The sequence below is a fragment of the Diabrotica undecimpunctata genome, unplaced genomic scaffold (genome assembly GCF_040954645.1).
Source record: "Diabrotica undecimpunctata isolate CICGRU unplaced genomic scaffold, icDiaUnde3 ctg00000864.1, whole genome shotgun sequence".
Classification (NCBI taxonomy): domain Eukaryota; kingdom Metazoa; phylum Arthropoda; class Insecta; order Coleoptera; family Chrysomelidae; genus Diabrotica; species Diabrotica undecimpunctata.
In genome coordinates this window covers 1-72,089 of record NW_027312017.1, presented here as the reverse complement: position 1 = coordinate 72,089, position 72,089 = coordinate 1, and the positions used below count along the sequence as shown (strand labels likewise).

Genomic DNA, 72,089 nt, shown 5'->3' with positions numbered 1-72,089 from the left:
TCGGAAAGGAAAGGTAAGTGGTCAAATATAGACATGTATTTATTTTCTTCTGTATAAATGTCTATGGGAACTGGGCAGAAATATCTGCTGGTAATAAATTATTAAGTATAATGTACCGGGTGTCCCAAATTGGTATGTTTTACAGGGTATACCAAAAACTACAGGAGAAAAAAAATAGTTAAGATGCCATGTCAATTATTAAAAAATGTCGAAAACGACAGGGTTAAATATCTTATTTATTAAGAAAAATTTTTAAAAACTTTATTTAAACTTTTGATAGATATATTATTCAGAGGAGCTTCTTGGCGAATATCAAAGTGGTTTTAGGCCTGGTCGATCAACAACAGACCAGATCTTTGTGCTAAGGCAAATACTGGAAAAAACCAATGATTCAATATCGACACATACCATCTTTTCGTAGATTTTAAATCGGCCCATGATAGTGTCCTAAGAAATAAATTGTATGAAGCCATGGATGAATTCCACATCCCCGATAAACTGATAAGATTGGTTAAGGCTACAATGCGTAAAGTTGTTTGCAAAGTCGAAATACAGGGCGAACAATCACAGGCATTTGAAACGCATGTTGGGCTGCGACAGGGAGATGCGCTGGCGTGTCTCCTTTTCAACATAGCTTTGGAAAAGGCGGTCAGGGATGCCCAAATAGACAGCAGAGGAAACATTTTTAATAAATCATCCCAAATTTTGGCATATGCAGATGATGTTGATCTAGTTGCCCGCACAACACGCAAGCTAGAAGAAATGTATACCACCTTGTCAAACGCCTAAAAAAATACGGGCCTGCAAGTAAATGAAAATAAAACTAAGATAATGGCATCAACACCCAACAATAGAGCCAGAAACATCGACCACCAATTCACGGTTGATAATTCTACCATTTGAAGTGGTGGACAAATTCACATACTTAGGCTCCCTGATCACCAAGGAGAACGTCATGACGGAAGAAATCAAGCGAAGAATAATCCTAGCAAACAAATGCTATTTTGGACTGAGTAGACATATGAGAAGCAGAAACTTAAGCCAAAAAACAAAAATAACTATATACAAAACCCTTATACAACCAGTGTTGACATATGGGTCGGAGACATGGACCATTTCCAAGGCAGATGAAAATCTCCTGCTTATATTTGAACGAAGGATCCTGAGAAGAATATTTGGTGGCATCTGTGAAAATGGTGTTTGGAGAAGGAGGTACAACTACGAGATATATCACAGATATAAACATATATTTGGTGGTAAAGACGTAGTATCCTTTATAAAAATAGGAATACTAAGATGGGCAGGACATCTGGCAAGATCACAGCAGAACAACCCTCCTAGAAGAATCCTTATGTCACAACCTGTGGGAAGTAGAAGTAGGGGTAGACCAAAACTCAGATGGAGGGATGGTGTAGATGAGGATGGTAGACAAATAGGCGCAGCAAACTGGCAACAGTTGGCAATGGATAGAACTGACTGGCGTAATAGACTTGGGAAGGTCGAGGCTCTTTTATAGGGCTGTAGCACCAATGATGATGATGATGATGATATGATTTTTTATATGGGACACCCTATATATTTTGCCATTTATAGTTTGCATTTTTAATTCTCTTTCACCTGATGTGACATATTATGCATCTATTTTCAGTCGTTGGAGTTACTCTGCAACCTTTTACATTTTATTATTGGGATAATAATCATTTACAGTTTAATTTACCAGAAATAAGATCAATTCACTTAAAAAATGGAAATAACACATCTACCAGCAACAAAAAACTACTTAAGAATCAGAGTTAATTTTACGAAAATAATAACTTTATAATAAACATAAAAACAACAATAATACACAAAGGAACAACTAGAATTCATTTTACAAAAATTTAAAAATTATAATAAATATTCAAAATGCCCTCGTTTTGTTGAAAAACACCTTTTTCTTACAGATCTTACTCAATTGAGTATATGCATTGGCTTTATTTTTCTAAATGCTTGATGAATGCTTTGGAATTATTCTTCCTTAGTATTAAAGTCAGCTTTATAAACAGTGTTTTTTTTAAATCGCCAAATAAAAAAATTAGCAGGATTGAGTTCTGGTGAACAAGAACAATAAGTTCCAATCCACCGATTGTGATATTTTTCATTTAAATAATTTCCAACGAAGTCGGCATTATGAGCAGGTGCTCCATCTTGTTAAAACAAAAATGTATTACTCTCTGTCAAATATGTATTTCTCATTAAAAATGGTATTTAAGTTTATTTTTAAGATACCTATATATCCGGCAGCGGTTAGTTTATCATCAAATACAAGATAAACTAATTTATTATGCTTAACAAAAGACTAACGTTAAAACCGAATCTCTCTTACCTTCTGATCCCCTGAACTAAGTAAGTATTTGAGTCATTTGAATATACAGTCCTTTTAATTTACAAACCGTTGCACGTCATTATCTACGTCAGAGATCGAAGTTGACATAGTTGCCAAAGTATAAACAAATCCTGAATCCATTTTAAATCAAATAGGTCACATAATTATTATTATTCTTTACAACGACTATTTAAATTCTTACGTGACATTTTTGAAATTAAACACACTAATTTTGTTCTAAAAAGAACAGATTTTATTAAGTAGGTAAAAATATAAAACAAGAGGTATTCACTTTAAAATTTAAAATAATAAAGTACAAAAAGTGTCAACACCGCAACTGTCAAATAAGTGTTACCAATTTATGCCACAATTTCACCTTCGTTCGATTACAGTTACAGTGTGTTCCGAACAAATGTTCTTCATAAAAACGCTTTATAATGCATTTATACAAATTAAATGAAACATATTGTTGTCTATTTCTTTAAGTTAACATTAATAGAAATCTTTAAATATTAGTTCTACGCGTATATAATAAAATATGTCTAGTGGCTGTAATGCCAGTGTACTCGGCAAAGTGATTCTAAAAAAGAACGCACCTACCGCCTAAATATTTCGTGTTGGTATCATGTGACGTCACGGGCTATGACGCTGAAGACGTGCACCACTATGTAAATTAGATGAAGTATAGTTTATTGTATCAGTTAATATTCCTGCACTGGATATGCGAGCTTCATCGCTAAATATTACCTTCACTATTACATATTACCTGTTAATATAACCTACTCTACCAAATGAATATTTATACAAGATGTAACAATATGTTATTTTAGATAAAAAAAAAATAATGCAATTTACGGAAATCTAAACGTCAAAATAAATTTATTTTAAAGTAAAATTGTGGCTTATTCCCAATAAAACTAGTAACAAGAAAATACACATAATGTCAGAAGAAAATAGCTTCAAAACAATAATAAAAAAATAGAAGACAATAATATTATATCCGATAAAAAATTATAAATAGAAACGAAAAATGTAATAAAATACGGTGTGTTCTATTTCGTGACAATTTTATTTATAAAATATGGAAACAATACTTTAAAAGCAATAATTCGCTTTGAACCAACAATTAGTAGTAAGTATTTACTTTTTTGTTAGGTAGGTACTGATTTTATTTTTGCTAAATAAAACTGTTAAGGGATTAATATCCTCGTAATAAAATGTTAAAATACGAGTGTTTTATTTTTAAGGGCCTATAACATAACGTCAACTATAAACATATTATCTGCACAGTAGCTTCAAAAACTGAAAATAGATATATATTATGTCATATCAGTAAAAGAGAATTAAGAATGAAAAATGTCAAAGTATATAGTCATATAAAAAACATAAGTTGGTATTATATTTCTTTAGTGAGACCCCCTAAAAAAATTCGCTGGACGTTTCCATAATATTTCTATAAAAAGTTCTAATAAAATCTTTTTTTAATTTTTATTAATAAAGATGATATTTAACCCTGTCGTTTTCGACATTTTTCAATATTCGCCCTGTATTTCGCTACTGTGAGGTGCTATTGATGATTTGTTTGGGCAAGCATTACTTTAACGAAAAAAGAAGTCATGACATCTTTACTACTTTTTTCTATCTCCTAGTTTTCGGTATACCCTTCAAAACATACCAATTTGGGACACCCTGTACATATATAAACTTAAATGCATTAATTGAGAACAAAAATAAGATCATAGATATGATTAAGATTGCAAGCTAACTTATTTTTCCTTATTTCTCTTAGACAGTGAATAACAAGTTGTAGCGAATACTTCAAAATATAGCGACAAAATATAGCCGCTTATTTTTATCTCTCCACACATCTTCTTTTTTTTCTCTTATATGAATAGATTCATTATTTTCCTGCCTATGATACTGTTGTGAATTTATTAATTATAATCTATTCTATTTCTTTCTTCGGCTATTCTGCTATTTGGGATCACCAACTGTCTTCTCTTCTCTGAACTGTCATCATTTTCCAGGAGTCGTTTGAGCAAGCCATCTTCGATGATAAATGAGTCCCACTGGGCCCAATACGTCTTAACTACTGAGCATAGGTTTGATATTTCTTGCCAAGGTGGTCGACGGTTTTCCTCTTTCCATTTTCGAATTTTCTGTATAACTGGATCTCTTTCTTGTTCTTCTCTGATCTCAGTAGGCGTCCAGTCGTCGTTGACCATCGTTGTTCTTAGCACTGCTGCTTCCTTGGATTCCGTTTTGTAGCAGTGGGAACACTCTGCTGGGCATGGCCTTCTGGAAAGAGAATCAGCGTTTCTGTGGCTAACTCCGGCCCGGTGCTCAATCTTAAAATCGTATTCTTGGAGTCGTTCGATCCACCTGGCTATCTGACCCTCTGGATTCTTAAACTGCATCAACCATTTAAGGGCGGCATGGTCGGTTCGGATTAGAAACTTCCTACCATAAAGGTATTGATAGAAGTGCTCTACTGATTTCACTACTGCTAGAAGTTCTCTTCTCGTGACACAATAATTCCGCTCAGGTTTTGAAAGAACTTTACTAAAATATCCGAGGACTCGTTCCTGTCCTCCTTGAATCTGAGACAGCACTCCTCCAATTCCCACATTACTTGCATCTGTATCTAAGATGAACTCTCCTTCTGGCAGTGGATACCCTAAAATTGGTGCTGTTATTAAATGCTTTTTCAAGGTCTCAAAGGCATTTTGGCAGTCTGTATCCCAGCGGTAATCTCTTGCTTCCTCCGTAAGTCGCGTTAATGGCTTAGCGATATCTGCAAACTTCTTAATAAACCTTTGGTAGTAAGTACATAGTCCAAGAAAACTTCTCACTTGGTGTTTGTCAGTTGGTTTTGGCCATTCCTTAATGGAATCGATTTTTCCCTTATCCACGGCCACTCCTTCTTTACTGACTATATACCCAGATAATTGACTTTATCTTGAAATAGCTGGCACTTCTTGGGGTTTAGCATCAATTGGGCAGCTTTAAGTCGATTAAAAACGTTTTCTAAATTCCTCAAATGACCTTCAAATGTCTCCCCCAAGACGATTATGTCATCTAAATAAACCAGGCATGTTTTCCAAGATAACCCTCTCAACACATTTTCCATAAGCCTCTCAAATGTCGCAGGAGCATTACAGAGTCCAAATGGCATAACGTTGAATTGCCACAATCCAGATCCTGTGGTGAAGTCTGTCTTTTCTTTATCTACTGGGTCCATTTCTACCTGCCAGTATCCAGACTTCAAATCCAAAGTAGAAAACAATTTACTTCCAGCCAATGTGTCCAATGTGTCATCGATCCGAGGCAGAGGATAACTATCTTTCTTGGTAACGTTGTTCAGCAAACGGTAATCCACACAGAACCTCGTCGTTCCGTCTTTTTTCTTAACCAGGACCACCGGAGAGACCCATGGGCTCGTAGAAGGTTCTATCACCCCGTCTTTCTTCATTTCCTGAACAATCGTTTCAGCTTCCTCTCTTTTCGCCTGTGGTAATCTTCGAGCTGTTTGACGAATTGGCTTAGCATTACCAGTATCAATTTTATGCTTAACAACGGTAGTTCTTCCCGTCTTTCCTCCTTTCGGTACGAAAATATCACGATACTGCCGAAGAAATTCCCTTAATTTTCTTTTCTCAATCTGATTCAGAGACTGTCCAGCAACTGCAACCATTTGGTCGAATTTGTCGTTGGAATTATCAGATGTTGTCGCCTGACGGATTATGGATGTCACAGGTACACAAGTTCCTACTTTTGTCTCTTTCTTTATGGTCACTGGGTAGTCGTTGACATTAATAAGTCTCACAGGAATTTCCTTAGCCGAAGTCACCAATTCCTTTCCAATTATGATTCCACGGCCAACCTCATCGTCGTGTTTCCAAGGCTCCATCATAACAGGTCTCCCTCCGTCCACAATTCCCTGTAGCCGCGCTACTATGATCGTTTCGCTTCTCGCAGGCACGACTGTATCTTCTTTAATGGCTGCTTGCAGTGTTGTCATTATGTGGATGGAGAAATACCTCCTCGTTACCAACTTTGATTACCTTATTCTTAAAATCCATTTGGTATCCATGCGTATTCATTACGTCCATTCCTAATATAACATCCTCTTCGATGTCAGCAACTATAACAGTATGGACGAACTTTTCTGCTCCAATTCCTAATTGTACCTGGATTTCTCCATGAATGTTGGCATTTTCACCTGTAGCGGTCCGAAGTCGCAACCTCGTTGGTAACAGTTTCTTACGGCTGTTTATAACTGTCGGGCGTATAATGGTTCTGGTCGCTCCGTTATCCACCAACAACGTATGCTTTTTACCATTTATTTCTCCATCTACATATACACTATCTTCACGACATTTCAAAGAAGCTATTAGTATGAGAGGGTCTTTGGAAAAGTTCTGGGTCGAAGCTGCCCCCTAAGGCCGACCCGTTCTAGTTTTCCTGATGGTGAGTTTCTTGATTTGCGTCGTACCTAGGATGCTTACAGGAGCTTCGTACGTGTCCTATTTCGCCACAATTCCAGCATCTGATGGTCTTCGTTTTCTTGTATGTCATGCTTTTCATCATATTAACGAGCTGGTCAAGTTTATCTTCATCTCCTTCCTCTTTTACAGTCCTAACTTTACTGTAACCGCCAGAGGCCTGCGTAGCTGACTCGTATTCGAGGGCGGCGGATAAGACATCAACCAGCGTCTTGTGACGAGCTAATCGCAGTGTTCTCTGCATTTCATGATCACGAAGACCATCAATAAACGTTTGAACGGCCAATTTTTCCATCATGTCTTCGGGAGCTGTTGGATAAGCATATCGTACTAATCTGGCATTATCTACCTCATATTCTTGAAGAGCCTCATCTTTCTTTTGTCTTCGATTTTTAAGCTGCGACTGATATACATGCTCCAAATGTTCGTGGACATATCGCATATTTAACCTCTTCTTTAGTTGTTCGAAATCATCCGTCTCCTCTACGGCTATGGTCTGAAGCACATCTAATGCATCTCCTCGAAGAGCGATAGTCAGGTTTACAGCCTTTTCTTTTTCAGACCATCCATTCGCTCTTGCGGCTGATTCGAACTGTTTCATGTAGTTGTTCCATGATGATTTTCCGTCGAAAGTTGGGACTTTAACATGAACAGAACCTCCACTTCCTTCAAATTTCGGACGTGTCTCCAACTTACATTTTGTCTCCTCTTCTTTTGTCTCTACTGTAATTGGATTGTTTCCTCTCTCTGCTGTCCCTGTTTCCTCCATCTTCCTTTCCATCTCTTTCCATATCTTTTCTTCGAAAGCCAACATATCGGCAGCAACTTGGTCTTTTAACGACGATATTCTATCGTCGAGGGCAGACATCTCAGAAGTGACTTTAGAGATTTCTAAAGAGATGTTAGCAGAAACTTTACTTTCCAGAGAAGAAATTTTGTTAGAAACTTTGTCTTCTAATGATGCGATGTCACCAGAAACTTTGGCTACATCAGAAGATACCTTCGAAATATCGTCAGAAACTTTGTTCTCTAATGATGCGATGTCACCAGAAACTTTGGCTACATCAGAAGAAACTTTCGAAATCGACGAGAGGACAGCATCTTCAAATATATAAGTCTCTGGATCTAGTCCTTCTTCTAGCAAAGCGTTCTTTAGTCGTTGGACTAACTCGGCCTTTTTTCCGGTAGAAGCTAATTCTCTGTCTTCGAGATGTCTTCTTAAATTCGTGACTGGGAGCTCATAAATCGTCGTCATTTTCACAATTTACAAATATTCACTTGTTATATTATTATGTCTTATTTATTTTCGCAATTTATTTGATGTATTCCACTATTCTGACACCATTTGTTGTGAATTTATTAATTATAATCTATTCTATTTCATTTATTATTTATTTATTAAAAGGTTCTTATTTTAATTTTTTAAAAAGCACGATAATTTATATCAATTTATTTAACTAATAATACATAATTTATATAGACGAACGTAACAATTAAAATCGCGAGCGCGTTCAAAAATTAACTGGCCCTCTTCATAACAAAATTCCTCTATAAATATAAAGTCCTGTTATTCGAGAATGAAAACAGCTGTTTCTCGAAACCCATCGAATATACTGCTGTTTTGGCGAAAGGCCTATGATGAGTCATTTCCACGACTCGAAACTTCCAAGCGGGACCAAAAAAACCAGTCAGGGGTCTTCGATGAGAGATCGTTGCACTCTCAAATAACTACAACAAAAAAGAATTAGTCATAATATTTACAGTTTAGGGTCAGAATTTATCGTAACAATACTGTAATCTCTGCCATTGGTCGTTACAGAGAATTTTAAAAGTTTTATTTTTATTTTTCATTAATTAATCTTTTTGATGATTAAGGGATGCTATGTTATCCTATGCACGCTTTCATCAAACTAAAAAATTATTCGTCATTCAAGAAGCCAATGTCTTTTATGAAAAAATTATTTTGTCAGTTAATACATATTAGGAACAGAGACCGTTGCTAAAGTACTTTCTCTTGGTTGCTATTCAACTCAATTACTATTTATATGGTAACTCAGAGTTGCACCTCCGGTTATGAGTGGAGTAACACTATTATTTTCGGAAAATATTAAGTAGATATTAAGTTATTCTTGAAGAAAACAAATATCATCAATAAAGAAACAAGGGCACTATAGGGGACCTTGGCATTGTGTCAAAACATGGAGTCTGAAAGCTTAACCATATAAAACGGCTATCAGACCCTTAATTTCTTATGTTGCTCTGGTTTGGTGAATCAAAATAACGAATTGCAAAAGTATATAATCTAAATTCAATAGGATTGTCAGGGCAGACATTTTGTAGTTCGTAAACACTTGATAGTAAGCGGCTATATATTTTTTATTTATTAGCATACAAATTTACTTCTTACTGGATGACGTATACTCGCCTTGTTGCGAACTTTATTATTTAGTACCGTGTGCAGCTTATCAGTGTCGTTGAGGTATAACTGAATGTCAAGAGAGGGGCAGGCGGACAGTGTTATCTTTTTCGAAACTAATATTCTTGTTGCAATACGGCACAATTGTTAAAACTCGCCGGTAAATAGTGGAAATAAATATTAAAATCAGGTGGTTAGAAGTATTTCATGAGCGCACAGTCGGGTAACATGGCATCAAAACCAACATGCAGTACATCTGTTAATAAACCGGATAAAAGGAGGTGGTTATCTGTGAAAGAAAAGCAAATGATTAAATCGATTTTTGAGGACGTCGCGGCATTGTGTGGCAATTTAACGAAAGTATCAGCTCGTATTAGTTTACCGAATAATTTAAGGTAATAAACCACTGTAAAAACATATTCACAAAGGACGTACAAAAATTGTATTTGACAATATTACGAAAAGTATAATCAATGATACTTTAAATAAAATATCCATGCGGGTATTACAAAGAACATTACGTGAAATGAATTTTCTGTATGTAAAGAGAAGTAGGAAAAGTTTGTTAATCGAGAGAGACGAACTAGTGATATGGTGGAGAGAATATTTACAAAAAATTCGTGATTTTAGACGTCTTGGAAAAAAAAATTATTGTATGGACGAAACTTGGTTGAATAGGGGTCATACGAAATCCAAAGTATGGCACGACGTAACTATTCGCGACAGGCTTTTAATGACAGACTTTCAATCGGCTTAGAAGCACCTTCAGACAAAGGAAGTCGCCTCATTATTACGCACATAGGAAGTGATTCAGGTTTCTTACAAGGTGGTTTAAATGTGTTTACCTCAATCAAAATAAGCGATTATCGTGAGGATATGAATTCGGATGTGTTTGAACAATGATTTTCCTCTATACTAACTCTTGTAGAATCTGGATAGGTAATTATAATGGACAATGCACTTTATCACAGCCGTCGTATGGAAAAAATACCGACTTCTGCATCTCGAAAGGCAGATATAGTAAATTGGCTAAGACGCAAAAATATAGATTTTGACCAGTCCATGATAAAAGTTCGATTATTTGATGTAGTACGCAAGTAAAAGACTTCATATATCAGATTTGCAGTAGACGAAATGGCACGTGAGCATGACATAACCGTATTAAGAACTTCACCGTATCATTGTGAATTGAATCCTATTGAGCTGATATGGGCACATATAAAAAATAAGATAGCGCAAAAAAACATAACCTTCAAATTTAAAAATGTCAAATTATTATTAGAACACACCATACAAAATACAACCGCTTCCAACTGGCAGTCATGCATTAAGCATCCACAGAAAGAAGAAGATAAAATGTGAGACGTAGCCACGCGTGTTGATGTTCTTATCGAGCCCATTATTATTACTCCGGGAGAAGACAGTATTGATGGTGAATTAACATCTGGAAGTGAATCAGCATAAACAGATTTATTTTAAATAATAACTAATATAGTTATAATGAATTTGTTTTTTTGTTGCTGTTGTTATTTTCCCATTCCTAAAGTACATGTGAAACCCTTCGTCCAACGAGGTTATAAGATTGTAAGGACGTATTTAATAACTTTATTATTATTATTATTATGGCAAATTTGTTTTTCAAAATTAAGGTTACATTAGGCTGCCGGGCTATTATTATTATTTACTGTAAATCAGCTAAATTAGTCAGTTAAATAAAAATATAAATAGGTACATAAGATCATTATTCCAATATTAGTACTTTTAAAGCAGTCTTATGTAAAGGGTTCCTTTCGAATTAGTCATCACAATGATTTTCCTTATTTTAAAAATGTACACGCCATCATTGAACTACACTCGTCTCTCGTTTCGGCCCCTCGAGAGTCCATTTGAAAGCGATACCCTTGTTACAATGTAGTCATGTCCACTCCATTCTTAGTGTCTGAATGTGCTCAGTATCTGAAACCTGAAAAAGCAGCTAGTTACTAATGAAGAAACTGAGTAAGTGTGAGTAGCTGAAGATAAGAATACCGACAGAAAAATTTCGCCGAAGTTGCTCATGAGGAGTGGGAAAAAGGCAGAGCAAATATTCCAAAATGTATTCAGATGAATACAGCGAAGGCTTCAAGCTGTTTTGTGGCTCGGAACACTCGGTATTAGAAATATAGTCTGATGCCTGAGGCTAGTTCATTTTAACCTTAGATTAATGAAAGGAAAGATATAACATTCAGGCAACAAACAGATGCGCAAAGGCTGCCAAATATTTCTAGTTAGGACAAATGAGTGGGAGGTGTGACAGGTACGTATCCAGGACAATTTGGGAATAATAAAATAACGTCGATTTAGAGTATTTAATTATTAAATAATTTATTTAAAACAATAACTAAAACTAATATGAGTACTTATTCGTATACAATATTCGCAAGTTTTGCAGATATTAGTGATATTTTTTTCTTCAAGAGAGAAATGCATTTTATAAATAAATAAATACTTTGTCTCCTTTTAGACAAACATAGTTTGTGTAGAATTGGTCAGTTAGTTAAATAAAACAAGCAAGTTAACAAACACACTAAACAAACTAACAACAAAACGAGTAATATTTAAAATTGAAGGATTTCTTCAATTTAATAGAAAATGTGTGCAGTCAAAAGTTTAGTTTAAAGTTTGTCATGCTCTTACACAACTTATTAATTTATATTATTATTTATATTAATTTATAAAACGAAATTTAAAACAGAATCAAGATTTTCTAAAAAATATTAATATTACCGGATGGCGATCTATAACAGTGTAATATTGTAAGTTCTATCTATATGTTCTATCTACCGGTTTCATTAATCTAAGATTTTAACCTCGTTTTGTTGAATAAAATCACATTTTTTTATTGTCAGTTTTAAAAACCAAGTGGTGCGACAATTCTGTTCAGGAGTTAACTTTTCCGTTACTACCGAAACTGGACTGCCAACATAAAAAACCAGTAATTTTATTTGTACAGTGCTATCTATGGTCGAGTCTATAAACTTTAACCTTGTCCTTGTAAACGTTAATCAATGCTTACCGGACCTTTCCCGTATTATTAAGCTTGAAAGTGTTTTTTGCCTTAAAATGTAATACATTTTGGTTTAATCAACTCTGTTTTCAGATGCTGCTATTAAGACTTTTACCGCATCTGACATTAGACATGTTCCCAAGCCAACTGTTGGAGTTGTGGTGTAAAGTTTTGCTCAGTTTACCCATCATAGGAAGAAGAGACACCGCTGGTGATAACATTTTACCGAAATTGTACCCATTTTTGAAAAGGTAAACTATTTTTAATAAAAGTGTTATTGTTTTATTTATTCACTAACATGTTTTAGATATGTACAGTCTAGTAATATGTCAGACGTGTTAGAAATAGCGACGGGACTAGTAGAAGTAGTCAGGCAGGAGTCCAATAGAAGTACTCCCTTGAGCCACGTGGGCAAGTCTCCCTTATATTTTGTTTTATTAAATAAGGTATGTATGTAATATTTAAATATATCCTCGTCAGTCCCGAAGTGCACATATAATTTATTTTTCCAATTCTAAATGTGCCATCACTAATTGCGCACAGAAATGATGTGCAACTGTAGTAGTTTCGCTATTTCGACAAAGATGGCTTTAAAAAAATAGTGTGTACATATGTTTTCATGAGTACTGAACGGTGTAACATATTGTACACATCTGTGTAAACGTTTCGATATTATTGATTTTTTTCCACTTTCTCCATCTTTTTGTTTTGGCATTTTTAACTGTTTGTTTTTTACGTACTGGCTGCTGGTATCTTTTTATATTTTAAGTGTTTCACATAAGTGGTTATACAGATATAAGTGATTTACTCAAAATAGATTCCAAGGAGAACCTATTTATAACCTGATTCTGTGTTAAAAAGCAGTTCGATTCAAGGAGAAACCAGAAGAGCTATCAACTTTTCAAGCAAGCACAGGTTGGTTAAAACGATTTAAGTCGAGCAATTCATGAGCTTTAAATACAAGGATAAAAACCGTGCTAATCCATCAGCTGTAGATTAATTCTAAATTAAATTGAGGGAGTTACTAAAGAAAGAAAATTACGCCCACCAAAACGTTTAAAATGAAAACTCTTGCGTCACGTCATGAATTAGCAGCACCTGGACCTAAAATAAGCAAGGATCGAATCACTGCCTTAGCTAGTGCTAATGCTACTGGCAGCCACTGATTGTCCATGCTTGTCATTGGTAAAAGTTGTCGGACACGTTGTTGGACACATTAATATGTCTGCGATGCATATCGTTTCCACTTCGCAAAAGATTGCTTGAATGGATAGTACAATTTTCATGAAATGTTTTATAGAAACTTTAATTGAGGGGTCCGGCAGTAAAAAATGGTAAGGGACAATAAAGAAGATTTGAGTTTTGAAGTGTTGAATTTTGAAAAAAATATTCCTATATTTTTTATTAAAAAATATAAGACTAAATGAATTATGCTAAAATTAGCTGATTATGTTGTTAATCAGTAGGCAAAATATGAAATACCAAATATTTTTCTTCGGTGTTTATTGAGGAAAATATGTACTACAACTTAACATTATTTACCCAAAATATTTGAAAAAGTTTAACGTAACATGTTAACTGGTGTTGACTTAACATAACTTGGTAGGTACTACGGGTTTATTTTAAATTTATATACCATTCGTGATAAACAGCTGGAATCCATTCCAAGAATGATTTTACATCTTTCAGTTTTTCTGGATGAATACTAAGGGGATGATTATATTTTTGAGTAACTGTAGAAAATTTTTCTTCTGCAGCTGTTGGTCTTCCTCTTTTATTCAAGGACATGGAATTAAATAATCCGTTGTATGATGCTGAATATTGTATATTTTTGGGAACTTCTGAAGGGTAGGCATAATTTCACACTGCTTTGTAAAATACCTACCGGTTAATTAAAATAGCTTTTCAGTACTGAACAATCGTATATATCCTCTTGATGGACCCTAGTTACTAGAAAAGGTTTCTTTTTCTGACACTTCTTGAAAATATATTCCCAGTGATTGGGCGAATAGACCATTTCACAGATTTGAACTAGTGTGAACTAGTTGAACTAGTGAAATATATGAACTAGTTGTTTAAAATAGTAATTTTGTAAAAGATAAAGCCAAAGACCAATGTTGGGCCAGTTTTTATTTTGTCCGCAGCAATTGTCTGAAATAGCTTTTAGTTTTCTGCCACGAATATTATTTTTCTCAAAGTACATATTGAGACAGCTAGCTATTTCGTCCGACCCTCTTTTAGCAGTGGATTTATCCCCTATAAAAAGTGACCCTGACCATCTCCAAGGGAATGTATGCTTAAATTATAGCACCACAGTTTTATCCTATAGAACATGGGACCAGTGGTAAGCTTTGGTGTGGGAAGGGTTTGCTGTAGATCCAAACTTATTGCATGCACATCTGGGTTTAAGTTTGCATCCTCTACTGCGTCTCTGACTGCCTGTTGACCTGCTTCAGCTTTTCTATGATATAATTCTTGTTCAGTTTTTATTTTTTTCAACATCAGTTTCATCATTGTGTAACTTAGCTTTTTGAAACTTATATTATATTCTTCTGAATTTATCTGTAGAAACTGGAGTTTTTTTTTCAAAATGCATTCTCCTACATATTTTTCATAACAAGTCTGGATACAATATTCCATACTCATATACTGTCTAGAGCTGTCAGCACGGGTGTAATGGCATTTGTACTTAGGTAAGCTTTCAATAAAAGATTTCAGAAAATCTATATCAGAATTGGAATATTTTTTAGGATGATTTGAATGTCGACCTCTTAGATCTGATTTTGGAGTATTTCAACTCGGCCTCGATTTTTCTGTAAGCCATGGGTACTTAAAAAAGCCATTTTGCATACCTCTTCACCTTTTCCTTGTGATTTTAATTTATATTCAATAGTTCTATAGAGATCTTTTTGACACTAGTGCTTTAGTTTTCTTCCTAGTCACATTTTTAGATCTCATACAACCTTGTAAGTAAGCATTTTGTGGATCAAAACTGTTCATGCCCCAAAAATTAACAAAAATTGTCTGCAATTTTTCATGAGATGCAAATAACTCAGCATTTATTAATTAACTACACGGTGGACCTTGTGTTTTTAATAAAACAATATTTCCCTTACCTCTGTATTGTTTATATTCTTTTCTGCGATTTCTGAGCTCTTTCGTTTTTAATTGCTTACTTAAATTTCCTTTTTCTAGATTTGTTTCTAAAACAGAATCTTCTTTTTCTTGTTTCTCTTGTTTTTCTTTCTCCCCTTCTTCTTCAGTATTGGACTCTGGGTATGTGTGAGAAGAAATTTCTTGAAGTCCATGTTCTTTCAAAAGTTTTCTAAATCATAAATAAAAATAATATTAAGTATTATAGGGCTGCAGAGAATTCATTTTCATATTTGCAAGTAAAAAATGTTAAGTTTTTATGCAAAGTTAATGTGGATGTAAACAATGTTAAGTACATCATTTACCATTTTTTACTTGCAAACAATTATTCTAAGAATATAAATAAATTACCTTTTTTGTAGAAACTTAATCGAACTAGCTTCACTAAATATTTGAAATTCAGGATCTTTATCTGAGTCGTAATCATCGTAGCTCTCAGAATTATCAGTATTAACATCAAAAAGCCATTTAGATTTGAACAACCTGCTATGTGCATGCCCATAACAATATTTTGTTATGGGCGCCATCTATTATTCGAAGGATAAAATAAGTCAAGTTTTCTGCGTTACCATGTCCCTTGCCATCTTTTACATAATATTTCGGGAAAAATCAAAATTTGTCCATTACCATTGTTTACTACCGAGCCCCTCAATTCATCAATTACTTAAAACATGGCAAAAGAGACAAAACATTATTGCTTGTTGATAACGCCCCAGCTCATCGATTTTGGAATGAAAAAGACCTGTCCTTAAAAAAATATGTGACCTAGCAGCTCCTAAACGGGTAAACTTGCTTCGGCAGACCAGAATTGAAGATTATTTAAGCGTTATTGTTGCAAAAACTGTACTTTATTGTTTAATTCTTACTTGTCATTAAAGATGGCTTTCATTCACGTGTGGATAAATATGTATGGCTATGTCAATACAGTTCGATTACACGAAAAAGCCGATTTTCCGAACACTCATGTCCCCCAATTAGTTCGGATAAGAAACAAACGCTCATATAGTATTTATTGATCTTGAGAAAGCATATGATAGAGTTCCTCGGGAGATTCTGTGGTGGGCACTCAATAAGAAAGGAATCCCCGGTGAATATGTAAAAATATGTAAAGATTGTTAGAGAATATATGAGGAAGTAACAACTAGTGTTAGGACAGGTGTGGGACAGACTGATAAATTTCATGTTAAAATAGAATTGCACCAAGCCTTAGTGCTAAGTCCTTATTTATTCTCATTAGTTCTGGATAAAATAACAGCGAAACTACAGGGTAATGTTCCGATAAATTCCTTACACGTGATCGGTTTTTCATAAATTTCTTGACACAACCTTGTAAATAAATTGTTTATTCTGAATGGGTAGATAGACTACAATACTTTTCAAAAATATTTGCTGGCTGTAAATGACTTAGCTTAGTTGCATACTTGCAAGAGATAATAACCAGGATCGAAATATCACGTAAGGCTTTTATGACCTGGAAACCAGTTTTATGCAACAGAAACCTGTCGATGAATATTGGTAAGAAGGTCCTGAAATGTTATGTGTGGTCCATCCGATTGTATGGTTGTGAGACATGGACGTTAAAAACCACAATGCTAAACAAGTTAGAAGCATTCGAATTGTGGTGCTATAGACGAATCCTAAAGATATCGTGGATTTCGCACACTTCCAATGAAGATGTTCTTCAAATGATCAATTCAGAACGTCTGCTCATAAACACCATAAAGAGGAGAAAAACAGAATACTTCGGCCATATAATTAGAGGACCTAAATACCATCTACTTCGCCTTATAATACAAGGAAAAGTGGAAGGAAAGAGATGGATTGGTCGAAAGAAACTTTCATGGCTGCGTAATATTAGACAATGGTGTGGTTCCACAGTAGAAGAATTATTTCGCGCAGCAGCCGACAGAGAGAGGTTTCAGGAAATTGTAAACATGACGACGGCCAACGTCTGAATACGGACACGGTACCCAAAGAAGAAGAAGTTGCATACTTACACCTTTAAACGCCAATGTCGCGACGTTTATTCTTTTCTGTAAAACGATTTTTCTGTTTTAAAGTTCTTTTCCACTTTTCTGGGTTTCTAAGCCTTTTCTTTCCTTTTGAAACAGAATGCAAATTCTCGGAATCCCCTCCAACAGGAACAAAGTTGTAGGTTACATTTTCTGGTTCTACAACGTCTCCTTCATTTTTGCTGTTACCTGAATCACTAACCATCGCAGGTATACTATTGCGAGAAGTGCCTTCGTGAGGATCATACTCACTTCCCGAGGTTACATCTTCACTGTAACGACTTGATTCTAAAATAAAAAATGTACTTTACTAAACAAATAACCTTAAAATCAATATTTTTACTAAGCTATGCTTATTGTTTAATATTGTATTTCTCATGTATTTAAACTTCTTATTTATTTTTAATATAATATCATAAATAATATGGAACATATTCTTACCAAAATCAGACATTTTTCTCTGCGGTACTTTCGTAAAATTCCAAAAAATTCACAGATCAAAGTTACACGTGAATCTATTTCATCAACAAACTTGTAGGTTAGGAATACCCGTGTCAGTGCAACAAATTGTCAAGTCCATAGACTTGGACAATTTTATTCCTAGCAACTCCTAAAATTTTAAGATATGGGATTTTACCCAGTAAGACACTTTTTATTAGAAATCTGACTTTGCCAGCTTATAGTAAACATAATTTTATATAGATGTCGCTACTTAACTCAATTCTAGAAAAATATGGACTTACCTACTTTTTGCACTGACCCCTTCAATTGTTGTCCAATATGTATTTATCGATAAAAGTTGTAAAAATATGCATATACAAGTCTGTAAATGTATAATTATCCGAACCCTAGCTATCACTATCATTCATTTGTGGCTAAAAATCACGCGTCGCTTGAAAAGCACTGGTGGAGTAGGACAACATATTTCAATTTAAATATTTAGATTAATTGTGCACGTAAATAGCCACAGGGACTGACTAATATATTCATAGGAATCAATGAAGTAAAGTAGTTTAAGATTTTTTTGTTTTCTTTTTTAGTTCGGCGTTTCAGCTTTAGTAGTACTACTAATCAGAGCTGAATGTCTCCTATCATCAGACTCCGTAACGGAAAAGCAGCAGAACACGTGGTCCAACTTTTTGGTGAGTTGGGCACAGCTCACAGAGTCAGTGAGTAAGATCCCCGCACCCATCGATACCATCCCCTCGCCAATATTTGACAAGCATTGCAACAGATTTAAAATTTTAAAGGCAGACAAGAGATCCTTGTTGGAAAAATATTTTGTTGATTGTAACTCTAATGTATAAAGTTATATATCTAAGGAAAAAGTCCTATCTACTTTCGTATTAACTTGAATGTGTAGGGTGTTCGATATATTTTCTCTTATTTTATGTTTGGAACAGTTTAAGAGTAGCACATACTCTATTATAAGGTGGTACTAGGTAAAACTACCAAGGGCGCCTTGAAAACATTCAGAGTTAAGGTTATAGAATGTTTTTATTATTCTAATAAAAACATTTTCTCTTCCACTTGTAACCAAAAAGGTTGAGATTTGTCAATAGAGTAAATTTGTCCAACTAATTGGTCAATTATTTACATTTTTTATGAAATATAATTTTTAAGGTTTTTGAAAAATCTTAACACTTCATCTTCAGTACAATACAAAATAAGCTATTATATTTAAAAGATTTTTACTTAATGTTAATCTATTATTATTAAATTAATAATAATAATAACTAATTAATATAAAGAAAAAATGTTACTGTCATTTTGAATCATATTTCACGTTTATGAAAGTCATTCTCGTATGTTCATAAAGCACCACACATACACCCTACTTTTGATTTAAATTTTATTATAAAAATGAAGGGCGAATTTACTTGTTTTAACCACTTCCGAATCTTCAAAACGGTATGTTTTTATATAATTGACAATGTGAGATCTGAAATAGCCCTGCTACGTTTTAAGACTGGGAAAATATATTGAGACACCCGGTATATCAATTTAAATTTGCTAATGTTAACTGTGAAATGATGTTTTCTTTGTAAAGTCTAAATTTACGTTATCACTGATTAGTTTTAAGTACGGTTCAAGCTAGTGTGATAGTAGATATGACGAAAAACTGCATGAACAAGTGATGATTTAAAAAACAGAGAGAAATAAGTTTTTAATTTTTTATTCTCCTTTAACTTATTAGTTCTTTTGTATTTGCATATTATTTTAAAAGCAATTTTGGAAACTGCTCGGAAAGTGAATGATTTTCTGACGGTTTTTGGAAGATTTAATATACCAAACTAGATGATTTTTTTTATTAACACTTATTACTTTCGCAAAGAACATTTTAAGGACGTTAACAGATAAGAAATAAATGTCTCATCTGAATCCCAATTATCTCAGAACTTCCACCTCGTTAATTTTGCGAAGACGAGTCTCTTACGATATTTTCTATGTTCTAGGTTACTTGTTGTAGCATTGTCACGTTGTCTTGTAGCACAGTTTTCATGTTTGTTAATGTTTTCATTGTCTATTACAGTTCAGATTGTTGATAAATCTCACCTTATTTTTTCTTCTAGGCCACACAAGTCCCGTAGTTCGAAGAGCACTACAGGTATTATTGCTACTTTACAAAATTAAATTTTTATATGATGTTCTACTAACTGGTCGGCTTTTAAACACTTTATTTAATGCAAAGGAAGATTTGCTTCTAAGATTCATGTCTTTACTGCGTGTTCGCGAAAACTGCTATCGTACTGAAATATTACATACTTTGAAATTATCACCATCCAGTGATATTTCTCTTACCACCACAGAATAGACTAATCGCTGTAATACATGACCGATTCCTCAGTGCGACAGGGAAAACTGACGCAAAGCAGTCACTCCATCTTTTTCTATTGGGTCGGGTTTATCGACTAAATGGCCTTCCCATTGGTCATTTAGGTCACGTGGCAAAAAAATCCGGCCCATTGGGAAGGGATACAGGGATTGCTTTGCGTCAGTTTTCCCTGTTGCACTGGGGGAACGACGCTGTATTGGAACCCTCAGTCTATTTGTATTATATGTCTATGGTTACCACATAACCTAACCTGGATCCCAAATAGCTCCGAGATAGTTCCAGCACATCTCTGAACACTTATGGTGTCGACAAACGGTAATTTAATTATAACAACTTAAACAAGTTTCTACAATACTACACATGGCCTCTACAAGTTCCTAGAATTTCTTAAAGCCTGTATATAGCTCATGCACATTAAAATTTTCTGGTATAATTATTTAACTGATACATTCCTGAAACAGGTTTACTTAGCACTTCTTAATACTGTACGACCGGATGTATGAACTAAGACATACTTTGAACTTAAACTTTGCAACTTGTAGTGCATCCACCCAATGACATACATGCGAGCCATCCGCACATTGGTAGAGGCACTATGTGGCACACATGTTTGAAATCCGTTCTTAAAGTGTTTTTTTCCTTAAAGTTCCGGAGATTTTCCCATTTTCAAATTATTCTAAATATACTAGAGCGGTTCGATGAGTATTTAGCCTACAAAAGAAAAAAGAAAATTTTGGAAAAGTCGCGATTTATTTCTCAACATAGTCTTCTTTTAGCTCAATACACTTGACACAGCGAATCTCCAACTTCATTAACCCGTCTGAAAAATACGTTTTCTCGAGGTCTGCAAAGTAGGCTTTCGTCGCGGCAATGACCTCTTCATTCGACTTAAATTTCTGCCCTTAAATTTTAAGTTTGGAAACAAAAAGAAGTCGCACGGGGCCAAATCTGGAGAATACGGTGGATGGGTGCAGTTCGCAGCCCAATTTGGCATTCGTCCGTTTTTCCTGCAATTTGGCAGGTCGGTTCGGCCCAATAATTCGGCATAGTAGAAGCTCTGTGACCGTTTTGCACTTCTGCAGGCAGTTCATGTAGATCACACCTTGTTAATCCCAAAAAACGGTGGCCATAACCTCTTCGGCCAATAGGACAGTGTTTGTCTTCTTAAGAGCATGTTCGCCAGATGACGTCCACTGTTTCGACCGTTCTTTCGTCTCTGTTATGTAGCAGTGGATCCATGTTCGACGGTTACGAAACTCCTTCGGATTACGCCTAAACAGCGTCAAACACTGCTCTGAAGTGGTCTCACCGTTGCGCTTGTTGTCCAGATTTAGCAAACCTATCGCACCGAGAGCTTTCTCATACTCAAAATTTCATGCAGGATATGACCTACGCTGTCTTTTGAGATGACTACTGTCTCAGCTATCTGGCGCACCTTCAATCGAAGGTCTGACAATACTAGATTGTTGGTTTTGTCACGTTATAGTCTGTGGTAGCCATCTTCGGAGCACCTAATCATGGCTCATCAAAAACCGACGTGGGACCACGTTGAAACTCGTTAAAGCAGTTTTTGATGGTTGGCCGAAGAAGAGTCACCGTACACAGCATTTAAGCGGTCGCTGATTTCGCTGTGCGATTTCATTCCAAAAACAAGAATCGAGTCACCAACCGATATTGTTCTTTTTCTTTGTGTCGAAACAAAAGTACGAGCCGATTCCGCTGAAATTTTCACATTAAGCGTCTACGAGAATGTATTAGACGATAGTAGATTTCTCTGGGGATAGTGGCGCCATCGGGCGGTGAGGCTAAGTACTTGTCGGACGTTTCTCAAATGAGATACGTAGCAATTACGCTGACAAACCTTTACCTGGTCTCTATTGCTTGTATATGTTCTTCGAAGCTTAGCCCCGGTCATTTATATCATGTTTTTCAGTCAGAACTTTTTTTCTTCCAATGCCACGCCTTCTTTCTATTTTGTCCTTTATAATAAATTAAAGGATTTATTATTGTTTGTGTCCCATCAGATGTCCCAGGTAGCTACCTTTTCTTGTTCCCATATTTATTTATTCGTTGCAGAACTTCTTGATTCGACATTCTTGGTGTACAATATATTTTCAAGTTTCGACGATAAACTCACACCTCGAAGGCTCCTAGTTTAATAAAGCTCACAGTCTTTAGTGTTTATGTCTCGACGTAATAAAGTAAGATGGACCATATATGACATAATTACAAGTTATAGTCTAGGCTGCAGATTGACATACGAATAGCCCACTCCGTCTAAATAATCCAACAGTCTTGTAGTATAAGTATTTGTAGTGAATTACCTTTTCTAGTATTTTTGCCTTTTTTATTTGTTTATGTAGATCAGTTTACGATCAGTACTGTGTCATCTAGTTATCTGATGCTTCATATTTTGATGCCACAACTTTTATTTCCACTGTGACTTTGTCTAGTGTTTTTCTCAAAGATAGTTCCGGGTCGGTGTTAAATATCATATGATATCTGCTTTCACTGCCAAACACTTTTTCGAAATCTACGAAGCACAGCAACATATATGTTTATTGGTCGTAACATTTTTGGCATAATACTTGGAATGAGAAGATAGCTTTCCCAACTGTTTCAAAATCCAAACTGGTTTCTTCTTCACATTTTTATGGGCCATTGTGAACTGTCTGCTATAGTTGTTATAGTCTACATTATTTTGTTGAAGAAGAGGTCTTTATATTCCTCACATATGTTCACTAATTAATCCGTAACTATACTAATAATAAAACTATAATCATATAACTTTTATATAAACTAACCAAAACATTTGGCAGGTGCATAGGAAGGCACTTTTTTGTTCAGAGCGTGGACTTGCCCCGTCTCGCTATTCACCTGGTAAATGTAGACAGATCGTTTGGCTTAGTGTGCCACAGATTACACTGCGTTAAGATTTAAGTGTAGCTTTTAGTTAAAATTAACACTAAGTTAGAAGATACATTCACTTTTCGATCTGTACATGTCTGTTATTGTTTAATCATACATTTTAGAGTATATTGAAGGCTTCATGAATTACATTCGACAGATCAGGCCTTTTCTCCTAAATTCTTTGTAAAATATATGACAAGAGATATAATTTAAATGTATGTAGTAGGAAAAATATTCTCAAAAATGGTGGTAATGAATCTTACTAATTAAATTTTGTACATTTTTTCTGGCATATACTATGAAAGGTATAAAGTTTATCATAATTTATAAATAAATTACTGAAAAACATTGTTTTCCACAAAAGTGCTTCCTGCAGTTATTTTAATAAAATTTTCCAAATATTAAATGGATGCACAGAATGTGAAGCACTTCCTCTCCTATTTCATTTTGCTTTAGTATATGTTCATTTGTAATTTGTTTGGCAATTTCCACAAGTTAGCCTAACTTCATTATTTTGAACTTGGCGTTTGTGTATTTTTTTACACAAAAACAAGACGACTTTTCGTTTGTACAGTCATTTGTAAATAAATCCGACTTGAATGTTATAAAATCGAGTATCTAAACAACGGCATAATCCCAAAAAATGCCATCTAGCAAGGTTGCGGCTCGAAGGACCAAAACATTTAAAAGTCAATTCAAACAAAAAAAATTTTGGACCCATTAAATAAAATGAAGGTAAAAAGGAAATGATTAACGTTATCCAAAAATGTAGAAATATGTCGATTGCTTCACACGTACATTAATTATATGGAGACTATTATGTTCATATTCTTTTTTCTACTTAGGTCTTACTTACAATGCTGTGGGACTTAATCATATAATTATATTCAGTAAACTATACTTTTAGATAAATCAACGATAATACAATTGATTAAACGAGTGTTGATCCCAAAACATGTAGTCGCGAATTACTAATATATTTTTGTGATTGATTTTTTAGCTTTGTAATTCTTATGTTGAAATTTTGTATTACATTATTAGTCGATGATAAACTTTTGCCTATGTTTACGTAAATAAATACATCATTACCCTGTTTTTGTGCAGCTTCCAGGCTCTATATTTGTTTTGCAGCCTGTACTTTGCCTAAAAGAATTTATGCGAAAAAGGCATTTTGTGGTTATGAATATTTCCGATTTTTTGTAGGGCAATACGTAAAATAGTGTTGGAATTATATATTTTACAGTTCCGTTAATTTTTTAGTGTGGTATTTGCGAGTTTGTGTATGTAATGTAGTAACTTTGCTTTCTTATTTCTAAATCGCATTTGGGATCTCTGGATTACTCTTTCTTATAGAAATGCTTTATAGATTCTTTTTACTCCAATCTAGTTCATTATTTGGTAAAACTAGACCATGTAGCGCCTGCATGGTCCACATTTGCCTTTATTTATTTTTTTTTTCCAAGTGATTAAATTGGTAGAAATACAACAGAAGTTTTGGCGACTGTTACAGTGATCATAACCTCAACAGTGACATTTCAAAAATTAGAATGGAAGTACAAAACACTTTTCATGATCAATATAAAACAGAATATATCATATTCATTTGTTGTTTCAAGATGCTGTTAAGTACCAAGTGATTAAGATGGTAGAAAGACAACAGAAATTAACGCAAATGATCGTTGATCATAACCCTAACAGTGAGAGTAATATTTCATGCTTTAAAAACAGTTTTAAATAGTAGATTGACAGTTGAAAAATGACAGAGTGAAGTTTAAAACAGTGACAGGCCTCAGGATCACTGAAGGTCTGCGACGGACCAAAAAAAATTTAATAGTATGTCTATTGAATAGAGACTTCTTTCTATACTTAATATATAATAACAGTTATGTCTATAAATTTTTAAGGGTTGTTATCAGTCTTAGCTTACTATTTTTTTACACAATATCTGCTTATACCACTGATAATGTCTGATATTAACGATGTGATAGATTTCTTTTATTATTTTACGATTTGCATAAAATCGATTGGCAAAACTTTTGTTCTATTATATTAATGTATAATTTTCTCGTTTCATTGTTATTTAAACATGAAGTTATTTAGTTAAAAAATATTGTATTGATTATTTTACTATTTTTTATTAATTTATCAAAAATCCAACGATTTTTTCGAAAAAATCTTTGGTCTTTGACAGTTGTATGACTCTAAAGAAATTTTATAATTTATTTCTTGCTATTGTTGCTCACTTTGGGAGATGTAGAGTCTACACGGTTTGTAAAATTTGTATATGTTGTTACAATAATTCTACAGTAAAAATTATAAAAAAAAAACTAGTCCAGTCAGCGGAAGAGAGTGTGGTGTAGAATGGCTTCCGGATCTACTTATAACGAAGTAGCTATATTTATCTTTTACTCTTCATAGCAGCCATTATGTATATTTTAATTCTGTATATGTAATAATTGTGGATTGATATTATTTTACTGTAAACTTCTTTAAGTGTCCCCATGATTTCCATCGTGTATCTCCAGGGACAGTTGATACGATAACATTTGGTGCCCGACAAAGAACGGTAACTTAAAGACGCATTCAAGATATCAATATATTATGTAAATAATTTTCATAATTTTTGTACTTATCCAGTTGGCTGTGCTTAAGAAATATAAAAACAAAATTTCTAAAGAGTTGAACTATTTATATCTTGACAATTTTGACAGTCATCAACTGTAGATAGACAGTGACTCTATTTACAGGTTTTAGATTGTTTTTGAAAATTACATGGACCGGAAACCGTATTTTGAAAGTTGTAGACTAGTTTGGCGGTTGTTGACTAACAACTGATCGTTGTTAACAGTATTTCGACAACGGCTTTCGACCTGATTACTGAAAACTAATTTTTTGGTATTACTTTTTGTGTAGTAACCATCTTTTGAAAATCCGCTACTGACTAGTTGTTGCTAAAACCTTAATGTTCATGATTCGTGACCTACATCTCCCACAGTAACTGTTTTTGTACAAAAAGAGACAAAACCTATATTTTTAATATTTCAAATATGTAATTGCTATTTTTGTATTGTTTCGTGGTTTGTAAATTTTTGTTAGTTCATTTCTTTTATATATAGTTGATTGGTCGCTTTTAATAATTAATTTGTTTAGTTAATAACTGACTCGAAATCGAGCGTTATCCAACGCGAGGTATTTGTTTATGATCGCGTTGGGTACTAACAAGAGATAACTGCGATTATCTGTTTTATTTTTTAGTTTTAATCGAAGATATCGGAAATATGTTTGGAAGATATCGTTTATATCATTACTATGAAGCTTCTTTCAATTAGATAGAATGTCAAACGTATATAAATAAATTGTTTGACTTATTAAGTTTTCGTTTTTGTTCAAAACCATCATCAGGTTCCTTTAAGGTGGTATGTCACAATGTTAAAATTTATATACTTTTTAGGTACAGTTATCGTCACTATTTTAAAACAAATCTTCAACTCCACGTCCATAATATGGACTGTCATAATCCATGTCATAACTTCGTGGTAACGTGCCTAAAAGTTGGAATTGTGTAATAATTTTTGAACTTAGGTACAAAATAACTACGTTAAATGATTAACTATCCAAAAAGCTCTATTTTAAGCAAATGTTCGTTATCCATACTGCCGTATTTTTAAATTAACTATACCTAAAGATAAAATTACAATTAAAAGCTGCAAACTAGGGATTTTGTTGATGTTACCGTAATAAGTTGGGAATTTGTTAGTGAGAAATTAGTTCGGCTATCACTTAATAGATGGGAAAATAAGTTAACGTGTCATTTAGTTGAAGGCAGCAGTGATGTATTAAATGGCGACAGATGTGCGTTTGCAGAACTTAAGAAAAATCTACAAAACATTGAAAACTAGTTTTGTGGTTATGCCAATTGTCTATGAGTTATGCAGTAAGCATGGTAATACGAATCACGTGGTTTTGTTTAGCAAAGCGGCCCCTCCCAGTTAATATTTTGTCTTCGTGTCACGACTTTCAATGTTCAATCATGATTGTATAACTGCATAATGTCTTAAATATACAAGTATACCGTTTTTATCCTTGACACCCTGACGTTATATAATCATGGTTGAAAGTCAAGCTGTGGTAAGTAAAGTTTACTGCGGGATTATACTGGTTTTTACATAAACATAAAAACAAGTCCAGTTTTATTCAGTTTAAACTTAAGTACAAATATAATGACAGAACAGGTTCAGTAAGTTCAGAGTTATCAAATGTAAAGGTAAGCGCAAATTTAAATTACCTCCAATCGAGTTAAAAAATTATTCAGAGTTTGCAGTCTAGGTTTGGCAGAGAGTATCTACAGATTGAAGTTTACATTAGAGAGCTCTCAAAGTTAATTTTGAGTCGAGTTTCTAGTAGTCCTTGTAATATTTCTGCTCTTTATATGATTGAGAGTCAACTTCGTTCACTTAAAACCTTAGACAAAACTGCTGACAAGTTTGCGGCGATATTGGATTCATTGAGTCATGTTTGCCAGAAGATATGATTCGACTATGGCATCTTATGTGTCCGTGTCCATGGAAAATATCGGAGAAACTGCAGAAGTTACAACTTTAGAAACAAGATTGAGTGGAATAGTCAGCTTTTTACAGAGTGAAGTTCAAAATGAACAAAAAATTGATTTAGCAACGTAAGGTTTTGGTTTACTGGCTGAAAATAAATATAAATTCAATAGCCTTGCTGTCAAGAAAAATGTAAAATTACAAAGAACGGATAAGCCCTTAGCGTCCGCTGCTGGGTTAATAAATTATGAGGTTTACAGGTGTATATTTTTATTATAAATAATTTTTTTGTACTTGAAATTAAATTTTTTAATTTAAGTAGGAAACAAGACTGATATGCACTATTTAAAATGTTTATAAAACTAAAAAAACAACACTCAAAAACAAAACAGCAACTTAACTTCAAAGGTAAATGAACAATAACACAACACGATACAAAAATTAAAAAATTATATCGAATGATCCAATCCAAAAATTTGAATTTGTGAAACTTCAAATAATAGCTAATTTTAACTTGCCAATTGAGAGCGAACTGTACCGATCAGATATTTTAATAATTATGCTTAAAAACATGGATTATCTCTAAAACAACCTGGAGATTGTTATGGAGGATGGTACTGGACATTCGAAAATATAAACAAATATAAAAAAGCTACTCATGGAATTGCAGCCATCTTTATGTACGAGATTGTGAGTAAGGTCAGCTAAGACCTTTTAAAATATTAATTATTAGAAAGCAGTAGGTAACGGATTTTGGAGTTGGACACGCTACCAGTTCGCGCGATGAAATTTTCTATTCTAAACTTTAGACGAATTTTTGTGCGATATTTGCGGTTAAAAAAATTCATCAAATATAATTGTAAGGATAATAAGGAAAATGAGCCTTTAAAAAAAATTTTTAAAAATTGCGATCCATCTACTTTGCCTCCGTGCAAAGGTGAATTGAGACAACATCTGTTAAGAACACAGTATATTACGAGTATTTGGCGAAACGCATATTTGCGATTTCCCAGTTCTTTAACGTCTAACGGAAGCGGATGGATATTAAATATGAACAAATTCAATTTTCATTGGTTTGAGGGAGATTGTTTGCCCAAGAGAGTTTCGTATACATTGCTGAAGGTAAGCTTACGTGCTCTTTTTATAAATGCAGTCTTTTTTTAATTCATTCAATAAACACATATAACTATTTACAGATCATACAGAGGAATCCGAGGCTCGAGGAGAGTCCGAGGAAGAAGAAGAAAATTTATTTTTTAATAAGTATTAGCAAGGGTATCGTCAAAAAATATCGTATCAAAATAGCAACTTGTCTCGACCATATTTTTTGTATTTATTTGCAAAATAATTTGGCAAGCACCATGCAGAGTTTTTGAATATTTAAATTTACTCATTAAAAATAGCTACCCTCTAGCGAACTCTGTATTTCTATATTAGGATATTATGGAAGAGGTATCTAAATAAATTTTCAGAATGCCTCAAATACCTACCTAAAAATGTCTACCAGTTCTCCGACCATCATATTTCAGTATAAAACGAGAGAGCGATATCCGCAGCAGTAGTGAGGAAGTGTGGATTTTGGGGCGATATTTCCTACACTTTCGTAATTTATGGTATTAATGTGTTAACTATTTTTATTGGTCGACTGTTTCAAACCTAGTTCAGCTATAATGTATTAAATATGTATGCTTCGTTTTATTTTCGCTTAATCTGTATCATATTCTTGAATGAAATTTGCATGAGCTAATTTAAGTTCTATTCTATTCTTGAAATAGTTCTATTCGCACATCCGCTCTTCCTCTAACAATATATGCTTTGAAGTAGAACACTTTTCTGAGAAAGTTCTTGTGACTTCACATTTTGGAAAACTACAGTTAATATTAATTTTAAGAAAAGTTGGCAATGGACTTAAAATGACCCCGCCAAATTTAGTTTTTTGAAGAACTGGCATGTTTTGCCCCAAATGAATTTGACCAACTAGCAGATGCCAAAACATAGCAGAACCAATTAAAAGATCAATTTTAGAAGGTTTAAAGAAATTTGAGTCTGCTAGACGTATATTTTAACAATAGATAGATTAGCGACAAAATTCGACGGATACCAGTCGAAAGAACAAGCTGATTTTAGAAAGGGATTCAGCACAAGTGACCATTTACTAAGTATGAAAATACTTATAGAACGAGCAAATGAATACTAAATTCCTCTATATATAGCGTTCATAGGTTTCGAAAAGGCTTTCGACAGTGTCGAACATTGGGCATTGAAAAGTTCTTTGATTAACAATGAAAAGACAAATGTTGCACATAAGACTAATGGATAAAAAGAGGAACGAGTGGATAAGAGAGAAAACAAAAGTGAGGGATGTTAGACAAGAAGTTGCAAAATTGAAATGGGGATTTGCCGGACACAATATAAGACAAAAAGAAGATATGGAACAAAATTCTTATAAGTTGGAGACCGTGGGAATATAAACGAAGCAGAGGAAGGCCCCAAATGAGATGGGCAGATGATATCAAGAAGCACGTGGGCTCTAGGTGGATGACTGTAGCGACAGACAGAGAAGAATGGAAAAGGATTGGGAAGGCCTATGTCCAAAGATGGACCTCAAGAAGGCTAATTAGATAGACGTATATTTTGGGATATATTGAATAAGTAAACTAAAAGAAAACTTTAGGGGTTACATATTTCTTGGGAATTTATACGTGAAGATACTTGACTAGTGATGGTCTAAACTGTGATCCTATAATCACAGGTAGAATCTATAACGTGATCGTGATTGTGACTTAACAGAGCAACGAAATAGTCGAATGCGTATGTTAAACTTTTCTTTTTTTATTTGGCACTGATGGCATTTTTAAAATGTATGAGAATAAAAATTATTGAATATCGATACAAATACGACGAGTTTCAGAAATCTCAATAAACTGAAATTCTAAATACCCTTTTCATTTTCTTCATATATTTGTTTACGTACTAATATTACACTAATCCTATTTCTCCAATGACGATATAATAGGTATTATCTTTGCCTTTGCATTCCTCATTAGAAAGAGACTTCACAATACCGCCGATGCGGCGACTATACTATCTCGTTCCTTGTTATTCTGTTACACGACTCTCATTTCACAACTTTACGACTGAAACGAGAACGTGATATATCACTTTTTACCGATCAAGAACAACAAATACAGAAGAAGACCGAAATCACAGTCACAGTATATTTTGATGTTATTCACAGGTCGTGATTGTTATTTTCTAATCACAGCTGTTAAATCGCAGTGTAGTGATAATTAGCCCACCACTATACTTGACTGATACCAGAAACGGCAACACTGGAAACGTGTTCCCTTTTTATACTCAACGTATTGCACAGTTCATCATGAAGTTTGACTGTGAACCGGAGTATAAGATGGCCTTACACGAATGATAACGGGCATGAGCATCACTAATATGAATAAACTGTTGACAGCTGAGTTTCAAAAAATAAGAAGCAAGAGTGCCGGGAGCATTTGGATTCTCCACAAGTTCTTAGAAGTAGTGTGTTTTGGATTTGAAGGAACCTTTGGAGCATCCTAAGAAACAGAAAACTCAATATGAAGTAGTGTATGATGTTTCATATACTCGGTTTGCAGATCTCAGTCTCAATTGTCGAGTAAATTTAGTAATTATTTTTTGCTACTTTGGTTAAATTTTACCAACTGGCAGTGGCTGGAAATTATACAACCAAGCATACGTGCTCATTGAATTTATATATCTACATTTTTGACATTTTCCGTATTTAATTTTTTTATTTATATGCCTCACATGTAAACAGTTTAAGCATATTTTACGACCCTTTGCCTTATCTGTTCTTTGCTTTACAGATAAATTAGGAAATGGAACTGAAAAGTAAAAATTATGCACATGCAGTGAATTAACTGACTATAGATAAAGTCACGTTGAGATGGCAGTGTACGGATATAGGATAACAGCGTTGCCAATTCTACTGCCATTGTAAGTTTTGCTACTTTTGTAAAATAAGCAGGGCCAAACTCACGGTAAACTAAGATATGTTTAGGTAAGCTAAAGTTGTTAATAGAAAATTCGTGAATGAAATAAATGGTAATAATTCCTAAAATGCTTTTATACATAATACCGCAGTTAATAGGGAAAAAAATATGAAAAATATTCTACAGGTTTTTTAATGTTCTAAACGGTAGATAAGGGATAACTGATGATAATTCCTTGAAGAATTACAGCCAATTTTGCTTTGTTTATTTTTTAAAGAAAGATGAAGTTTGGAAAAAATCATTTTTTTGCCTATTTTGTTCCTCGTGCATTTTAGGGACAAATGTTTCAAATAAATGTTGCAGATCTTAAACAGTTTTTTAATTTTTTAGTTTGTAAATTAAAATACATAAAAAAATGACTGAGATAATTGCAAAAAACCCCTAATTGAGGCCCCTAGAACACAAGGGTGTAAGTGCAGTTGCTTATCACTTAGCAACTGATATCTAACAACAGGCACGTACTTTTGGCTTCAAACTTTCTACATTAACAACAATAACACTATCAAAAATTACATGTCATTGAAAACATGCTGAAAACTGAAAAAGTGCTACCTAGGTTTTTAAATTTATATCGAACTTTGAACAAAGATTTTTCAAAACTTTGTTTTTGGCACTTACACCCCTTGTGTTCTAGGGGCCTCAATTGTGCACTAATTTATTAAATGTTCATAACTTTATTTTTTGCATAATGACGTCTAATATAACTACTTGAAATTATGTCGATTAATGAGTTATTTAAGTGTGCTACATTTCAACCAGATCAACTAAATATTTTATTACCTTTACTGAGAAAAGAATACCCCCGAAAAACAATTTTCAATCATCTTCATTTTCATAATCTAGTTCATTTTCAGAGTCATCGTTTAATGAAATTCTAATAGGTTCAATGTCATCTTGAATGTTGTCTACTGTCCAAAAATTATTCTCCAATTTTATAACATGGTTGACGTAATTTTTCCAATGTCCATTGTTCTGTACTTTATCATAACCTTCATAAATCAATGTTTTAACGTCGTTTTGTTTGAAACTTGAATTCTTAGAGGACACGTACCGTTTCACTTCACTCCACACCATTTCTATTGGGTTCAGTTCACAGTGATAAGGCGGAAGTCTTAAGATATGTACATCTACGCGGCATTGTTCGTCACTGTGATTCCTGTATTTTTCACCAATACAATCAATTTTGTATTTGTCATAAATATTTTTAAATACATTAGCAGTTTCCAGAAGTTCATTTTTTAAGTAATCTTCTTCAAAATAAATGTCCTTTTCATAGAGCCACTCCTTAATTTGACGTTTCACCCAATATTGTTTGGGAAAATTTAATTTCCTAGAGTGATAAGATGCATTGTCCAAGATAATGACGTTCTTTTTATTTTTTGGGAGATTCGGTATTAACATCTCTTCAAACCATTTTTCAAATAGATCTCCGTCCATCTCTTCATGGTAATCTTCAGCACCTTTTTTGGCAAGAAAAGTGATGTCAGCACCTTCAACAAATCCGTCTTTGTTTCCTGCATGGACTAAAACAAATCTTGGTCCTTTTCCGGTCGGAGTTTTTAAACCTGTGGTAAGTCCATTTACGAAAGCCTGTCGGCTATTTTTTATTGTTGTATCTTGCCATACTTGCCCATTGGTTATTCCAGTATTAACCCATGATTCGTCCATATAAATGATATTGGCTCCTTCGTTCCTCAGTTTCTTTATTTTCCGGAGATAGTGACGCCTCCAAGCGACTATTTCTTGTTTTTCTATTAATATTGAATTTCTACCTTGTTTGCCATATATAAAACCCATGTCGTGCAATAGTCTTCTCAAGGTACTCTTGGAAAAATTCGGAAGATGCTCCATTTGCTTAATTTTTTCTAGTACTAAGTCAAGGGTTGGAGGAATATTGTCCATAAAAAAACCGTGCACTACTTGTCTTATTCTAGACCGAGTTGCTTCATCATATCTATTCTCACGACTATTCAAATAACCGGTTCTTTTTTTTTCTTATAGGAGTTACGAGTGGACCATTTTTACTTTCACTTCTATATCGGAATATCGTTCGCTCAGAGACTCCAGTCATAGCAGAAACTTCCCGCACTATTGTTGATACACTTTTATCATTATTACTGTTTGATAAATAGTTAAAAACATTTAACACTATTTTTTTGCATTCACTATTTAGCAAATTACCGTTTTTGAATTTTATTACACTCGCGGCCATTTTGACACTGACACGACACAAACGTCTGATATCAACTGAAAATTCTTTTAATGACTCTCAAGTATTTACCTGAATTTATAATTGCTGGCATGAGACAATAATTTTGAATTTATAAATAGGTATATTTTTTTAATTTTAAATTATTTTTTAATGTCTGTAACTGTAAATGCAGGTAGAGAAAGTGTGTCATTAAAAGGACATTAAGATCAAAAACGGATTATACAAATAATTATTTCATTTCCACGAATTGTAAACAATTTTGAACAGAAGATATAATTCCAAAAAGACCAGATTTCCGAAATATAACTTTCTATTTTTAAAATACCAACAGAAAAATTATATAATTAAAAAAATGTAGTATTTTTCCGTTTCACATTCATAAATATTTCCGAAATTATAATTCTTTTATAGGAGCCGGCCCATAACGTACGATTGTAGGTACGATTAAAAACTGACAACAATGTAGTTATTTCTGGCATATAGAAAGTACAGGCCTATCTCTGGAACGCTGCCATCTGAATGTGAATTTATCTATATACATAATGTATTTAGAATACATAATAATAATTCACAGATCCTTAGCATATTACATAGAATAACATTTAATAATAATAGATAACTAATAATAATATTAGTTAACAAATAATTTTGGATTTTCCAATTATAGGATAAAAATTTAATTTTGCCAAAATGACAGTTATAATTTTGGCGAGAGCGTTTCTGACAGTGTAAGTTTTGGCGAGAGCGCTAGTTTCGATTGTTCGCCACTAGAATAATTGTATTACTGATTGCATCTCTCTTCAATCCTGACCACCTGAAGAAAGTGTAGTGGTCATCGTGATATCCGTCTCTAAAGATCTCTGTCTCTGTTCATTTCTCTTAACTCAGGAATATGTCTTTTCCATATTCCTGTAATTTGATCAATCCATCTTGTTGGAGATCTTCCTCGCGATATTCGACCTTCTACCTTTCCTTGGATAGTGTTTCCATGTTTTTTATGTCTGTTCTCATAAATTTCCAAAGTATTTTAATTGTTGGAGATAGACTTTGCTGAATAGCCGTTTGCAGACATTTAGCTCATTTAAAATTGAAATATTTGTCCTGTGGTTGAACCACGGAATTTGTAACATTCTTGTCCAACAGAACATTTTAGTGATGTCTATCTTCCTTCTTTTCGCTTGTCGTAGGGTTCAAGATTCACATACGTATGTCAGTATCGCGAATATTCAGCAGTTGATCAACTTCATTTTTAGAGTTCGTGAAATTTGAGAGCCCTTCCATATTTTGGCCATCGTTCATACGGCGACTTTTGCTAGATCACATTTACGTTTTATTTCTTCCTGTATGTAGTGATTCTGTGTTTGTGACACTTATGACAGATATAATAAATATGAGCTCACAACGTCAAATATGTAAGTTTCGTTTTACACCAGTCGTATGAGACTGAGATTCGTTTGAGAGTGTGTCAAGCACTTTAACTGTTCCAATAGTGTGTTCGTATTCGTATAGTTCAATTATAAGCGGCCTTAAGTGCTGTGGTACGCCAACTTCTATTGGTATCTGCCATAAGCATCGAGCAAAAAGACAGAAGAGGGAATGTAAAGGTAGTGGGGGCAAACATATTGTTAGACGGGAAGTGCTGTTTTGAGAGGCCACATAAACAAGGAAAGAGAGTCACTTTCCTTGTTTAAGAAATAAAATTTAGTTGAGTTATGTTATTGTTTGTTCCAACTGCCACATAAAAGCTTATTTATATTGGAAGTTTTTTAACAATTGTGTCACATTTTAGACTATTATCGTTATTATTTAATTAAAACTTTCTCGTCTAAGACTCATTCTGAAAAATATTTTATAGCTACTTTAAATTTGGCGCCTTTGCATTCCCTGATATGTCCTCCATATTAAGAGGCCACTTTTATGAATTTTGGTCTCCTTTTCATAACGATTAGATTCCCTCTTTTGTCTTCCTGCTCGATGGCCATGAGTGTTGCCATTTGACACTTTGCATTTTATTGCGTAATACCTAGGAAATGGTATTTCTGTAAGCACTCTCTAAATGGGACAAATTTAAGCAACAAACAAATAATATATTTTATAGTATTTTTAATTATTTTTCACTAAATAATTTTATTTTAAACAATATTATTTACATCACAAATTTAATATTTCAGTTGAAACATCGTGATTAATTCATTTTTAAATTTTGACATTACTCTCTAGAAATCACATAAATGTAGGTAACTGGTTGCAATATTATTAATAGTATCTCAGATTATTTGCAGCAACAGAATGCCGTAATTATTACTATAAATTACTTAAATCTCAGTTAAAAAATAATTCTAAATTGCTATAAAAATAAGATAGTAATTGTTTATTAAATCTTTGTACAAACAGATTACATATAATAGGTTTTCTTAAAATCACTTAAATGATTGCACCTGTTTATTATGCAACCGTAATACATTAAGTTTTTCAATAATGTTGGTCAAATTTGTAAAATGTTGTACCTATATCATTCACCAAAATTTACACTGCCAAAAACGCTCTCACCAAAATTTTAACTGTAATTTTTGTAAAATTACTAAAATTTATTGTGTAACACACGTCGCAACTCGTAATTAGAATATAGAGGGTGTTCTAATTCGAAATACTACGAAAACGGTTTTTTCATCGTGGTCTAGTTCCACATTTATACACTATTACCTGAATTCAGTCCTAACTGTCTAGTAAATTTTGTGATGTTGGTCAAATTTTGACTTTGACTGGAAGCTACTATCCAACCATGTACACATGCTCATAGTTATTAATTGTAACTTTAAAGTAAAAATAATACTGAATCTGTTAAAATATAATAATAAAACCGAGCTTTAAATGTTTATTTTTAAAATTTTCTAGTCGTTTATAAGTGGAAAGTTGCTTTTAATCGCCCTTATTTTAAAATGTGGTATGGATTGGCACTATACTAACATACTGTTTTTTCGATATGATTCAAGTGAGCACAAACTCTTTCTAACATGACTTTCTGTATTATATAAGTTAAAAAATCAACAGGAAAGCCACTCCGTGGTGCTAACATGTATCTAGGTGCTGCAGGTGGAAGCTTGAGGTTACCCGAGAGCTGTTTCCACCCGGCCATTGGCATGGAGTGCAATGGGACGCTGAAGCTGAGCGACCTGTACCTTTCACCGTAGACGAACTCAACGAAGCGTTGAGTGCTCTAAAGACACGAAAGGCTCCGGGACTCGATGGAGTACCACCACAAGCGGAAAACACATTGGCAGTATGGACCCGACGTGGCTTTTGAATCATATGAATTGGAATGGAAGACAAGTATCGACCTGTTTGCCTTTTGTCGTGCATAGGTAAATTATACGAGAGGCTTCTAAGAGGGCCAATAGACACAGTGATTTAAGAGTCGGGCGGGCTGTCACCCAGGCAGTACGATTTCAGAAATAACAGCAGCACGGTGGATGCGCTAATGGAAGACTTCCGGGAGTTGAGCGGGTGGGGTTAAGCAGAGGTGGGCAACCCTACTGTGGTTTGAGTCCGGAATGCTTTCAACACACTAAAATGGAAAGAGATAATGAATTCTCTACAAGAGACAAGGTGTCCGAGGCACTTAATGAATTTGGTCTTCAACTATCTGTCAGAGAGGAAAATTGTGGTAGAAAAAGGAGTGGTGGTTGACGTGACGGCTGGAGTGCCGCAGGAGTCGGACCCACGCTGTGGAACTTGGCATATGACAGGGTTGTGAGCCAACAATATGGAGAGGGTGTAACCCCTTTCGCATTTGCGGACGACCTCGCTATGCTGGTAGTGGCACGGGACAGGGAGGACCTTATCTTTGGTTGGTGAATAACGTACACGCGACCAAGTCGAGGAATGGATGGAAATGTATGAGCTATAACTGGCTGCGGGTAAGACCGAGGCTATAGTTCTCAAGGGACCAACGAAAAGGGGCGGGATAACATTCGAATGTGCAGGAAACAGAGTAAGAGGGCCCTTCATTCTGTTGTCTTCAATCGATCATCCTCTATGCTCCTCCTAAAGTAAAGTTCGTGTAACCTTCTGACTAAGGTCTAGTGTTAGGGTTTTCAGGTCGCGCAAGCGCCCTTAACATGACCTAACGACTACTTTCGTAGCCGGGACCGACGGCTTTACGTGCCCTCCGAAGTACGGTGGCAGCTCAGTTAAATTAGAAATTTTTGTCGGTGCCGGGATGCTCCTCCTGTCTGGAGTACTGCAGTTTTAACAAAGGCGTACAGAAAGCCGCTCACCCGAGCAGATAGGAAGAGTCTATTGAGAGTGACATGTGCATACAAAACAGTCTCTGCCGAGAGTTATCACCAGGTGTATTCCAATGTACGTACTAGTGAAGGAAAGAGGGAGAATTTACGGAAGCAGAAATGAAGACATAGCAATAGAACGTTTAAAAAAGAAGAAAGGGAGAGATCCATATAGGTGTGACAAGAGGAATGGGACGAGATGAGAATGGTGGCGCAGTGGACGAAGTCGCTGATTCTTATCTGAGAAGATGGATGGACTGCGGGTACCGGCGTTTGGATTACTTCCTGACTCACAGGACATGGTTGCTTTAGTGCATACCTTTACCGATTTGGAAAGGCAGAAAATGACAAATGCCTGTACTGTGAAATATCGGACACTGTCTCACACACTTTATTGATATACGATAGATGGATAGACGAGAGGAGCCTGCTTGAGAGAGCGCTAGGAAGTAGGGTGTAATCAGTCAAGGAACTAGTGGAGGAGATTCTTATGTCGTCAGATCGCTGGAGAGCAGTTCAGAGATATGTGAGGAGAACGTTGGAGAGAAAACCGACCCGAAGGGAGGCAGGGTGCCAGGAGCAAGCCAGAATGAGAAGGGGCGAGATTGAACATGAACAGGGAGAGAAGAATTCAGTCGTAGTGAGAAAATGCTAGAATGCGCAAGAATTGTGCGTGAATGAGAGATCGGGTGTATGTTTCGAACATTTGGACTAACCCCCCTCATAAAAGACGAAAAAAAAGGTGCTGCAGGTAGTCATTACCGGTCAATAAGACGCACTTAGAAAATTGGAATTTTACCGAAAAAAAAATCTTGAAATGAAATTACCACAATTTTAGTTGAAATTACGTTTATTTTGACGTTTCGATAGTAAATAATTTTAAAATGCCACAAGAAAATAGTTTCCGAACAATACAATGACCTTCACTTTAGGAGATCTAAATTAACTGCCATAATATACTATTTATCTACACAATAGTTGGTGTCAATGCACTTTTTAAATCTGTTCGTCAGCTGTTACTCCCTCATCGTTCAAAAAGGACTGTCTTGAACGTCACAGCCTGCTGCTAACTTATTTTTAGACTGTCTCGTAGCAAGAAGTAAAAAACAAAACAAGGTGTAGTATATTTTAAATATTTTTATTTAATACTGTTTCAACATATACAGTGCACGAGTTTAAAACTGTATAAAACTAAAGCTTTATGTAAATACAAAAGGCATATAATATAATTGATATACCGGGTACTTCCCCAGGAGTGGTCTAAATCCGTGTTTGAACAAACTCTGTGCGAAAAAAACGAGACAGTTCTGTTCAAACCGGGTTTAGTTTAGGACACGTTTTTAATAAATAAAAAAATATACAAAAATAATTACAGAAAGGAAAAATCCTTAATGATTGTTACAACTCATTGGTAATAAGTAAATTTTCAAGGTTATAGCTCAGATCGATAAGAATTCACACGTCTTTTACGTTTACCTATACAGGCAGTAATAAAGAATAAATTAAAAAGTGAATAATACACTTCGTTCCCCCAAAATAAAAAATCCTCTTTTTATCAGGAGTATGTCCCTGCCAACAAAGATATTTTAACAAATGGAAAAATTGAGAGATGTGACGAATTATTTAAAAATTCTGCCTATTCACCAGACTTGATAAACCGTGGTATTTATAGGTTCCCAAATTTTTGTTTGAATAACGATTTGGATCAAGTTTTCGAGAAACAATTGGACAAATATACTGAAGCAAAGATGGACATTCTTAAAAAATCATTTTTTAAATAAAAAAACGAATTTCTTTATTATTCGGTAGATTAGTTGTCATTTTAACTGCGTACCTAATACCAAGTATTCTACTTAAGGTGTTCCATATTTTTGAATCATCGATAATTGTGTAAACTCTGCATTTAGACTTCATTTCTTAAATTTCAATGAGAAAATTCAGATGAGTCTACATTACAAAGTGTATTTGTTGTGAACGGCAGCAATAGGAAGGTTGCTTTTAGCAAACAAAGTCAACAAAGTGATTTCAATTACAAAATCAAAACAAAAGTAATACAAAAATATCTTAGGCTATTAGGCCATCAGAACCGTCTTAGTTTATTAGGAAATCGTTGTAATACAGTCGTTTTCATTAAGAAAAATTGATCAGTCTTTCTTAAAAAAAAATAAGTAAACAGTATTTTAAAAAACTATGAAATATGACAGTGAAAAATAAAAGTAACTCTTCCTTCCTCCAACATATTTTTTTTGAACCCTAACACACAGATTAATAAATTCTTAGGTTTTTTCACTGAAACTGAAATTTATATTACTTCAGCTATCAGTTCCATTTTGTGTTTTGTTTTCATGTCATTATCTTTGCTCATGGTTCACAAATCTTTAATCATATACTTTATATTCCCCCTCTCTTTTTGAGGTTTTCATCGAATTCTGGTGGTATTTATAAATGTTATCCTAAGATCCGAATCTATGTCGACATTCAACCATCTGTTTACCGAATGAAACATTTTTTTTCCGAATCTATGTCGACATTCAACCATCTGTTTACCGAATGAAACATTTTTTTTACCAAATTTTATACATATACAAATACGTCTTGCATGTATTGCCTATCAAAATATGTTCATAGCTTTCCTTAATTGGAGCAACTGAAATTGGAGAACAACATCTCAAAACAGGAAAGTTCTTAGAGCTGTGCTCTATGCCCATTATAAGCCCTAAAAATTCTAGCCCATCGATCATGAAAATAAGAGATATTAAATAACTAAAAGGCTTCAAAGAATTTAAAAAGAACTTTTCGAGATTTGCAAGAGTTGCGAAGCTGTAAAAAGCATCAAGAAAGGAAGTACAGAAACACTTTGGCTTTGAAAATTGTAAGTTACGCCCATTTTGAAAATGGTTTTGACAATTATTTTTCATTTCTATGATTTGACAATTGAAAACTATAAAAATATCTGTCAATTAGCAAAATAAATGACGATTTACAACAAAATACAGTTGTCAATTGGCAACTGCCAAAATACAGTTTCTAACTGTCAAGATAAGCAGTAGTTTGAACGATATTGACATGTTAACGTTTGAGAAATTATAAAGAAAGGAAATAAAAAAAAAATATTTTACAAAAATCTTAGCGCATAAATACATTAGGTAATTTATCTATACGACCAGAGCTACAACCATTCGACCTTAGCAACTAATTGTGATAAATACAAAAATATTCATTTAACTGAGATCCTACTGAACATATATAGGGTATCTGGATTTGTCAATAATTTGTAACACTACTCGACGTATGTTAAATATTTGCAACGAAACTTTATATTGCCCTAAAAATATTACTTATCAATTTATTAGAGAACTTTTCAATATTGGTGTTGTTACGTCTCGAAACTTACCCGATGATCTCATATTTCTCGTTAGCCAACAGGTAAATATTGTCAATTTGTTACTCTTAACTCCAAAATTATTTATTCAACCCACATTAGCCAATGGTTTATATCTCTTAGATGTACTCATACCTAAATTAGAAGAATCTATATAATACAATATTGTTTATGTACGACATTTCATTTAACTTTTTCTGAGAATAGTACTACACGTAAGGAAAATAATAGCAACTGGTATTTTATATTTCTAATTTCAAATCAGAAGCTGGTATCAAATAATATTAGTATCTAATAATATTAATAATATTTTAAATACACTAATATGTTGACAGTTGACAAATGTATTTCGACAGTTAATATATATCTTAACAGTTGGCAAGTGAGTTAAAGTTTGACAGTTAGGACACTACTGGCATAGATATAAATAATGTGTTTTAGAAGTTAGAAAATGTATTATGGCACTTGTCAATTATATTTTTGACAATTAATCAAAATCAATATATTTTAAAAGTTGTATACTATATATAAAAGTTGTATAAATAGGCAATTAACTGAATTTTTATTATTATTAACGATTTTGACAATTAATAACTATATTTAAACGCTGATAACTACTTATTTTCAGTGTCAGCCATATTTTGCCAGAGAAATACTGACATGAGTCAACTATATTTTGACAACAGCTTTCGAATTTTTATTTTTTCCCTGTATGTGGTACTATTCAATAGTAATATTTACAAATTACAAAATCATACAAGGAATGTAACAGAATACTAAAGAAAAATTGATAAGACCTCTTCAACTGAATAATTTTTTTCTGACATACTAGGCAAATTGTTCGTTTAATTTTTGCAGAAACGTTTTCATGTAGAATAAATGCAATGCCTAGTTCAGATAATGAACTATTTAATATACTTTTGCAACTAGAAAGTCAGACACGAGTCTAAAGACAATGAAACGTGTGAAAGAGAAAACTATCAGAGAAATATATAAAGATCTAGATAAGAAGTATCTATAAAGACGGGAGAGAGCCTTACTACGTCCTGTAAATATTTTTATCTCGAATACATACTTATAATATATTTGAGAAATATAAGACCATCAGCCTTTTACTACACCACTGTTAAAAACCACTACAAAAAACACCCTAACCAACGCCGTTCAAACGATTTACAAAATACTTATTACTTATTATTAAACACTAAGCTATCACAAAAGTCAAACGTATCAATCAAAAAATTATTACACATCGTTGAAGTCTAACGTAGGCCGAACGAAATATACAAATAATATTGATATACAGGATGTTTCAAAAACTAAAAAAACTTTTTTGAATACAATACAGAAGTATGTACTGCAGTTTTCGTTATAGGGGAACATTTGGTAGGTGCATTTGTTTTCAGCTTTATACGAGTTTGCTTTGATAACGTCCTAGATACGTGTAGAATTATTTTAATATTTAATGTTTATTTTGACAATTGATAACAGTATTTTGACACTTGACAACTTTCTTTTGACAGTCGGAAATTATAATACAGTATTTAAACAGTTGGCAATTGTATTTTAACAGTAATACTGTCATTTGTTAATTGTTTTGTAATTATATTTTGACAAATAACAGCTTTATATTCAAAATATGAGAATATTTCCCCGCAATGTACAAAATACAGTTAATAATGTTAAAATAAGATTGCTACTTGTCAAATATATTTTGACAGAAAAGCCTAAATGTGTAAAATATATTGATATTTTTTTACAAAGTATATTCCGTAAGTTCTGAAAACTGCTTAGTCATAGCTGGGATGTTAAAAATATGATAACAGGGATAGATGTGAGCTAAACTATGATTGCGCTTAATTTTAAAAGCGTCGTGGCAAGATAAAATTTGATTTTTATTGTTTAAGCAAAAATTTAGCAATTGATTAATTCTTATCTGTGAAAAGTTTTAAATCCACCGATGAAGAGTTAAAAATGAGAAAGTATGTATGTCGATAATACTTTTCAAGTAGTTTTTAGATAAAATTTGAAATATCCTGTATAGCAAAAAAACGAAACAGCGTGATGAGTCATGTAGTCGAACATAAGTCTGAAAAAAATCTATTGTATAAATTAAACTCTATTAAAAATTATTTCTTTGATATAGTTAAGACTAGGTGAGTGTTGTTATATGTTAGCATTGTTCATTTTATTTTTAAAGTCCAGGTTATAACCTGCAACAAAAGATAAAATATAATTAATAAAAATATTTAATACGCATGATTCATAAACAATTGGGCATTAGTTGCAGATTCCATATATATAAATTAGAATTTTTACATTTACAACGTTGAAATGTACGCCATTTTAAAAACATTCAAACGTAACATACATCACATATAATCCAGTCTAGAAATGATTACATATTTACTGATATAGAATCTTGAGGCAATAATACACATTCATTATGAATCCGCAGTGTACATTACATAAAATTACATAAGGAAAAAGCTTATTCTGTTGATTTGAATACCCATTCTGCCACAAAATACATAAAAAACCATTGTACCATTGTAAACTTACCATTGTATTGACTAGTTGGCTGTGAATTTAATCCCTTCTACCTTTTACAAAGGTGTTTCTTTACGCCAATGGAAACTATTGGTTTTCGAGGCGGGATTCGCTCCCGACGTCGATTTGCGCAGGTTCGCCGCAGCACTGTCAAGTCCGTTTTTCACGTTGGCAACGAGCCGCAATGCCGGATTCGTCACTATTCCGTTTCTCTTAGGTTTCTGATTGCTATAAATAAGAAAATACAATGTAATGTTACGAGTGAGAAACGGAAAAGGATATTTGCTCTATACATATTTAAAAGAATTCGTTTAAAATTCATCGGTATTGAAGTTTCACCTAACTAAAACTTTTTACGTCCACAAGGTATTTTATAAATATGTATTTGTTCTAAATTGTCATTATGAATGCGGCAGATTTCTGAGGTGGAAATAGAAACGTCAAATACAAAATATTTTTAATCAAAATCGCATTTACATTACAGCAAACGTACCTTAACAGGATAGGTCATAGACTAAATATAGCATTACATGAAGAAAAAAACGACTCTTTCCAGTTTTATGTTTCGAACCTCTCACATAAAGACCACTCTATATGGAAAGCTACAAAAAAATTTAACAGACCGACAATAACAAATTCACTTTTAAGAAAAACAGATATGACCTGGGCACGCACAAACGCATAAAAACAACAGTATTCGCAAAGCATCTTGCAACTGTATTCGCAGCACCAGATACTAATAATGATGAAGATGATGATATAAGAATATACCTCGAAACTCCATGTCATCTATCTCTTCCTCTGACAACATTTACTCCGACACCGGTTCGACAACAAATAAAAATGCTAAAACCTAAGAAAACTCCTGACTATGATTTGATAACAGGAGAATTACTTCAGAAGCTACCGAGAAAAGCAGTGGTGTTATTAACAATAATATACAAGAGCATACTACGTCTTCGATACTTTCCAATACAATGGAAATTTGCTCAAGCTACTATGATTCCGAAACCTGGTAAGCCCGCAAGGCAAGCAAATTCCTATCGCCCTATAAGCCTACTCCCAACCTTGTCGAAAGTATTAGAAAGGCTACTATTACATAAAATCGAGCAAGTTGTTCCCATAAACGAAATTATTTCGGATTTAGACGTGAACACTCAACAATGCCACAGAATAGTAAATATAATTAAAACAACTCTCGAAAAGAAAAGTTTTGCTCTGGAGTTGTGCTCATTTATAATTAATTTTCAAAAAACATTGACAATTGAATTATCACAAAAAATTGTCGAGGCATCATCACATTAATCACATACACACAATGGCCACAATTTATTTAGGTATTAGTTTATTGTTGTCTGTATATATCCATTTTTAACAGCCATGAATACAGTTTTCTTGAAGTTTATTATTTTTACAATTTTATTTTATCGACTATTTTTTTCTGCTTTATATAAGTAAGCATGCTAATATTAATAGATTAGTTTGAGTAATGATTTGATACATTTTAACGAATTTGAGTCATTTATAAATCACTCCAATGACGCTCCGATAATGAGCAACGAGACCTTCGTATTGTTCTTGTATTAAGACCAGTTTATTACCACCTGAAATCACTTTTTTGACCTTTACAACAATATAATTTATATTGCTACGTGGGCTGCAGTCCATGATATGGTGTCCGTACTAAAAAACTGAAGTGAGCCAGCAGAGTGATTCCTCACTGTCCCAAAAGTACGGTTTAGTGAGGCATCAAATTGATGCCAGTCGGGGCTGAGCGTGTTAAGTTTCTTAAGAGTCTGACCCCAGACCTGTTAGTCGTAAGATATTATGATTATTTGAAGCTGCTGGCAATATTATTTTAGTTGTGTGTGAAAGGCCACGAATCTTGGATTATTTCAGTGTGGCCAGACCTTTAGGTGCGACCGGTTCAAAGATTTTATTACTTAGGTAAGTGAGGTCTGCTAAGGATCCTGATTGGGATTCAATACCTTGAATTGTGATGATGAATCTGATTGTGAAATCGAGTACGAGAGTGATCAAAAGCCGAATGGCGACTTTCAAGACATTATCTTGGAGACTACGTCTGAAGAGGATCCTTTATAAATTAGCAGCAAAAATGAATCTGATGCAGAACTTGTGAGCACAGAATTGAAAGATTGTTTAGTAGGTACAAAATACACCGCGACATCAGTTATTGAGTGGGAAAGTCGACCCATTGCAACAAGCAGTAACAGACGAAGAAGACATATTTTAACTGCACGTGCCGAATTCACGCATTATGGCGAAAATGCTAGTTATATGATACATCTTTTAAATTTTTTAATATAAACGATATTATTTGTATTCATATTAATGAAGAAGCTTCTATAAATTATGAAAAATGAAGCAAAGAACATCCAGAGAACCGAAAAAAAAAACGAGTAAAACAATTGACAATGATGAACTATATTGTTTTAGGGGAATATGTTTAAAAGCAGGCGCACTTAGAGGCAGAAAAAAAAGTAAAAGCACTTGGTCTTCTGATACTTCTACTCGACGCTTCTTTTTTTACCGCTGCTATCTCAAGAAACAGATTTAAAGAACCATCAGTGTATATTCGATTTGATGATAAAATAAGATGTTTGTAAAAACCAGGACAAACTTGCTGTAATAAGAGAAGTATGGGATATACTTGGTCGTCCATAAAGTAAAAAACGATTGCTCCGATCTCCCACTGCCGCGATTTCGTGAGCGCCAGTTACCTCTATAATGTGCATCAGTGTGAGCCAAGTCTCGTTACTATGTGGTCATGCCTCTTTGTTCTGTAACATTTTGAAATGGTGACGCTCATTAAAAATCCCAAATAGGAAAGAATGGAGATTAGGAACCTCAAGACGTCGGCACACCTATTAACGTAATATATACACTCGCGATCATAAAATCCGGGTCACCTTGAAAATTTTAAGTTTCTGGAATATCTTTGCCTCTGGTGCAGTAATACCCTTTTTTTTATGCTAAAGTATTTTTTATTTGTCATCAAGGTTTGTTTTGAAATAAAAAAAAAACGGTTTTTTATTGTTTTTATTGAAAAAGCAGAAAACAAACCAAATTGTTGATAAAACAGGCATACGAAAAAAATGGAAAATACAGAACGTGGTAAAATGTCAGTGAAATTTCAATGACTAATATCGTGTATTGCCTCCACTTGCTCTAATGACCTCTTGCAGACGACGGGGCATACTCTCAATTTTTCTCTAGATTACATGTTGTGGTATGTTATTCCACTCTCTCACTAACAGATCCTTAAGCTTCTGTCCGTTGTTAGGAGGAGATGTTAGGGATTGAATACGTTTTTTCAAATCGTCGCAGATGTTCCATGTTCGATAGGATTCAGGTCCGGAGACCTAGCTGGCCAGGGTAACCTCATAATTCCAACCTCGTCCAAGTATTGCATACTGATCGTGGCAACGTGCGTTCGAGCGTTTTTCTGCATAAAAACCGTGTGTTTTCTCCAAGCCTTGTCATGGTATGCATAACTTGTTCTTCCAGAATCTCCGTAATGTCCCTTCGTGCAGTTAAGGACCCATTTTCGATGATGGATAATTCTGTGCGGAAGTCGGAAGATACACCTCCCCAAGCCATGACCGAGCCTCCACCAAATGGCATTCTTGGAGCAATGCAAGCTTGTGAAAATCATTCACCGGTTCTTCTCCAAACTCTTACACGTCCATCGGATCCAGTTAGGCCGAAACGGGATTCATCTGAGAATAACTCTTTGCTCCAATCGTTAATTCCCCAATGCGCGTATTGTCGAGCAAAAGCTTGTCATGCAACTCGATGCGCCAGGCGAAGTGGCGGTCCTGTAGCCGTTACCCGAGATGATAGTCCAAAAGAACGAAGTCTTCTCCTGACTGCTGCAGCGCTAACATTGCGATTTCGTACTTCCTGTAGACGATTTCGATGCATAATTGCAGTTGAGGTCCGTTTTCGTAAAGCCTGAAACACAAGAAAACGGTCATCTCGTACCGTGGTCATTCTTCTTCGTCCAGAGCCAGGTCGTCTGGATAGCAAACCCTTCTCCTGAAAGCGTTGAAGGACTCGTTGAACCGAAGAAAGGCTTACGCCAACAGTTCTTGCGACTTGCCGTTGAGTGTGACCGTCTTTCACAAGCGCAACAATTTGTGTCGTTTCAACGACAGTCAAGGGTAATTTTGGCAAAAAATAAACAATAATAAACACTAATAATGGTACTAATAAACACTAATGGTGTCAATAATAAACGTTTGTTCGTTGCGTTTGAACATAGCAGAGCAAAGTCGAAGCACAAATGAGACATTTGAAACAAGCGGCAGTTACAGGTACCGTTCATTTTGGGAAGTGTGCGCTTTCCCGCGAAATCGGCACTATTGAAATTCTTTGTTGCAAAGGAAACCGCTAAGCCAACAACAATTCCCAGAAACATGCATTAGTTTGTATTTGTGTTATTATTATTTACGATAAAGCTCGTTAAAAATGAAATATCGGTGATTTTGAAGGTGACCCGGATTTTATGATCGCGAGTGTATGTACAAAAATTTTGATTACCTTGATTTGGAATTCTGAGTATCCTGTGCAGTTTCTGACTTCTTATCTTTGCTAAAAGGCGACCCACTGGTGTTGCCCAGGATGATTCTCATGTGAGTATCACGGGCAAAATGAGTGTCGGGAGCTTTCGCAAAATTATTGTGCCTAAGAACTGGTTGATAGATATTCATAGCGCCTAAAAAGGAATCTGGAACACACCACAATGAGGAATTATGGTCTATTATTATAAAAAATCATAAAATATTTCTTAAATTACCCACTAGAGATGTATGGCTAATAAAACAAGTACCAGAGGTTGTCGTATATATGTAGATATTCCCTAAATTACTAAACTTCAAGCTATTTCCTGATAAGTTACTACCTCTGTAGATAACTTATGAATCAGTATCTAAATACTTCCTTAATCATATATTTATATAGGTACTTTCTATAGTTATCTTTTATATCATTGGCGCGACACTAGATAGTTGCTACATCATTCTTGAGTACTTTCTTCTACTTATCTCCAAGGTTGATACTTTCTAAACCATATATACGCCTCTAACAATTTTGTAAATCAGTCATCCGTGTCTAGGTGATTTGTAAATAAATAATTTTCCTTTAGGTACTTCCTAAATTGTTATTACGTACTCCATCAATCAGCTTTACCTCTTTAAATTAGCTGTCTTCAGGTACCCGCACAAATCCCTAATTCTTATAGTTGGAATACTTTCATTATTATATTGAATATCAATTAGAGTTACTTACCAAACACGTTAGGGGGATCGTTCACTGGACTTAAGGGAGGTGATGCGTATATAGGGCTTTGTGGTTCGCTTTGGAGAGGCGACAACAACTTACTTAGGGGTCTCGTTTTGCCGCCTCTCGTACACTGCTGAAGTTGCTGCGTGAACGACATGGGCTGCAATAAATAAAACAGTAGATACTTAAGGAACAACATTTTAAATAAATTAACACAAGGATTTTGTCATAATATATTGTTTTAAGGGTTTATAGGCCATCGTCTGGAATGGATTATTCAGAATTAAAAAGGTAATGGTCGGTACCTTCTTTTGCTCACTGATGAGTTAGTTATAATCGTTGCAACATCACCTTTGATAATGTAGGTCGCAGTTGCATATTATAAACTCGAAAATAATGTATACAAAATACCGGCTGCTACAGCCTAGACTTACTCTAACAAGAAATGAGTAAGACATAGGAGGTGAATTGAAGATTTAAAAAAAATGATGTAATGAGTACAAAATAATAATGAAAAACTTATTTATTTTTTCTTAATTATAGAGCTACCTATACTAAACATAACTAAAAGCATACCTGAATATTTTGCACATTCTCCCTTTGCCTATCTCCATGCCTACTGGACTGGCTGGAACCGGTTAGATTGGAACTAGATTTAGAATTGGAACTGTGATTACCTAGCGACACCATCGACCGCCTCTGTTGATCAGACCAATCACCTGTACTTCCGGAAGGATAAAGAATGGCACAAGATGGTTTGGTTTCTGCAGTGGAAGCTAAAAAATCACTATATTTAGAAACAAATTTGCAAAATCCAAGATAAGATTTTTAATATAGAGCCATCGAAGACATTGCAATTAGAGAAGGCTATTAATTCACTTTTTTATACGGCTTGTTGGTAGTTTAGTCACCATGCTGAATGACGTGACAGATATTTTTATACATTAAATTTTTATAACTCTTTTTAGGTTAAAAACATCAATTTGTTCAAGGTTTTTTAAGATTAAATTGAAATAATGATGTTCAACACTGAGTAAAAAACAAAATTGATCGAATTTTACTTACATTAGTACATAAGTAATGTAAAAACAACAGAAAATGAAGCTGGAAAAGTGGAAAAACTATTCAAATCTTTATATCTTACCTGAGGTAATTGAATTGGCGCTACTACTAGTATGCGCCACTTTGTGTGATCTAGCATTGTACTCCTCCAACAGTCTTACAACTCCCCTATGGCCGGATTTGGCAGCCACCCTTAAGGCATTTCGTCCACAAGCGTCTGAATGGTTTGGATCCGCTCCGTGTTCTAATAACGCTACTACGCACAGTTCGTGGCCCTCTTGAGCTGCTATGCCTACAAAAAATACCGTTTGCATTATTATTTCTGGAATTCTTGCTTTTACATGGAATTTAAATAGTCAAACTAAGAGGTCAACGTGATCAGTTTTTGGCTGAGTCCATAAATGACATTGCAATAAATGAAATTACTTCCTGTTACGTTGACGAACTTCATATATGTACGAATAATTAGCTAAGGCTGTAAGAGACCACAGTGTAAGAAAGTATAATTTGTACTGTTTTAAGAAGAGTAATCCCAATTTTCTAAGCTAACATATTAATGTATGAAACATTTTGTACTTGAGTCACAACAGCTCAAGCAATAGGTAGATGTAAAGACAAATGTATCCTCTAGGAGTTTATGGACTTTTGGTAATTCGCAGATAGTCTTTTAACTGACTACGTGTCAAAGGGTCAAACAATTAATTTTTCTTCAACCAGAACAATGTTGTCTAAAGCATGCAATCTTCTTATTGCAATCTTCGTCTTCTGACGAAGTTTGGCGATCACTTCTTTCAACGCTTCCCTATCTTTTGCAACGTAAAATATCTGTTCAACACTGCGGTTAGTCCAATGTCTGATACTCGTCAGCCAAGATTTCGTCTTTTTCCTTCTACTCTTCCTTGCATGATGACGTATTTATCGTATCGAAGAATGTGGCCCACATACAATGTTTTACTTATTTTAATTGTGTTTATAAGTTTTCTGCCATGTCCAATTCGTCTTAACACTTCTTCATTTTAGACTTTTGCAGTCCAAGGAATTTTAAGAATACGCTTATATAGCCACATTTGGAATGCCTCCAATTTTTTTACGGATTGGGCTTTTAGAGTCCAAGTTTCTACCCATATAGCAGTTGCGACCATACATAACATGCATTAGCAATGCAAATAGTATATGGCCAAGTATATGGTCTAAATGAAATAAAAAGACGTATCGAAATTGCCAGGGCCACCTTCATAAAGATGAGGAAATTCTTTTGCAATAGAGATATAAGCATCCCTCTAAGATTAAGCATGCTAAGGGGCTACGTATTTAACACGCTATTATACGGTGTAGAGGCCTGGACTCTCAAACAGAACAACATAAAAAATATTCAAAGTTTCGAGATGTGGTGCTACCGTCGAATGATGAAGATAAGTAGGGTTGAAAGAGTCACAAACTTTGAAGTAATGCGAAGGATAGGAAGACCCAGAAATTTTGTCAACGATCAAACGAAGAAAACTCGAATATTTGGGTCACCTGATGAGAGGACATAAGCATTACTTCAAAATATAATGCAAGGAAAAATAGAAGGAAAACGGAATCCATTCCGTAGAAGAATGTCATGGTTGCGTAATTTGAGAGAGTGGTTTGGCTGTACCGCCAATGAACTCTTTAGGTCAGCTTTAAACAAGGTCAGCCTTGATGATTTCCAATCTCCGATAGGAATGACACAAGAAGAAGAAGCAATGTAAAATTGAGCAGTCCTAAGTATAAATTGTTAGAATATCATTTCCATTCGTTAGATTTGGTACCTTCTAAGTTTGATATATTTGTAAATCTTAAGAAATTTGGAACGCAAAACAGTTTCGTCCAATAAAAGAGACAAGAGAGTGATGGATGGATATTTTGGAAGCCTTTCACAATCTTACACTTTGAGGCCAGAATCCGTTTATTAGAGAAACGCTGGATAAAAGTGTATTGAACCAAAGGGTATACACTGCGAAATAAATACATTTTTTAAATAAAAACTTCATATATATATATATATATATATATATATATATATATATATATATATATATATATATATATATATATATATACACCGGTATTTTAGGCGGTACGCCCTTCCGGTAAGGATCTATGGAGTAGTATCACCGAGCCGCAAGCCCTTATCTCTTGCCGTACTGCTCCACCAGAGGTCGATCAGACACCAGCATATTCTAGTCTAAGCCGCAGATTCATTTAGAATTTTAAACTGCTGCGTTGGCCGTTTTGTTTTCTGTACACCGAGCTGGGGATCGAACTCATATCCACTGAACCACTCGCAGTGAAGCGAATGAGAACCGGCCGCCCAGCCCGCTTGGCTATCTGACCGACTTCATTCTTCAATAAAAAAAGTCACCATTTAATACTGTAATGGTTTGTTAAACTTTCTTAACTTATTAACTTATTCCACATAAAAGAATTAAGCAATTTAACCAATTTATTGCAACTGAAAATCACTTAATATTGTCAGAACTGTCAAACTAAAACTCCAAAAAGGTCAGTGGACCTAAGCTGATATAGTTTTATGTTTTCTACTTCTCAGTTCCGATGGTTACGTGATTTTCAGCTGCCAATGCTTCTCTTTTTGTTGCAATTTACTATATTTAATGGAAATAAATCACAAAATAGTGATTTGTTCTCATTAAATATGGTACATAATATAGAAATGCCACAAGATAATAGTTTCAGAACCATACAAAAGGTAAAAGGCGTATTCTACGGTTTTCTAATTTTTTTTCTATTAACGGCGTAACACAACTCTGTATTATACCACCAACGCTATCATATATACATATCCATTAAAATGGAGAAGAATTAAAGAAGCCTGACAGAATACTTTAACTAAACAGTTAAAACTACCCAGGAAAAATATTTCTGTATTGAAAAAAGTTTCTTAAAACATTTTGTAGTACTTTAAAAGCAAAATATGATTAATGCCACTCACCTAAGGCTGTAGCTCCTTGGTTACAAGTATGGTCGGGCATGGCTCCGTGTTCTAGAAGCATTTTTACAATATCGCTATGCCCCTGCCAACTCGCCGAATGTAGAGCAGTTCTATTTTCTAAGTCGCAAGCATCTACTTGTGCTTTACCGTAAGTAAGCAACAGAGTCACCATTTCCGTGTGCCCTTGCCACGAAGACACATGTAATGGAGTACGACCCTACAAACAATATATTAATTATTATAAATAAATGTAAATACAGTCGAAAATTTTGATTCTGCTCTTCTTGTAGTCTTCTCTACTAATAAATTGAAAATTCAACAATATTTTAACGTAGCTAGGGCAGTTAATACAAATTAAAAGACACAAAATCTTTTAAAATGAAATGAAATCTTTTATCGCATAAGCTGTTTGTTGAAAATAATACAGACTGACTTTATAAAAAAAACTTGAAAACTAAAATTGAAGGCGGACTTTTATCGTATATCACCCTGTTGCGCCAAATTTAGGCAACTTACAATTTCTTGTTATGTGATGCCTGAGTTTCACTATTTCTTAACACTTACAAAGTGTCGGTTTTTAGGCCAACTGAATAATATTTATTTGAATAATATACAGGGTGTTAGTAATGAAGTGCGAGAAAATTTAAGGGGTGATTCTGCATGAAAGCATGATAGTTTCCTATATATAAATGCTTCGTTTTCCGAGATAGGGGATGTTGAAATTTTTCTTAAAACCTAATGATTTATTTATTGCTCTGAAACCGGATTAGGGCGTAGTTATTGAGCATTTTTTGACGTACAATTAAGAATTTTATATTCATCATTGGCGCGCATAAGGATAATAATCTCAATTTTTAAAAGAAAAATCGAATCTTTTATTGATAAATATTCTTTTAATTTTTTACTTCTCATTAAATATCTGTATTTTGTTACTTTTCATGCAGTTTTTAATTATTTAAACCTACTTAAAGTAAATATATGATGACAAGAAACGAATTGATCGAGAGTAATAAATCGATATGAAGAACCGCTATTTCGCGACGCTGCCTAGAAAGCATTCTTGTAGAGCTTTGAAAAGAGCTTCGCTTCACAAAATTAAACATCTTAAAACGTATTTTTAATTTCTTTAACATTGTATAGTACGCTAGGGTCAACATTTATCAGATATTTTATTTAGCTATTCTCAACATGTATCTAATGTTAAATACGAACCGTCAAATTAGCGTTTGTTCATTATTATGCTTTAGTCTGCTATAAAATTGTCGTTAGTAATTAATTAATTTTTCTTTATTAAAAAAATATAATTTTTATCAGGTTGTTAATGTTGATAAACATTTTATTGTTATATTTATTTTATTTATAAAAAAAACATATACAAACCTCCAAATCTCTAGTTTCTACATCTGCTCCTTGTTGCAAGAAATATTTGGACATCGCCAGTCTATTATCCAACGCTAATACATATAAAGTACTTCTACCATCGGCATCTTTTGAATCAATATCTGCTGCATTGGATACCAATATTTGCACTATATCGTAATGGCCTTCCAAAGCCGCCAACCTAAAAACAGATAAAATGTGTATTCAATCTTCGAGGTTAGGTTATATAAAAAGTATGCAACCTTAAGTTTATTTCAACAATTAATAAGGAACGGTAGGAATTTTTATGTTGTATTTTTCCGACAATGATCATGTCAAAAATTTCCCAAGCTCAGTGAATCGACTATAACAGAAAACCTCTAAACATATATATATATATATATATATATATATATATATATATATATATATATATATATATATAAACATATATATATAAACATATATATATATATATATATATATATATATATATATATATATATATATATATATATATATATATATATATAATAACAAATATCGCTGTCAATTATCTGCCATATATCATTATCAGTATCTATTGTCATTGTCAGTGACTAATGTAATGTTAACAATAACATTTTATAAACAGTTATTGTTAGCAATTTTTGTCAATTTCTAAATTATTAAGTACCTCTCCACACATGTATGTTGTGTGTTGCCTATATTCGCCGCATGTAAATGATAAGTCATTATTGTGGCTGTAATATACTATACTGATAGAATTGATTGGGTCAAATGAAAATATATATATATATATATATATATATATATATATATATATATATATATATATTTTCTAAAACCTTTATCGTGGTCGCTAAACCCGGCCGATTAGAAAGAGATAAGGGACTGCTTTGTATCAGTATATTTGAATTTGTATGTCTATGGTTTGTGTTAATATTGAATGTCACTCTCAACGTAACATAACCACAAAATTTGTCGCTTTAAAAATAACACAACTTGAAATACTTTTTAGTACATAATTGAATCAAAAGGATCACGATATTTACCCCAAGGAACTAAATGCGATTTCAAAATATCGATTCTGTAAAAATTAAAGAAACCGGAAAGAGTTTCTAAATAGCATGTTAAAGAAATAAAACTTATTTCATAGTGTTTGAATGAAATACAGAAAAAAATATAAATATCATAGCCATACTGTGTTTGCCAATGTTTCCAATGACAATAAAACAGCTTTTAGCAGCTAAAATCAAACAAAAATATATAAGGTAATCTCCTAGCAAATAAAACGTGGAACAAAATGGGATCAGAGCATTAATCCTGAAACAATTATCTGATCATAAAATGGATACTTGGAAAAACAAATATGTTAAGTAACAAAAGAACTAAAAGCAGTAACGAGAATAACGCAATTGCAAGATTATGACTTTAATAAGTTTTTGCCATGGAATCAAGTAAAAAAGCAAAAAGCAAAAAGCCAAATGATTTCGAGACCCTTACCTTAAAGCAGTTTTTCCGTCGTGAGGCCTTTGATCTACTGGTGCGTTATATTTATCTATAAATAAATTGACTAAAACCGTATGACCTCCTTGTGCAGCCAGGGCCAATGGGGCCTTTCCTTCATTATCAGTCTCGTCTACTCTCGCTCCTGCTTCTAGTAATGCTTCGCATACATCAAGATGCCCTGAAATAAAGCATTTTTATTTAAAATTAACTTTAAAAATAAAATAAAATAAAGATGTATGGGTGATGTTCGAATATCTTTCACCGAAGAATATTGATAATTAATAAGAAGGTTAGTTGAAAAGTTTTCGGACATCCATTTATAACAATATCTTAGTTACTGTTTTATTATACTGGAACATTTGATGAAAAATAAGTTGATGTATCACGTAAATAATAATTTTTGTTGATTTATTGCCAACAGAAATTGATATAAAATTGGTGGAATAGTATATACCTTCATTACTAACAGTAAAGAAATAGATATTCTCCGTAAAAGGGTTCAAGAAGAAGCTAGAGAAGAAATTATCGAGAAGATACACAATGTGGTTCTAAATAATCGACCATGAAAGGTGTATGTGATTAAACTAATACTTTAGGCACCTTAGAAGAAAACATTACGTATTATAAAAAGCATCACAGAACATTATACACAAAAAACGAAAAAACTGTTTTAAAGAAGACTTCAACCGATTTGTTATGACGGATGTATTTAATTCACAAGAACATCCCAAGAAACACCGGCTCAGTACTGAAGAAAGCAATTGCTATAACATCGGCTTCAAATATTCTACCAAATGTGTTTGATATTTCAAACGGATTTTTTCAATTAATAATCAACAGTTGAGTAAATTAAGTAGTGGGAGATCCTAGAACATCTTCTTGACCAGCTAAATGAAATAAGTATAGAAATAGCCTGGTTAGTAAAAGAACGCTTCCCACTTTTTCGTCTGAACAATGCACCTATTCAAAAGCCGTTTTTGTACTAAAAAAATCGAAGAATTTGCAATATGAATTAATTGTTAGAATTTCTGCCAAATTTAGCTCTCTCCGAGTTTTTTTTTTAAATCAAATGAAGGGGTGGTATTACTGACAACCAGATATGTTTAAGAATCTTGCAGAATCGTATATCAGGATTAGATTATGAAAGAGAGCTTAGACAAGCTGTACTCAAATGAAGAAAATAATTCGTTAAATATTGTGAATTAATGCTTAATACTAAGTTTTTAACTCTGTTTCCTCGTTGTTTACGTACCTTCGAAGGCAGCATAATGTAGTGGCGTCCATCCTGAATTGTCACGATGTTGTTCGTCTAAACCTCTGTCCAGCAGTTGTCTGACGACTTCAACACAACCTGTAATAAAAAACTAGTTATTTTTGAAATTTTATACGGTTATTACGGTTCTGTGGGTGGCTTTGATGGGCGGATTAGGGTAGGACGTTTTCGAGGTGAGAGACGAAATATAGACTTGGCTGTTAAACGCCATACAGCAAGACAACCAAGCATTATGGTATGAGCTGCTATATGTTTGGGGAGCAGATTACATCTAGTTCCTATTAACGGCACTATGGCAGCTCGACGATATATTGGTGAAGTACTGCAACCGGTTTTACATCCCTACCTACAAACCATTCGAAATGCGATCTTTCAACAGGATAACGAAACACGTCATATTGCCCGTGAAACCATGGAATTCATAAAAGAATCTGGTATAGAGACTTTGGAGTGGCCATCAAGATCAGCTGATTTGTCACCCATCGAACATGTGTGGGATATGGTAGGTCGAAACCTAAATCGATTGTCACGTCTTTCAGCAAACTTAGAAGACCTGTGGCATGCCATAAGAAGAATCTGGATGAATATTCCGCTACGATGACCACTTAATTCGATCAATGCCCCACAGAGTAACTGAGTGTATAGAAAATTACAGAAGAGCCATCCATTGTTAATTTTTTGTTTATGTTATCAAATATTAAGAATTTTGTATACTTCCATAAATAAATATTTAAAAAAATATTTGTTCTTTTAGGTGTTGCATTTTTTTGCCATCAGTATACATGTAAGCAGTAATTATTATTTAGGCTGTTCCAGTACTAATCTCTTCTTATTCGATCTGCGGCGTATTTTGTGTAATTTCTCTCAGCATTTTCATCGCCGTCTCCAATAGATACAATGTTTCTTCTCTGTGTCGGTTCTAGTTTCTAATGCATACGGCATCATCGATTTTACAGTCTCTCATCAAAAGGCGCTGCAGCCCAAATCGATCCTTGGCATCATCCAAACTATGCTTATAACATTGCTGGTCCCGCGCTGCTGTTCTCCAAGTTTTCCTTTCTACAAATTTTGAGCGTCCGCTACCACTTCATCCTCCCACCTTATCCGTGGCCTTAAGACATTTCAGTCTATCCCCTTTTTTATAGATTGGGCATATAATGTGTCGGATTCGCTATATTTAATTATTAAGGTCAATGTATTAGCCATTGGAGAAATATTATCAACTCTGCAAAATATTGTATTTAAACATATTTCTCACTTATATTTCTTCTATTTTCAGACGATCAGATCAACTTATACACAAAAATTACTTTAATTAAATTAAAATTTCACCTTACCTTGTGCTGCAGCAACTGACAATACAGTCCGACCTTCAGAGTCCATGGAATCTATACAGCAGCCCCAGAATAACAGAAGAGCTACGACTGGTGCATGCCCCATACTAGCCGCTGCCCACAAAGGACTTCTACCTCCATGGTCACAGTGATCTACGTCAGCTTCATTTTCCAGAAGAAGTTCACACACATCCCTAAAAAGAAGATAGGGTTTTTAAGTTGCATAGAAAGGTTTTCTATTTAGATTTATATTTAAATTTTGAACTGATAAGCAACAACAAATGTTTGTCATCTAATATGGATTCATTTTAAAGTACATAGTTCCAAAAGAGGTGTTTTCATAGTATCAACAACTTCCCTATGCGTTTGAAAATATTGATACCACAATTTGTTTTGATTACCAGTAATAAGAAGTCATCTGGTGGCAAGTCAGGGTAGACCTGTGGATGATCTATTCAATATTTTGCGTACTTAAAAAGTCACTTACTTGGGCAGACCTATAAGAGTATCTTATAACGCGAACTAAGAACACGTATTTCAAAGATTCTTCATGACTCTTTGTGAGCTGTCAGAAGATTCTAATATTGCAACAGATTGATAGTATCTCAAAATGTTTTCATTGTTCAATTCATTCAATTTCATTTTTAATTTTCATTGTACTGGCTGTGTTTTCACAAAGGTTAAAAAGGTTTTTTTATTTTATTTCCTTTTATTACTTTTTGATATTGTATGTAATGTGTATATATATTTTTTATTTTGTTTTGGTCATCTTTTGTAATAATTTTGTTTTAAATTTTTTGTTTGTTTTTTTTTATATTTTTTTTTATTGTTTTTTGGTTTTAAACGGTTTATTACATGATTGGTATGTTCGCAAATTGCTTAAAGTTTATATTTACAATTTCTTATTAACTGATAAATACAATTAAAGATTTCTACGTTTCCAGAGAAATTTAATTCATTTATGTGAAATGGGAAACAGGCATTTAGTTTTCGTAAGTTTTCATATAAACATGTAATATTTCCTTGTTGGTTTACACATTCTATATATTTACCACAAGTACAGTTTGGAGTGTCTGCTAAATTAATTTTGTACATTCTTGAAGGTGTTAGAGCATGATTTGACCTTAGCCTATTAATAGTTTTAATAAAACTTCTGTTGGACTCTGAATGAAACCACCTTTTTTTAAGAAGTGTGGGTTGCCAATATTTAAAGGATGACTAACTTTCGGACTCGTATAATTGGCTTGACATTTTAATTTGAGCCGATGTTTATTATATACATCTATATCTGACACCGGTAGAATATGGTTTCTCCGCTTGATAATGCTTCTTTTGCCAAATCATCTGCAATTATATTACCCTTTATCCCAGAATGGCCTTTGATCCATGCGATAATAACTTCTCCTCCGAGCTTTGATACCTCGTAGTACAATTTTAAAATCTCTATTTCAAGATTAGTCAATTTCTTGGATTTATTTGTTACACATAATCTTTCTACTGCACTTTTACTGTCTGTAAATATTACACAGTTCTCCATTTCCTTTATCAAAGCGTGAGAAAGAGCAAACTTTAAACCCAGCATTTCGGATGTGTAGATGGTGGCTTCATTAGGTAACTTATATTTATGCTGTAGTCCAGAATTCTGTTGGTATACTGCACAAGCAGTGATATTTCCTTTTTTGAACCATCAGTAAACATATAATAATAATTAGGCCATCTCTTCTGAATTTCTGCGTTAAACATGGGGCCTTGGACATCATTGAGAAATTCTGTCTTGATTTTTATTGAGAACAGTACATGAGGCTTTTCAGTATAAACTGGTGGAAGATGACCCTTATAAAGTACCTCTTTGAATTTAGACATATTTCTATAGCTTACCGCCACGAGTGGAGATTTTTTCTTAAACCAATACCTTTTAGTCAAATCTAAAACAGCCAGATTGTGTATATCTTTGAGAAATACTTGGTCTCTGCTAATGGTACGAGCTATATATTTGTCGGTAAGATACTGCCTCCGTAAATTCAATGGCGGTTCAACAGCTTCAATTTCCATTACATTAATTGGTGTAGATTTCAGATACCCAAGGCACAAGCGTAGGCACTTATTTTTCTGTACCTCAATTTTTGTTAAATGGGTGTTCGATGCGTTTCCATACAAGTGACAGCTATAATCGAAAACTGGTCGTATCATTGATCGATAAAACATTAAACTAATGTTGGGATCTGCACCCCAGTTTGTTTTACAGAAAGCTCTTAGGATATTCATAGATTTTTCGGTTTTTTTATTGATATGTTGAATATGATCTTTCCACAAAAGTTTTCTGTCTACCTATATTGGACAGTCGAGGAGCATTAGTAAAAATGTAATTTTCATGACAATCAATTGTGCCTTAATTCTATATAAATATAATATTTTAATAAAACGCCACTGCGTGGTTTTGTCCATACGCCAATAAGAAATCTGCAAGAACCAGATATTCCAAATACAGTTATGTGTAATTGATGATTCAGGAAAAAGTTCCACGAAATCGCAATACAGAACATATAAAAATATGCCTACGTAATTTAAGATAACAGTACTATATGTTCATCATCTCATGATAAGATGTGTGCTAGTTTTATTTAAAACTTGTACTTTTATAGGTACCTTTAATGGATAATGGTACTATTTCTGAAACTGATGAATATTACGTTTGTATGGGATTAAGCCAGAATTGATTGTAATGAAAATTAAATTTTATCTGATCTTATTTGAAAGTGATACTGATATTTTTTTGAAAAATATCTTGTTGGAAATATATACTTATATATTTAAAGTTATATTAAAAATAAAGTTAAAAACAAGCTACTACTTCAAATAATTAATGGAAAAAGTTAAAAGTTTACTATTACAGTAGGTCAAAGGAAATGAAAAGAACAAGGAATATTTGTAAGGTTAGAAAATTACAAATAATATTGTACATACCTGTGCCCCTCAAATGAAGCAACCAGCAACGGTGTCATACCTTCTTTATCCCTATGGTCAACCGTAGCACCCCTTTCCAACAAGGTAGCAACAACGCTGGCCCCAGGCGTTCGTGGAGCACACAGAGCTGCAACAGACAATGCAGTCCGCCCGTCTGCATCGGCATGGTTAATGTCAGCACCGAAATTCAACAGATGTTCCACAATCTCTGCGTGGCCCATGTAAGCGGCAGCTATCAATGCCGTTCGACCTTCGTGGTCTGTCAAATTAACGCTGGCGCCGTTCTGGAGGAGAATTTTGACGATTTCTTCGTGACCTGACCACGCAGCTGCTCGGAGCGCTGTGCGATTTTCTGCATCGACACTGTCGAGGACACAGCCATGCTTTACGAGTAATTCCACTACCTAAAAAGAATATTGATATTTACCATATATTCTACAGAAAATTAAATAAATAAACAAGATATTTATGTTTTAGATAGTCATCATTTACCTCTGTGTGGCCACCCCAAGCTGCTGCTCTAAGTGGTGTCCAGCCATCTACATCCGCTTGATCCGAATTCGCACCAGCTTCAAGAAGAACCTGAAAGACAAATTAAACATTATTTATTTATCACACTTTATCTAAAATTAACAACCTTATTCTTCTCATTATCAAAGTACACAAGATACTATTTCTTGAGTTTTTTTATGAAGGACGACAAGCCATCTACAACAATTTTTCCATCAGGCTGTTGATTATATTATATTAACTCATTAAATCGGTACATTTTTTCCAGATTCATTTCAATTCTTTTATTCATTCTAGTGTTTAGTTCAATGTATATCACTGGCATAATTTCAATCGATTGGCTGGGGTTCACCTTTATCCTTTGGCAAAAAATGAACGAAAAGAAAGTAATTCTGAGGGTGATTAATAAGAGTATTTATAAAAAAAACTGGAAGAAAAGATAAGTAGTAACCAGTTCGGATTTAGAAATGGATTGGGAACGAGAGAGATTATATTCAACCGTAAGTTCTAGTATAATCACACCGAGACGTCAATGAAGATATTTTTCTACACTGTCCATATTTCCAGAAGCCCTTTGACATAGACACTGCAGAACGAAAGAACTACTGAAAGTGGCATATATCTACTAGGAAGATAAAAGAATTATTGCTAACTTATACCGGGGACAATTCGGTTTGATCGTGGAGTTTCGAAAGCAGTTGATATAAGGAGAATCAAACAGAGATGCATTTTATCTGTGCTCATATTTAAATGTACCCCAAAAACATTTTTGACTAGGCACTACAGGATAATCTATTTAGAATCAAAATCTACTGTGTTCCTATTAACGTTATGATATATAGATAATGCGGTTCTACCAGTAAATAGCTACAATGGCTTCTATTAGTGAGATTAATGAGAGCATGTCACGAGTCTAAAATTGAGGAGTAACGAGTATAAACGGTCTACCAGTTCAAATAATTGGCAATTGAACGTATCTATGTACATATGCAACAAAAGCTCTGTATAAAGAAAATAAAGTGTCCATTAAAATGGGAACAAGAATCATAGGAGACTTCACCACAACAAAAGGGCTCCTGCAGGGTTGTTCCACATCTCCAACCCTATTCAAAATATACTTAGAAAAAGCCTTGACTACATGGAAAAGAAAATGCGAAGGCATGGGAGTACCGGTACAGAACGAATACCTATATACGTTAAGCTTTGCAGACGATCAGGTAGTGATTGCATAAGACCAAGAAACTACAAGAAAAATATACCAAGGCTGGCCTAGATATTAACCTCGCGAAAACAGAGTACCTATCTACAAGTGAAGAAGACATAGAAGATCTACAGATTGATGACAACGTAACAATCAAAGGAAAGGATAAATTCAAATACCTGGGGTTTATAATCACGAAAAAGGCAACAACAGAGGAAGAAATTACACAAAGATTAGGACAAACAAGAACAGCAATCCGACAACTTAACTCAGTATGGTGGGATAGACACCTAAATATGAAGACAAAAACGCAGATTTATAAAACATTAGTGCGAAGTATTATGACATATGGGGCTGAAAATTGGATCATAAACAAGAAAAACAGCAGTAAGATAGTAGCAACAGAGATGGAATGACTGCGAAGATGCTGCAGAGTAACAAGAATGGATAGGAGAAGTAATGACGAAATAAAGCAAAGAACATCAATAGAAACAGACATACTAACATATATAGAAAAAAAAAGATTAAAGTGGTATGGACATGTAAGAAGAACTAGCGACAGCAGATGGATAAAGAGAATAACCGAATGGAGCCCCATAGGAAGGAGGAAAAGAGGACGACCCCGAAAATCCTGGAGGAACGAAGTAGACGACGCCATGAGTAAGAGAGGCCTAAACGATGGAGAATGGAACAACAGAGAGAGATGGAAACGGTTGAGCGAGGGAAGGCAGTGAATACTGTAGAATCCCTAAATATATATATATATATATATATATATATATATATATATATATATATATATAACTTATCTAGGCTTCAAAATAAAGAGCGATCGGGACCCATATTCAGAAATTCGTTGTCGCACATCACAAGCAACAAAAGCTGCCTTTAAGAATAAGAATACTGAATTTTTAATGAGACACTCGGGAAAGTGTCCATAAGTGATGCAAGGAAAAATATTGGGAAGCAGAGTATTTCAGAAAAAAAAAGACAAAGTCTTGGCTTAAAAATCTAAGATGGTGGTAAGCACAAATAATCAAATCTCTTTTTCGGGTAGCTACTTACTAATTTTCCGTGTCCGGGTCATTTCTTTAGATCTGAAACTGCCAATGTTTCACCACTTTGGACGGCTCTATTATTAGGCGTCATTAGGTCAAAGTGACTGTATACCTAAGCCTGTGCAAACCAATATATGTTCGGGATTTGCATGTCACTTTAAATGTAAGCCTGCCATCCAATTGTACCCACAAGTATTTCGGTACTGTACCGTTCTCTAATAGTTCTCGCCATATTTGGCTTTTTTCTGGCTTGATAATTGTTCAGATGATAGACACAGACTTGATTTTTCTTTGGGTTTGGTCTTAGCGATTTTTTCTGTAGTACTCTGCTAGTTCTTCCAGCGCAGCCGATAATTAGATGTCTACGTCTTCAGAATCTCTCCCTTATGGAGCCACCACTGCATCATCAGCATAAATAAAGCGCCTCATCTTAAAGTGATCTGGTAAGTCATTAGTGTAAATATTATAGAGAAGAAGTGCAAGCACGCTTCCTTAAGACAGTCTATTTCTGTTATTTCCCCGCGGGCCATCCTGGATTGGAATGTAACCATAGACACCCGGTAGTTAATAAGGTGATCCGTTAGCTAATTATGTGATAATTGACAATTTTACAGCATTCCAAGATGAAATATTAAGTCAGGTTTTAACATTCACTAGGTGTTTCTAAACCAACCAGTTTTTCTTGAGGTTATATTTGCTCTTGGAGTTAATGTCTATGTTACGTAATAGCTTTAACTAATATTGTCCTTGTATGTCAGTTCCAGCTTCACTTTTCATGTCTGATTCGTTTACTACTTACAAATCGTGATTAGATATATGTATTAGAAAGCCAATAGATTCATATAGTTTCTTGCAGTTAATGTCTATGTTACGTAATAGCTTTAACTAATATTGTCCTTGTATGTCAGTTCCAGCTTCACTTTTCATGTCTGATTCGTTTACTACTTACAAATCGTGATTAGATATATGTATTAGAAAGCCAATAGATTCATATAGTTTCGCGTATCTTCTCGTGATAAAAATTGTCCGGAGTATTTCTTGTTTGTAACTAGTTGTTTAACGTAGTTATTATGGTACAATTATAAGAAAATTATTGAGATTTTTAATAAATGAGATCAATTAATACATATACGGAAAAACGGAAAATAAATTTTTTTAATTAAATTCAATGACACTCTTTAAACCTATTTTATAATAATTTTACGTACCTTAACAACTTGAGCCTGTCCTAATCTAGCAGCAACATGCAGAGCAGCTTGACCATGCATATCGTGGATGTCAAACAAAGGTTCTGGACTCTGTTCGCTGGAAGTACTTGCCAATGACATCTGAAAAATGTTAGTCTTTTAATTTTAAGAACTATTATATAGCGATACGGAAAATAAACATCGTGAGATAATAAAGTGAAGAAAGAGATGTGATATAACGAGATATATATGGAGGAAAAAGAATATAAAATGGTGGGGGAGAGGGAGAAAATAGAAAGGTAGAGGTTTAAAAGATGAGGATTAAGATTAGGAAAGGGATAGTATAATGATGATGAATAAATACATAGTGGAAGGGATGATGAGGAAGATAGGTATAGAAAAGAGTTGAGGAAGATAGCAATCAAGATGTAAAGCATAGTGTTACGATAAATATTATGGCGTATAAAACTGTAAATAAATTATGACTAATTCTTTTCTATTCTAGTTATTTCGGCGCTCAGTTGAAAGACCTGTTTACCTGAATTCTGATGAGTCACCCACGACTTGAAATTTCCAGAAGCAGGCCGAATAAAACCAGTATGAGCGACCTTCTGGGCTCTTCGATGGGGGATCGCGGCGATTCCGGAACTAACGGCATTTTATATTTAAAGAGGAATTTTGTTGTAAAGAGAACAGTTAGTTTTGAACATCGCGTCGAGTTTTTAAAATGTAACGCACGTAGATTATATAATTATATAATTATTAAGTGTAAGATAAATTAGTTATATTGTCCAAATAAAGACTTTAAATAAACTTATAAGTGTTATAAGTGTAGAACCTTTAATAATAAAGACAATAAATTAGATTATTAAAAAACAGTTCAATAGGAACAAACAGTATAGGTGGAGCTATGAAACGGAGGAGAAAGTAGACAAGTAAAGGAATGAAATACGTGAAACGAAATGGAAGATATTAAACCGTGTTTAGCACGACTTTCTCTTTAATTTTCTTTTATTAAAAATGGTATAAAAAAGTGGTATAAATGGTAGGTAAAAATAAAAAAGTAGTTATTACGACCTCGCAAGGTTCGCACACATAAAATGTGTAAATATAAAAAGTAAACCAGACAGTTCTCAAATAGTTGGGTTTGTTTATAACGCTATCCACAATATATATGTGTTTGAAAATAGTGTTGGATTATAATTTCACATTCATAAGTTGCATTATAAAATTAATTTATCTCATGAAAAAGTAAAACATTCTAGACGAACTATTTTTAGCCATTAATGATGACGAATGAAATATAGTGCTGTTTACTCTTATAAAACTTTTAATAAAGATATAATTGTATGTAGTTCATGGGAGGTTTGTGATAATATAAATCCTACATACTATAAACATAGATTAGCTCAAGAAATATATCACAAAAAAATGAAGCTTCGTGAGTCATTAAGCGGTGACAAAAAAAACTGAAAAAGAATCACTTTTATTAACGATATTAGCCTTACCGTACGGCTATTATAGGGGTGTAGGGTTGTGTTATAAAGGTAGCACCTTTTATCGGAACGACCACATAGACGGGAGATAGTTCTTGATAACTTGACACCTAACTCTCACTTATGGCTTCAAGTATTACACCCCGGGCAACTGCATTGGTCTGCAAGCTAACTAAGTGAGGGTAGAAAGATATGGCGAAAATTTCACCTACCGATTGCCGGTATAAGCAATCCCACACTTGCTAATTAACGGCTCTGGGCGGAAGAATTGGTAGGTCGTAGGGCACCCTTTTTGTCCTGGGGTTGAGAAATCGGTCCCGAAGGTGGATGAACCAATATCTTGGTCAACGGCATAAGGATATAGAAGGCAAGGGGAAACCACTACATTAAAGATGCCCATGGATATCCCTGGTACAATCATCATGGTTTTAGAAACTAATAACGGCGTTACTGATCATGGCCCTCGGAAGCTAAGATCCGGCAGGGGAGAAGAAGACAAGGACTCTGAGGTCGTTAATCAGCGAATGCCTTGTCAAAATAACGTAGATGAGAAAATAAGACTGTCCAAAACTAGAATAGGAACCTGGAATATTATTCAAGAAATGAACAGGTGGAATATCGATATACTGGGTATCGGTGACAGGTGGCCCAACTCAGGTTGGGTCACCTGTGGCCTCACAATATATTATTCCGGTAGCGAGATAATATATTCACTATGAGACAGGTGATTGAAAAGAACAAAGAAAAAAACATTGAAACACATATGACCTTTATCGACTTAGAGAAGCATTCCGATAGCGTGCCCAGGAAACAACTATGGGAAGCAATGAGAAGAATGCGCGTTAGAGAGAAATGGGTGAATATAACACAAAGACTGTATAAAGAAACACAAGTGCAAATAAAGTTAGGTAATGAAATAACAAAAACAATCACCGCAACAAAAGGCCTCAAACAGGGATGTGGTCTCTCACCTACACTTTTTAACATACATACATATATATATATATATATATATATATATATATATATATATATATCAGGCTTTGAAAAGATGGTATAGAAAATGCGGAACAATGGACATACCAGTACAAGAGAATATATTACATTCACTACTTTTCGCAGATGATCAAGTCATTTTTGCACAAGACAGGGAGGATATGGAATATGTGATAAGGAAATTAAAGGAAGAATATAAACTTTGGGGACTCAAGATAAATATGTGCAAGACCGAATACTTATGTATTGGATCCGAGGTTGCAGATTTGAACTTAAGTTTAGAAGAAGAGACTATTAAGAGTTGTAAGGCTTTTAAGTATTTAGGGTCAATGATTAGCCGAGATGGTACTTGTATGAAAGATATAGAAATGAAAACAAGCCACAAAAGCACTTCATGGAGTGATATGGAACAACACTCTAACCAAAGAAAACAAAAAGAGGATCTTTCAAAGCATAGTGATGAATATTACCCTATATGGAGCGGAAATATGGCCAATGACAACAACAATACGAAATAAAATAAGAACAGTTGAACTGGACTTTATGAGAAGATGTCTACAAATTACAAGAGCGGATAGAATAAGAACGGAGGAAATATGGAACAGAATGGAAGTAAAATGATGTTACAAAAAAGTTGGAAAACAGAGCCCTGCAGTGGTACGGGCATGTACAAAGAATGCCAGAGCATAGGTGGCCGAAAAGAATATTAAACTGGAACCCGCCGGGAAGAAGACGGAGAGGAAGACCTGCTACAAGATGGAAAACATACGTCGGAAATGCTATGATAGATAGAGACCCCAGAGAAGGTGACTGGGAGGATAGAGTGCTGTGGAGGACGAAAACGGCGAACTCATAATGGGAAAAGCCGAAGAAGAAGAAGAATAAGAAAAAGAAGAAGGTAGCGAGAATAACCAACACAGACACGGCGTGGTAGTAGTATTGCGCATAACAATGAACGTCAAGAAGACGAAATTTCTGAGAATATCGAAAACTCAAAGAAATAACAACAATCTTCTAATAAACGGAACCAACGTCGAACAAATGGACAAATATGCATATCTGGGAACAATGATTAACTCCACAAATGATTACATTCAGGGAATCATAATCAAAATAGAAAAGGCTAGAGCAAATTTCAACAAAATGAGAAGAGTGCTATGCACAAGGGATTTAAAATTTGAACTAAGAGTTAGTTTGGAGAGGTGCTATGTTTTTTCGACTTTGTTTTATGGAATGGAATCTTGGACCTTGAATGCGACATCAATGAAAAAACTGGAATCATTCGAGCTGTGGGTGTATAGAAGAATTTTGAAAATATCGTGGACAGAACACGTCACTAACAAAGAGGTTCTGAGAAGGATGAAGAAAGAAATAGAAATTTTAAATACAATTAAAACAAGAAAATTGAAATATCTCGGACATATTACACGTGGAGAGAAATACACTTTGCTCCAACTGATTATGCAGGGAAAGATCCAAGGAAAGAGAAGCATAGGGAGGCGTAGAATGTCATGGCTGCGCAACCTGAGAGAGTGATACGGATGTATCACTTAGCGTTAAACAGCAAAAAATCAGCCAGGTAGAAATGTTTGCAATGAAATTCCAAATAAATAGGAAAGTCTAAAAAGCAAAAGTAAAGAAGTAATACGAGCATGCAGAACGAAAAAGGGAGAAATGTTACACAGAAAAATCCAACAGATAATAAAGGGAAGCTGTCCAGCAATTTTTGAGAAGAAACCAATCGACAAACTCAAGAGTTCATGTCGAGAACGAAAATCTGTAATTATAACAACGATGCAGTAATCAGAGAGAAACTAGAAGTCCTAAAAAGGTGGTAAGAATATTTTCATGAAGTATTAGGCACAGGAAGAAAACAAGCACCAACGAAAGAAACAATGTATCATATAGAAAAAAATAAGTAGGATACTATATATGTAACGATGGAAGAAACTATATATGTCATAAAGAATAACAAAGCGGCTGGTACAGACATAACTAATAAAGAACGGTGGATATGCACTATGGAAGCGTATCCATGAACTAATCTCTCCATATGAAAGTTAAAAATTGTGCTGTTGAGAACACTGGTCCAATAACTATCCGGCCGAATTAGGACGAAAAAGATTCGCCGCCCCAAGAACCAGGTTTTTTGGTGTATGCTAGTTTGCAGAATAGAATGACAGTTAAAATGAAACAAATCTTATAAGTGTAGTGCCTGAAAAATATTAAAGTTCCAGCATTGTAACGCCAGCATCAAATTGAAATATTGGTTTTTTTCCATTTGCTTTGCTTGATGGACGTTTTTTTTTCATTTGCTTTGCTTGACGGACGTTTTACCATAATGGGTTAGAAAAATGTCTACCAGAAGATCAAGATACTGTGATACTCCAACTTATATATTGAGGAGCGACTTCTACTTGGCAGTGTGTCGAGTATGGTTTGGGCGGGAATCTCTGCAAAATGACGTACATAGAAGTTTTCATATAGAATGACTCCCTGGTCGTACACAGTTACATTACTGAAGTTTTAGGAAATCATCTAAATTCCTTTCACGTTCAATTATGATCTAAATGAGGTGGGCATTAGGCATGAGTCGAAGAAGATAAGGATTATTCTAAATTATCTGGAATGACTTATGGGCACTTTTGAAAGAAATGGGTTTTAATTTATTATTTTTGTTGGACATAAGCCAACATTTTTTTTTAAATTAAGTTTCTATTGAGTCAGATAAAATTAAATTATTAGAAGAATTTTACCAAGCAACAAAATCAAAATTTGTTTAATTTATTAATGTTTTGTATTTTGAGAACGATTTTTGAAGTGGAAATTGAAACGTCAAATAAACTTAACTTTAAAGTAAAATTGTGGCTTATTCCCAACAAAAATAGTAAATTGCGTTAAGATGCCACAAGAAAAAAGCTGCAGAACAATATTAAGTGGTTTTAAGTATTAAAACATAACTTTTTTGCATAACAGAAAATCAGATTGGTTAACCCAAAGGCACTAACGTCTAATATAATATTTATTTTATCAATCTCACTCTCAATTAATGTTATAGCTGCTTGCTTAATTTCCTATTATTTATTATCATTTTATTGTGTTTCAGCTGTTCATTGTTTGTTTTATGTTGTTTTAACTTGTAGTTTTAACAATTTACTAATGTTTGTATTTTGAGAACGATTTCCGAAGTGGAAATTGAAACGACAGTAAACGTATTTTAACCTTTAATTGTGGCTTATTCCCATTTAAATAGTAATTGTAGTTTTTAATATAAATAAGTAGCTCAAAATTTACCATCATTAAATAATAAAAACTACTTAAGATTTCTCATTTCTCATAATTATACTGGTATAACTACTCATTTCCCATATACTGGTATTATAAACTCACATTGGCCACCTTTTCATCATTTGAAATTTGAAATCAAAAAGAATTGTAGAAAACATTTTAAAATTTTCTGTTATTCTAAATCTTTTAATTGTTTCATCAATATGGATTATTAAACAGAAATTTTTTTAATTTTTATAAATATTTTTACGTAAACATAATGCAAATATTTCCGAACTTTAATAGCACATCATTCCGATAAT

At 34.0% G+C, this 72,089-nt stretch overlaps 2 protein-coding genes across 2 annotated transcripts in view; one reads left to right on the top strand and one right to left on the bottom strand.

The window, feature by feature from the left end:
- LOC140431442 (protein PAT1 homolog 1-like) overlaps window positions 1-26,615 on the top strand; it is a gene marked incomplete at its 5' end in the record, with an annotated part of 36,418 nt that extends 9,803 nt beyond the window's left edge. Inside the window, 4 exon segments of the mRNA XM_072519371.1 lie at window positions 1-13; window positions 12,426-12,583; window positions 12,640-12,778; window positions 18,538-26,615. The exon segment at window positions 1-13 is cut by the window's left edge and continues 162 nt beyond it. Coding sequence (XP_072375472.1) covers window positions 1-13; window positions 12,426-12,583; window positions 12,640-12,778; window positions 18,538-18,804 — 577 coding nt within the window.
- Window positions 26,616-39,459: 12,844 nt separating this feature from the next.
- LOC140431443 (uncharacterized) lies at window positions 39,460-66,148 on the bottom strand. Its single transcript, XM_072519373.1, has 14 exons — window positions 66,029-66,148; window positions 62,544-62,633; window positions 62,052-62,455; window positions 59,091-59,281; window positions 57,733-57,831; window positions 56,475-56,658; window positions 54,990-55,170; window positions 53,610-53,826; window positions 50,718-50,927; window positions 50,150-50,349; window positions 49,580-49,733; window positions 48,833-49,019; window positions 44,282-44,497; window positions 39,460-43,932 (listed from the first exon to the last, which is right to left on the bottom strand). The coding sequence occupies exons 1-13, from the start codon at window positions 66,146-66,148 to the stop codon at window positions 44,326-44,328; spliced, it is 2,409 nt and encodes an 802-aa protein (XP_072375474.1). The 3' UTR covers window positions 39,460-43,932; window positions 44,282-44,325.
- Between the last annotated feature and the right edge of the window lie 5,941 nt (window positions 66,149-72,089).

Bases quoted from the DNA above. Each gene is read 5' to 3' on its own strand.
- LOC140431443 (XM_072519373.1), bottom strand. From the start codon at position 66,148: ATGTCATTGGCAAGTACTTCCAGCGAACAGAGTCCAGAACCTTTGTTT. The intron at 53,827-54,989 runs GTTTGTATATGT...TATTGTTTGTAG, and splicing joins TAGAAACTAGAGATTTGGAG to GGTCGTACTCCATTACATGT. The intron at 50,928-53,609 runs GTGAGTGGCATT...TATTTTTTGTAG, and splicing joins CCAAGGAGCTACAGCCTTAG to GCATAGCAGCTCAAGAGGGC.